Source organism: Saccopteryx bilineata, chromosome 1 (assembly GCF_036850765.1).
Source record: "Saccopteryx bilineata isolate mSacBil1 chromosome 1, mSacBil1_pri_phased_curated, whole genome shotgun sequence".
Classification (NCBI taxonomy): domain Eukaryota; kingdom Metazoa; phylum Chordata; class Mammalia; order Chiroptera; family Emballonuridae; genus Saccopteryx; species Saccopteryx bilineata.
Window position 1 is genome coordinate 240,245,991 of NC_089490.1, and position 53,660 is coordinate 240,299,650.

General features: G+C 56.9%; 2 protein-coding genes across 2 annotated transcripts; both read right to left on the reverse strand.

Moving 5' to 3' along the window:
* Positions 1 to 3,359: 3,359 nt before the first annotated feature.
* CACNA1S (calcium voltage-gated channel subunit alpha1 S) lies at positions 3,360 to 46,565 on the reverse strand. Its single transcript, XM_066238923.1, has 44 exons — positions 46,309 to 46,565; positions 44,742 to 44,847; positions 39,205 to 39,344; positions 37,542 to 37,684; positions 37,203 to 37,355; positions 35,339 to 35,544; positions 33,529 to 33,632; positions 32,239 to 32,384; positions 31,762 to 31,843; positions 28,915 to 29,075; positions 27,802 to 28,027; positions 26,948 to 27,155; positions 25,866 to 25,986; positions 24,901 to 25,015; positions 23,821 to 23,914; positions 23,030 to 23,099; positions 22,711 to 22,843; positions 21,942 to 22,071; positions 21,238 to 21,297; positions 20,347 to 20,453; positions 19,715 to 19,802; positions 19,345 to 19,452; positions 18,372 to 18,424; positions 17,984 to 18,130; positions 17,413 to 17,614; positions 16,854 to 17,012; positions 15,537 to 15,647; positions 14,954 to 15,037; positions 13,069 to 13,125; positions 12,111 to 12,239; positions 11,841 to 11,906; positions 11,276 to 11,367; positions 10,608 to 10,767; positions 9,566 to 9,693; positions 8,556 to 8,652; positions 8,144 to 8,246; positions 7,947 to 8,048; positions 7,558 to 7,682; positions 6,223 to 6,351; positions 5,478 to 5,734; positions 5,177 to 5,268; positions 4,385 to 4,473; positions 4,043 to 4,186; positions 3,360 to 3,926 (listed from the first exon to the last, which is right to left on the reverse strand). Exons 1-44 carry the CDS (start codon positions 46,458 to 46,460, stop codon positions 3,675 to 3,677), a joined length of 5,631 nt encoding a protein of 1,876 aa, XP_066095020.1. The 5' UTR covers positions 46,461 to 46,565; the 3' UTR covers positions 3,360 to 3,674.
* A 1,415-nt stretch (positions 46,566 to 47,980) lies between these two features.
* On the reverse strand, positions 47,981 to 48,490 carry ASCL5 (achaete-scute family bHLH transcription factor 5). Its single transcript, XM_066252732.1, has one exon. It carries the CDS (start codon positions 48,488 to 48,490, stop codon positions 47,981 to 47,983), a length of 510 nt encoding a protein of 169 aa, XP_066108829.1.
* Between the last annotated feature and the right edge of the window lie 5,170 nt (positions 48,491 to 53,660).

Genomic DNA, 53,660 nt, shown 5'->3' on the forward strand with positions numbered 1-53,660 from the left:
GGGCAGAAAGCATGGTGATGAAGTTGCTGGCCCAAGTGGTCATTGATCCAGGGAAGTGGGCGGAGGCCAGTTTGTAGGGAGTGACCCAGCCTCTGCTGGCCACTCTGTGTGGGGCCCTGGAGCCAGGGTGAGTGTTTGCAGAGGCAGGAAGGAGCACGGGCGTGCTGACCCCTGCTGGATACAACACCCCTGGTCGCGGCCTAGCTGTGGGTGGTCTGCAGGGGCATCCAAATTGTATTTCAGCTGCCTCATGTGCTACCCTGGGCCAATGATGTTACTTACATTAGTCTCCTCATTGAATTCTTGCCACAGTCTCTGAGATGCATACTGTTATTGTCCCCATGTTGCAGAAGAGGAAATATGTTTAGAGGTCACTAGCAGTCATTAGTGCTGGTCACCAAATATTTCTACTCTGCTTTCTGGCTCAAGGCAGGCCTATATGTCCTCATTCTGAAGTTAGCTGTGGCCATGTGACTGACTTTGAGCAATGAAACGTAGGCAGGATCTTACCAGTGTGACCATGTGACTACTCTGACCAATGTAATGATGCCAAGGGGCCCAAGTACCTTATGGATCTACCTGCCCATCAAAGACACACAGAAGCCCCTTTGGCTCTGATCTTCTGGGCTACCTGGAGCCCCACGGGCAGGGAGACAGGGGCAGGCATCTCTCCACTTCCCCCTCTGTCAACCCCCCCCCCCCAATTGATTTGACCATGATTTTGCTATTTATAGACTGCTGAGTCCTGAGGGTGGGCTGAACCAGCATGGTTGCCTATTAACCCTCTGGGGGCTCTGAGCATTCTGGTTGGACGAGCTGCACTATGCCTCAGGGTCTTTAGGAAACACTGAGAAGCAACTAGAAAAGTTCCTTGGGACTTCCAGCACCACTGTCCATCACTTGCCTAGCAAACAGTCCTCGAGGTGGTGTCGGGACACACCTGTGTTAACCCCCAACTCAAAGACTGGCCCTAGTCAAACCCCTCTGCCCCTTGGGACTCTGTTACCTCTCTGTGACATAGGGCCACCATCAAGGGTTAGGGTAAGCACTCAGAGATCCTAGAGGAGTCCGATTTGGGATAGTATAGAGCTTCTGAGAGGCACATGCAAAGTATACTACTGCTCACAAAATTAGGGGATATTTCAAAATGAATATGAAGCTATAAAATATCCCCTAATTTTTGTGAGCAGGGTAATAATAGGTACCATGTCATTGTGTGGGGGGCATTGTGCCAAAATCCCCCCTCCATCCTGTCATCTAATGCTGACAACAGCCTCAGGAGATGGGAACAATGGTCACCCCTTTAAAACAAAGGTCACCAGGAGTGGCCCAAGGTCACAGTGCAGTGGTGGAGCATGTTCAAACCCAGGCAAGCTGGTTTCCTGTTTCATCCTGTTGGGTTACAGTGAAGGACAGGTGGGTTTGGGCCGGGCTGAGCAGAGGAAGAGGGGACAGTTCCCCAAGGTGCTTTGTGGGTCCACAGGGACTTGTACCAGGTGTCCACAGCAACTTCTGTTGTCATGCTCCCACACTGGGGACAACCCCTACCGGCCATGCACAAGGGAAGGGACAAATGGGCATGTCATGCCGTGGGATACCACTCAGTGATAAAATGGAATGACCTATCGACATAGGACACAGCATGGGTGAACCTCAAGGTAATTCTGCTAACTGAAAGAAGCCAGACCCCAAAGAGTACAGCCGTGTAATCCCACAGATAGAAAAGTCTAGAACACAAACCAATCTCACATCAAAAAGCAGGTCAGCGGTTGCCTGGTGGGGCGGGCAAGAGGAGGGGTTCCTAACAAGCACTGAGACATTTTGTGGGATGGTAAGTATATCTATTATCTTGATTCACTGGTGTATCTGTCTTCCAAAAATAATCAAATTATGCACTTTGAATATGTGCCATTTACTTTTTCTGAATTATCACTCAATAAACTGGTTTTTAAAAAGGTAACTAGCTTCAACAGGTAACTAGCTTCAACTTCTTTGCTCAAACAGGTGCAGAGTGGCTGGGTGCCTTACTCTCGGTCACTGGTGCATTAAGTGGAGTCCTGGCCACGTAAGGGCAGCTGAGCCCACTGCCCTGCCCATGCGGCCTGTGGGCTCATTGAGGGTCCCCTGTCTTCCGGATGGGGGACGGTGGTGGGGAATTAGAGAGCAAGGTGGTGGATAGGGTCGTAGAAGGAGAAGGAGGGCACAAAGAGGGGAAGAGAAGATGAAGCCACAGATCTGGGGACAAGGAGTGAGGAAGGGAGGGGATAAGACCTGCCCCATACCTGGTGATGCAGAAGAGGCTTTCGAAGTGGTCCTTACCAGGATCCCTCCAGCATCAGCTGCCCCTGGGTGAGGCCCTTCCCCTGATTAAACTAACGCACAAGCCCACCCTGCTCAGGAGCGATAGGTTTCGAGTCCCCAAGGATGCATCCTTCCTCGAGTTTCAATTAGATACTTGCCTCAGCTGGACTCTGCAGGGTCATCAGGAGAGCATTAGCACTAAAAGTCAGGGGAAACGGTGGGGGGTGTTGGACACCAATAAGGGAGGTGGTGGTGGTGGTGGTGGTGGTGGTGGTGGTGGTGGTGGTGGTGGTGGTGAGATCTCACAAGATGAACCTGGTAAGTGCTAGCTATCCAAACATGCCACTGACGGAGAGTTCTGTGGGCCGATGACGCAGGCCAGCATCCCCGGCAGTGTGCACCCAATCTCACAGGACGGTACTAGGAGGGTTTCAAAGGCCCTTTGACCACAAAGGCCTGCGTCACTGGCCCATGTCCTCTCCCCAAGCCCCCATATTTCTGCTGCTTGCACCCCTCGATGGAGGAGAGCTTTTCTTTGGGAGGATTGGGACGGGATGAGGGCGTTCAGAGCGGCACGGAGAGCCTTTTTTTCCCTCTCACTTCCAAGTTAGGGTGAAGGAGTCAAAGGGAAGACCAAGACCTGGTGGAGCAAAGAACTCCAAGTTGTAACCCAGATTAGAAAGAGCCCAGAGGGAGAGAGCTGTTCTGTCTCCCAGCTCTCCCCCACCCCAGACTGACGGCAGAGGAGAGAGAGGGGATAGGGAGGCCGAGGCCTGGGAGGACGTCAAACCCCAAAGTAGAAGACCAGATGTGGGGTGCCCTGGAGAGAGGATGAGGCCCCTCCTGGGGAACAGGTGCAGCTGGGATTCTGAGGCCGGTGCTAGTAATGAACTCTGGCCAGCGAGACACGGTCATGGCCTCAGAAGAAAGGCTGTGGCGACTGGATGTGGAGCTACCGGAAGCCCCACAGATAAGAGCCCAGATGGCCCCTCGGCCTTCCTGGGCCCGCAGCCGACCAGCAGGGCTCCTGGGGAAGGGGCCAGGGAGGGGAAAGGTCCAAAACAGGACACAAGCAGAGGCTAGGTACCCTTATTACAGGCCTGGAGACTTTAATGTCCTGCTGGGGGTGTGTGGGGGAAGGGCTTGTGCCAGCAGACACTGACCAGGCCAATTTGAATGATGTCAGATGTCTGTACTGTAGTTCCACCTCATGCTGGTGATGAGGGAGGCCTGCCAGTCTCCTTCCTCCTGGCCATCGGCTGTGGTCCCTGACCACCCACTCAGCAGGGACGGGGAGGCTGCCTCGAGGGCTGACGAATATTCTCTGCTCCTGCACCTTCTCCCCACCCCTCCCCACCAAGGCTGTGTGGGTGTCATGGCCTGGGGCGAATGAGAGTCTCCTGGGAGCCCTGATGCTGGTAGAGGCTGCCCAGGGAGGACCTAAGGCTTGGGGACCCCAGGGCACTGGCCGTGCCCTCAGGGGTCTCTCGTCTTCTCAGTAGCTCTGTGGCTGCCACCTCTACTTCCTCTGGTTCCATCCGGCAGGCCTCTGCCAGGGCCTGGCCTGTCGCCATGACAAAGCCAGCATCAGCTGCCAGGGTGTCCAGGCCCCCTCGAAGCAGAGCCTTCAGGGAGGAGAGGAGGCTGTGAGGCCTTCCTGGGGAGCCACCTGGGGGCCTGCCCTCTCCCCACCCCAGGCCCTCCCCTGAGTGCAGTCCGTGCTGTGGTCTGGCAGCTTTACCTCCTTGATGAGCCTGCTGGAGGCTGGAGACAGGTATGGGGAAGGTCTCTCCGGGGTCCCACTGCAGTGAGGGGCTTCCTTCGGTGGGGACCCTGGTGAGGGGCTCCTGCTCGCCTCAGGCATGGGGTGCTCTGCCCTGGGATGCTGTTCCAAATGCACAAAAGCAAAGACGCCAAGAAGATCCTGGAGCCCCCTAGGGCCCAGCAAAACCCAGCTCTTCCCAGGGGATCTCAGACAAGAAATGGAGAAAGGGGCAGGTCCAGGATTCTGTCCCCTCTGTCACTGACAGTCACTGCCACACCCTTTCTCTGCATGTGGCTTCTCCCGGCTCTGCTCCATTACCTGGAGGGGGGCACGAGGTGCCCGGGCTCCGGACACTGCTCTTTGGGTCAGCTGTCCTTGCTTGTCCACGCAGGATTTGCTGCAGGGGCCTGTGGGTGAGACAGGGTGAGGGCACGATGGCTGTGACTCCTGCTGGCAGCCCTGAGACAGCAGAGCTCAGCTTGGCCAGTTAGCCACACTCTGAGACCCTTGGGCTGGGAAAGGCATCCTGGAGGGTGGACAAGTGTTGAAGGCCAATCACTGCCGGCCAGCAGGGCATGCTGTACCCTGTGTCCCCCCCCCACAGACTGTTCACCTTCTGTCCTGAGTACTTCGAGGGCAGTCAGGCCAGGGTCCGAGCAGCTCTGGCCAAGCTGGTGTGTGTGTGTGTGTGTGTGTGTGTGTGTGTGTGTGTGTGAGAGAGAGAGAGAGAGAGAGAAAGAGAGAGAGAGAGAGTTGTGGAGCAGACCAAGTACCCACATCTCCACTGAGCATCCTCAGGACTCTATTGTCACACACAGCGATCTAGGACCTGCTGGGAGATTACCAGGTCATCGGCCCAGAGCCCAGGTGTCAATGTGTCCAAGGGCTGTCCTTTGGGGGGGGGTGAGTTTCCTGGCCGAGGCTCCTTTTATGGTGCACACACATGCCCCCTCCCACCTCAATCAGTCACCTGGATGGCACCTTGTCTTCTGCCAGCTTCTATCCAGACCCAGCTGTTCCCACTGCAGCAGCCTGCCAAGCCAGCCCTCCCAGCCTGGCGCCCCAACTGCCAAGGAAGAGCAGCTCCTGGGCCTCTGGGAGAAGGCTCACCTTCTCGGGGGCAGAGAGGAGACAGGCCCAGGGCTCCCCCTCTGGCTGCAGACGTCTCTGTCTCTTCAGGGGACTCCCTCTCATAGCGGACGCTAAAATGGGAGCAAGACAGTGAACCAGAGTGGGCCGCCGGGTCTCCCACCATCTTGCCCCTCTGTGGCCTAGACATCTCTTTCCCTCAGGGTCTGGACCCATCCGCAGCAGTAGCTTGAGTTCAAAAATACCTGGATGCCACTAAACATGCCTTCCCAGACCTGCCCTGGGATCCCTACATCCCGGGGCCAGCAGGGGCTATCACTACCTGGAAAACACCCAGCTGTTGCTATGGTTGCTGTTGCCCATAGCAAAGTTGGCATTGGCATTAGCATTGTTGGTGTTGGCATGTGCAAGGGGGTTGGTGGTGGGTTCTTGAGGGAAGTCCTCCAAGAAGACAGGTGATTCCAGCTCTTCCATCTCTATCTCGGAAAACTGGAGGGGTCTCTGGTTGGCCATGACAGGGGCCAAGGAGTTGGCCCTGTCCAGGAAGTTGTCCACTTGGCCAAACAGGCCTCCAGTCCTCTAGGGGCAAGGAGGAGAGAGGAAGGACTGAGAGTAGGGGTTAGGGTGAGGGCTGGGTGTGGGGCTAACTTGCTAAGTGATATCGGACATCTCACTCTCCTTGGCCACCATTTCCACACAAAGACCCCCAGAAGGACCTGCTAGCTGTACGTTGTCACGAACACTAGACAGAGCTAAGGTTCCCGGTCTGGTGTGACCAACCAGGTGGGGCATTTGATCACGGGGGTCTTGTGAGAGATGAAGGTTGACTCGGGTTGGGGTGGGGAAGAAAGGGTGAGACTTGGTGGGGTTGGGGAGATGGAAAAGATGTCTTATCTTTGACACCTTGAGGAGGTTGGGTCATTGATTCTCAGTTCCCAGAAATGTGGGTGGTGGGTGTCTTCAGCTTCCATGCTCCCCTCCTGTACGGCTGGGCTCCCGGGCCTCCCTTCCATGACGTGTTGCTGCCCCTGTGCCTGGTGCACAGGGGAGGTCACACCCTCACTCACCCTGAATATCCCTTCCTCCATGGCGGCCTCCACCATGGCTCTCTCCAGCTCCTCTTCCGCTGTCAAGTCTCCTGAGATGGTCCGGCGGATCTCAGGTGCTGCCTCCTCCTCAATGGTCCGCAGCCCGGCCTGGGGATGGACAAGAGACCTAGTGAGCCCTCCAGTGCAGGAGGGGAGACTGGACTGCATCCCATGGCCTCATTCATTTCTAATGGACGACTTCATAGTCTCCTAAGCCTACAGGCAGAGATATATTTTTCCTCAGTGCAGTCTGCTAGACACATGATCTCTTTTGATTGCACAGCCATTGATAGAATTTTTTGAGCTGTTGCAAGTTCCTGTCACCAACATCGGGACAAATCAAGATTGTTGTCCCTGATAGTTTGCAATGAGAACATGGCAACCCTTCGGGGACCTTCCTGTCAAATCTATCATGAGGGAGCATCACACAAACCTAAATTGAGGGCTATCCTGTCCAGTAATCTTCAAAAGTGTCCAGGTCACATCAAGGAAAGACCAAGAAACTGTTCCAGGTGGAAGAGACTAAAGAGAGGTGATGACCAAATGCAATGTGTGGTTCTTGATGGGATCCTTTTGCAATAAAGGACCCTATTGGGACAGCAGGTGACACTTGCATGGGGCGGGTAATGCGTCACATTAACTTCCCGACTGCGGTAGTTGCACTGGGGCATGGGGGAGAATTATGCACGAGAATGCCCCCATCTGCAGAAAGCAGGCCTTACAGTGCCCTGGGTTGATGGAATATCATGTTGGAAATGAGTCTCAAATGGTTCGGGAAAAAGGAAAAAACAAAACAGGTATTATACATGCAACTTTCTAAATTGTGAGATGGTGTCTAACTAAAAATGGCAATTAAAAGACATTTTTGAGCCTACAACCCAAGGGCATGTATGCTTTTTTTTTTTAATTTGTAAATTATAGGCCTGATAATTAACACCAAAAAAATAATAGACATGAAGATGAGATAAAAGACAAAATCCTCAATTGTTTTGCACACCCTGTAGGTCATTTGAAGTATATCCCGGGAGAGCAGCTTCCTTTGGAGAACGTTGCTCTTTATCTGACGCAAACCACTCCTTTGAACAAATCCTGTTTCCTCTGGTCCTAGCATCCCAAGGTGGAATCCCAAGATGATAGCATCCTAAGATGCTAGAGCATCTTCCATCATGGACCACCCAGAGCTGTCATTGCCCACACGGGCTCCCTCCTCCCCTGGGCACCTCCATCCCTGGCCCTCAAGGACTACAAGAGGGAGCAGGGTCCTGAGACCACACTGCTCGACAGTGGGTCCCACGGAGCGCGAGCTGGGCTTACCTGAATCTGCACGGTGTCTTTCTTGGGCCGATACCCATAATACTCCTCCTGACGCTTCATGAACTTGCGGAAGTGTTCTTGGATGAGGAAGGTGGCATAGAACTTGCCCACTGTCACCTCGTCATCTGTAGAGGGACCGACAAGGGTTATCCTGAAAGCCAACTGGAGCCAAGGGAGAGCCCCAGGACGGGGCAGGGGAGGCTCCCTCCTCTCGCTGACATGGCCGGTGGCAGCTTCCACCCTGAGGGCCGCCATGGGGTCTATCCAAGGTAGTTACAGAGGGTTTGGGCCACTCTCAGACTACCCTAACCTAAGGCTTCCTGGGGAAGTCCTCTGTCTCCCTTCCTACTCGGCCTACTCAGACTTTGGTCGCCCTGAGCAGCACGCACCTCCTATCGGAGGGATGACCTGGTCCAGCAGCTTCATGCTGGTTCTCTTCCAGATCTTCTTGATGATGGCCCTCAGCTCCTCATTGGCTTGCTCAAAGTTACCTGGGGACAAGGGACGGGCAGGCACAGCCCTAACGTCATCTGGGCCAAGCCAACGGTGCCCAACAAAGCCACCCGCTGCCTGGCATGCTTCTCACCTTCTGTCTTGATCTTGAGGGCTGTGCGGACCAGGGCGAAGAGAGTGGCATTGAAGGTGACCGTGCCGTCGCTGTTCAGGGGCATGTTCATGCCCACAAGCCGCTGTGGGGGGAGAGGAGGGGACTCGCTGCTGAGTGAGGACCAGGCCAGGCCTGGCAGGTCCTCCTCACCTAGTCGGTGGACCCGGAGGGCCCGGGGCATGAGGGCTGGAGGGCAGGCTGACCAGGACGCCCTTCACGAGGGGATGGAAGGATGAGTTGGGGGATGCTGGTGAGATCGTCGGTCCTCAGGGAGGGACGTGAGGACAACAGGAGATGACTGCCTTAAAGTAACTCACCAGCTACCCTGCCCTAGGAACCTGTCACTTGTCCTGTGCCTGGCCGGGGCACTCTCCCTGGCAGCTCTGCTTACCTTACACGCGACCCGGTGCGGGCAGAACTTCCCGAAGCCCAGTGGGGGCTGGATCCTCCGCAGCAGGGTCACCACGTCCAGGTGTTTGATTCTGCCCCTGCGAGAGGACACAGGCTGTGTGCCTGGCAGCCCACCCACAACCTCCCTCCCTGCTCAGAGAATGGGCCAAGCAGAAGAGACCTGGGAGACAGGGGAACGCTTCCTTATTTTCCAATCGCATTAAGGAGGTGGGAGTCAGATCCCTTTTTAAAGAAGAAACAATGTTTGAGTTTACAGCTAACCACACCACCAGGAATGAGTTCTCTTTCTGGGGATAGATAGAGGCCAGAATTCCCGCCAGGCCTAAAATCTGGACCTCATTTTCCTCATGGCAGAGCCTTCTTTGGGTTTTGGTTGAGTGGGTTGGGGGCTCTTGAGCTGTATTAATACAGGTAGAGGATATGGGTTAAGGGAGGTGAAAATCCACATATGATCTGTGGTCAGCAGGTTGTTGTAAGGATTAAATGAGACAATACGTGCAGTGCCTCACACTGGGAAAACAGTCCTCAAATATGAACTTATTACTTTCTTGGAAAGGTTGTAAGGCAGTGCGTGCGGATGCCCTGAGGATCAGGCAGGTTCTGACCGAGTCAGTCTAGGTTGGGCAGGGGGCTCTGCATTTTAATCAAGCTCAAAGCTATTGATTAGATTACCACATTCTGAGCAGCCTGGGCCTAGAGTACCTGGTGAGGTACTGAGTTCCCTGCTCCTACAAGTGTCCACATAGAAGCTGGATGACCACTCACCAATAAAGCCAAAGGGGGTTTCTGCTAGGGGGGCTGTGGGACCCCTTCCAACCCTGAGAAACTGCAGTTCTCTGAGCTGGGACCTCGGATATTGAAGGAAGGGGCAGCCTGGTCATTCTTAGTGAGCTGAGCTGTGAATCCCTATTGGGCACCAGGACGGGGTCCAGGATGGAGAGGTGCACAGGTGAGGGAGGACCCCGCGCAGAGCCTGCAGGGGGAACTCACGTGGCCTCCGGGTCGTACTCTGCCCAGATGGCCTTGAACTCGTCCAGGTGATGAGGGCCCAGGATGGACCAGTCCCGTGTGAGGTAGTCAAAGTTATCCATGATGACAGCCACAAAGAGGTTGATGATCTGTAAGAGGTGACTGAAGGGCTCTCAACATGGAAAGCAGGTGGTACGGGGATGAAGATGGTACGGGGATGAGGTGGGGGCTGGGAAGTGTCTGCTGGGTGGGGGTGGGGTGGGGGTTCATAGTGTCCCCCTGCTTGAGCCCTTCTGAACGACCTACAGTCCACACATGAGCAGCCTGTGTCCTGCCCTTATGCTTGGACACAGATAGTGTCCCTTCCAGGAGGCTTGAAGCAGTCCTGAAACACCTGGCCTTTCACTCCCCCCCCAGGAGTTGATGTCCCCTCCTATGTGCTCTCACAGGACCATGCATCTATTCTGCACCTGCCTTTTCTGCATGAACGGGGTGTCCCTTGGAATTGCAGGGTTTGTTGACCAGTGAGCTATGGGGCCAGAACTGTGTCTCATTCATGTTTCTGTCCCCTGCACTGAGCCAAGGGTCTGGCACAAGTGAGGTGCTCACACAAATAGTCCCGAATGAATTCAGGAAAGAAAAATAGTGAAGGACCCAGGTCCCCATGGACGCTGCTGGCTGTGTCTCTACAGCAGAGTCAGCAGCCCCGAATCCTGAATAAACAGGGTATCAGTAGAACATGTGTCCAGGGTCTCAGCTGTCTCATTTGGGTGGAGCAGAGAAGGCAAAAGGCCCACTGAAGCCCTACCCGGTCAGCGCGGATGCTCACTCTATTCTTTTGATCTCTAACACACAAAAAAAGTAAAGCCTTTTTCAGCCCCTCTGGAGAGAAGAAGGTGCGCAGGAAACAAGCCACACCTGGATGGCCAGAATCAGGGACCACCTAAGCCCCCTAAGCAGAGCCTCTCGTCTCCCACTTCCCTGAGGTCAACCCCGGGAAAGGGAGCTGGCCAGGAAGGTCAGCCCGGCACAGCCCGTGCCTGCCTCTGGCCTGGCTGCTCACCAGGAAGGCACAGAGCATGTAAAAGCTGATGAAGTAGTAGTAGGCGAAGTTGGTGCCACAAGTGTACTCCTCTCCCGGCGCATAGTCGGACTCGGGGTCACACAGCTTCCCATAACTGCTGGCCAACAGGACCTCCTGCCATGCCTCCCCTGTCGCACACCTGGAAGGGAAGGGCTCCTGTCGACACACACACGTGGACCGAGGCAGGTGAGCAGACTAGGGCTGCCCCTCCAAGTGGGGAGGTCAGTGGGAGCTGGGCCTCGGTTTCCCCTCTGTTCTGTAGTCCCCCCTACTCTGCCTAGGGGGCCCCAGAAGTAGGAGATGAATGACAGAAAAGGGGATTTCTTGGATCGAGGGGCAAAATGATTCATGTCACTGGGAGGGAGCAGCAGGAGATAGCTGGTCAGAGGTCATATCAGCCTCCCCAGCCCCCTGAAGGACATTTGACCTCTGTTTCCTGCATCTGGGATGTGATTTGCGGAACAGCCACACTGCACGCAGGCCCGGCTACGTCACAGGTGGGGCCCAGTGAAACTTGAAGGTGATCCGGAAATGATGGGGACAGCTGAGTCTCAGCCTCTGAGGGCCTGGCTGCAGGAGTTACACCAGGCAGCCGGCTCTTCCTCCAGTGCAAAGGCCCTCTGGCCAGTGGGGGCGGGGCCTCGTGCCTGAAGAGCAGCAGCACGGCCTGTGGGAAGGTCTGGAAGTTGTTGTTCCGGTTGATTTGGGTCCCGTCCACCAGGGCGATCTTTCCGAACATCTGCAATTACACGGGGCTGCCTGAGGAACCTAGACAGAGTCTGCCTACTGCTGTATCCCACCTGGCCTGGTCTCCACCTCCCCTGGGGCTCCTCCAAGTCCCCTTCCCTTCCAGCCACCTCAGACTGAAGCCAAAAACATTGGACCGTTTGTGAGGTTGGGTGAGGTTCTGCTCACTGAGCCCAAGAAAAGCAAGAGAATGGACACGCTTTTCTAACAGCAAGCAGACACGGGGACTCGAGAAGGGGGCGGGCCCTCCGGGGAGGATTGCTGAGACAGCCTGGGCCTCTACTGGGCCTCAGAGACGCAGTCTGGTCCCTCTGGGACTGCTCTGCCTGACTCACACTGAAGTCACTGGGAACAGGGCTGGCAGGAGAGCCGGGCAAGCTGGGGGAGGGTCCAGCCCCTCCAGGTTCTAATGATGCTCCTCCAACATGGCCAAGTGCCCTACAAAGGCCAGGCACCTCCTCTCACCTGCATGCCGATGACCGCGTAGATGAAGAACAGCATGACGATGAGCAGAGCCACGTAGGGCAGGGCCTGGGGGGAGGGGTCAGTCTCTGAGGCCCCCTGCTCTGCACCTGCCCCCTCAGCTCACCAGGGACCTCAGGTCCCTCACTTGCCCCTTCCCAACTGCAGCCTGGGTGGGCAAATGTGCTTAGCACCCCCTCCAGGTAGGTGTTGTGGGCAGGGCCCCGCACCCTCCTGTCCAGCCCTGGTCCCTTGGTCCAGAGCTGGGCGCACCTGGAAGGACTTGATGAAAGTCCACAGCAAAGTGCGCACGCCCTCCGCCCGGCTCAACAGCTTGATCAGCCTCATGACGCGGAATAGGCGGAAGAAGGCGCTGGAGATGCGGGCACTCTCGTCAGGGTCCTGCGGGGCAGCGCCCCAGGGGTCAGTGGGGCGGGGGCTCCAGTCGAGGGGGTGGGGGGTGGGGGAAGGAAGGGCGAAAGGGCAGTGTATGTGGTGAAGGGGTCCCGGGGGGGGGGGGGTCCCTGGCCTGGCACAGCGCGCCCCTAGTGCTGGACCTTCCTGGACTCAGGGCTCTGGAATGGAAGCGGGACTGGGGCACAGAGCAGGTTGAGAGCTGTTCTCAGGAGAGGCCTCAGGGGTTCTGCTTTGGCCTGAGGCTGTGGCCAGGCCCACGCCCTGCCTCTCTGGAGCCTCCTGCCTCATCTCCCCTTCTCTTCAAGCTGCCACTGACTTAGGAGCCTGGTGCTCTCCTGTCCTGCCCCCAGGACCCCCAGTGCAGAGCTGCCCTGATGCTCACAGACTGCACTGTCCCCATTACATGGTCCTCACTGACAGAGGACCTGTGCAAACCTTAAACACTCGCTAACTAACCCCAGAATGGGAGAGTCCCCCTGCCCAGCTTCCTGTGTCCCCGAAGGCCTATGCCCGTGACCTGTCACTAAGGTCCTATGCCAGCCAGCCAACATCAGAGTCCTCTCTGGATGTCCCATCTGCACAGAGGGTGCCAGAGAGCCCCTGCCCATTTCCGGGGCTCTTGCTGAGAAAGCTGCTGCCTCCATGCATGTCCTACCATGGAGCCCAGCCCCCACCCTAACCCACACCCTTTGCGGGGGGAAGGGTTGCTCTTTGGGGAAAGGGGTCCTGCGTGCCGTGAGGGGTCCACCCCATGCAGCCCCTGACCAAGCTTCAGCATGCAAGCTGCAGGGAGAGCACATGCACCCGGAATTACAACGTTCCCGCAGCCTCCACCCAGGCAATACAGTCCCCCGCTGGAGGCCAGGAAAGTCTGTGGAGAGAAGAGACGAGGGGAGAGGAAGGGAGGGGAGGGGAGAGAAGGAGAGGGACACGATGGGAGGGAGGTGTCAGGAAGGACAGACACAAGAAGAGTTAAAGAGAGAAGAAAGGAGAGGCAGGGGAAGAAGACCCAGGTGGCTGCCGGTCAGGGGCAGGGGTGGTGGGTGTGAGGACAAAGCTGTGGGGACAGGGAGGCCACAGGCTGGGGGCAAGGAGCAGGGATGAGGAGGGGAGACCAAGGGGCAGCTCCCTTCTCATCTCCAAGGTGCGGCTCCAGCTGACAATGGCTCAGGCTCTTTGTGGGTGTTGGGGTTGTGTGACACTGGGGGCGCCCCTGAGAGGAAACTTAGGAAAATACCTGCCCAGGTCAAGTGGATTCACAGCCCCATCGCCCTGAGCCCAGGGGTGCTGGTCAGGGCCCTTGTGCTCCTGAGGCCTATCCTGGGCTTGGGGAAGGCTTCAGCTTCTGGCTCCTGGCCACGCTCTTAAAGAACACGTGTGTGTGTGGGGGGGGGGGCGTGTGTGTGTGGCTGTTTTTCTGTCCAACCTCAGCTTCTCCTTCAGTCATATTTCAGGGGAGCCCTGTGCTGGAGCCCCAGGACCGGGGTGTCTCTGCTTTATGTTCTGATTGATTACGGGTAGGCTGGTTCCCAGGACACCGATTCCCACCTGCCCAACATTCTCCAGGGCAGCTTCTCCCTGGACCACGGACCCAACCCTGACTCAACGTCTTTCTTTCTTCTTTTAATGTTTACTTTATTGATTTGAGAGAGAGAGGAAGGGAGAGAGGGGGAGAGAGACAGGAACATTGTTCCCATATGTGCCCTGACCAGGGATTGAACCAGCAAACTCTGCACTTCGGGATGAGCTCTAACCAACCGAGCTTTCTGGCCAGGGCGGACCTTCTTTTCTAAACATCTCCTCTCTTCTTGGGTGAGCTCAGCCATCCTCACGACAGCCCACACCATCCCTGCTTCCGAAGTCTCAGGTCTATATCTCCAACCTGACTCATCCTCTGAACTCCAGACTCATCAGTCCAAACCCACTTGGTACCTCCATAGGGACGGACGTGTGTGTCCTAAACCGTCATGTCCCAAACAGAAAGGTTTCTTGCCCCACACCTGCTGCTCCAGCAGTTTCTCAATTACTTGGGCAAAAGCACTTGTTGGTCCCCCTCTCACCCTAAACCAAGTTCGTCAGCAGAGGTTGTCAGCTCAACCTTCCAAACAGATGCAGACGCTGACACCTGTCACCCCCCGCCCTAGTGCTGTCGTCTCCCTTTGGGGTGATTGGAACAGCCTGGTGGCACTCCCTGGGTCAGCCCTGTGTCCTCTACAGCTTGCTCTTCACACAGCAGCCAGAGTGACCTCCTAGAACAGAAGTCAGACCCTCCTACTCTGTGTGCCCACTTCGGTTACACCAGCTCAGTCAGCACGCCTCATCCTCCTTCACATCCATCCATTGCCTGCTCTGTACTTCTCTGCCCACGGGCTTGCTCCACTCCCCAACTCGTCATCATGTCCCCTTCCCTCAGGCTGCACTTCAGATGGCACCATTACCACCATGAAGCCTTCCCTGACCACCCCATTCTGAGATGATGTGCCCCTCACCACGGTTCTGGCCTTGGTCAGCCTGGCACGCCCCTATGTCTGCCTGGAACCCGAGTTGCCTGTTTGCTCTGTAGGACTGTCCCCGTCATTCTCACTTTGTCACCGCCCGGGGTGCCAGGCTGAAAATGCATGGGCTGCCCCATAAGCATCTGTTCAGCGAGTGAGTACTCCCCCCCCCCGGGATGGCTCTGTCCGTCCCCCGACACTCACGTCGATCTCGCTGAGGATGACGTCGATGATGCTGCCAATGACGATCAGAAAGTCAAACACATTCCAGGGGTCCCCAAAATAGCCCTGGGAGGACCAGGATGGGAGTTGGGGTGAGCACTGGGAGAGAAGCTCTGGAGGCCACAGCAGGGGGTGGGGGTCCTAGCCACAGGGAGCTCCTTCATCCTGTGCCCTCCACAGCCCTGCCAGGGTACAGCTGGGCTGTGCATGTGGCTGTGTGCTCAGGCAGCAAGGACACAGCAATGTGCTTCCCCACCCCTTCTTCCTGCCACACCCCCCTCCCCAGCCCTGGGCTGAGTGGGCAGAAGCTCAGGGAAGGCGGAAAACTGTGACAGGCTCCAGGGAGGGGCCACCAGCACCCCTCCCATCTTTGGCCAGTTCTGGAAGCCTGACTCTTGCCAGCTCTGTGTCTGAACATGGACATGGTCAAAGGGGTGAACAGCTTGGGAGCAGATGAAAGGCCTTCTGTAGGATGAGGCTGGTGGTGGTGGTGGGGTGTCCATGAGAAGGTCCCCAGCCCACCAGACCTCATCTGCTCACCTGGCCCTGTGGTCCCAGCACTCACCCGGGCCTTAAATGCCATGAGCTTGAGGACCATCTCCAGGGTGAAGATGATGGTGAAGGCCACATTGAGGATATCTGAGATGTGGTTCATCTGCTCGGACTGGTTGTAGTGCTGCAGGGGGTGGGGGGGCACAGGAGGGGGGTTGGGACTGTCTGGCTGCCCCACTCAGGAGAAACTCACCCCCCTCCTCAGGCCCTCTGCCCACTTCTCTTCTTAATCTCCAAACACAAGGAGCCTGCTTAGCAATTCCCCGAGCTCTACCCAGCTAATGGGTTCCCCCTTCCCCCCAGCGTGGGTGGCGGAGGAGGAGGGGGTCCTCATTCCAAGTCCTGCTGCGCAGATTCATTACTCACAGCTTACTCACGTATTTGTGCTGGGGTGACCAGCATGGGAGGGCCCCTAGCAGGATAAGACTCGGGGAGAAGACCCCTGGTGGATGCTGAGTTCACCAAGCTCACTATAGGTGCACATGGCCCCCGGGATGGGGCAGCAGCTCTAAGCAATAACCTCAGCCTCGTGGACTGAGCACTGTAACCTTCCTTAGTGTCTATGTCCTTATAAAATTTCCCAAGAATCTCTCACACTTTTTTTTTTTAAGAAAGTGGATGACTTTCTACTTCTCCCACAAAAACTCCTCAGGTAGTTTGGGGGACCTGGAGGCTGCCCCACCTCACCCTGGCCTAGCAGGATGACCTGAAGAATTCTGCTGCCGGCCTGGACCCAAACTCGAACCCAAACTCGAACCATTGCTCATGACCCTCTACAACCCGGGCCTGCTGGCTCAGCAACGCCTCCCTCCCAAAATCTTCATCACCTGGTAGCCATGTCAGTGGGTGTGTCTTGGCCTCCTAGAGCCTGGGAGCCTCCCTGAGCAGTTCCATTTATATGGGGCTTAAGGGATCAGATGCTTAATTAAGGTTCGATACCACTGAGGATTCTGACATTATCTAGAATGTGTGCTCAACTGCTAAGAGACATCTATTCTGTGAATATTAAATCTCTTCTTGTGACCAGAGCCAAACTACCAATGAACTCAACCTTCCTGATTTGCAGCAGGGGAAGAAACACAGAGAGAGAAAGCACTTTCTTCCTCCACCCTCTTATCCTCTGCCTGGACACCTCCTGTTCACACAGAATCAAACTTCTGAATCACCTCTGTTATAAACCGTTAGGTGCCTGGCAAACATGCATGGGTCCGATTCACTTCTCTGTCCCATGTAGCACCTCAACCCACAGCATGTGCCAGGAGGAGTAGGTGGGGGACCAGCTTGGACCTCTGCCCCAGTCCATTGGGCCCTGGCACCCTGGGAACCTTACCTGCATGCCCAGGCAGATAGTGTTGAGCATGATGAGTGCAAACATCAGGTACTCAAAGTAGGAAGAAGTGACCACGTACCACACCTGGTACTGGTACGGGTTCTTGGGGATGTAGCATCTCAGTGGGCGGGCCTTCAGGGCGTACTGGACACACTGGCGCTGAGACACAACACAACAGGGTGTCAGCATGGAGGACCCACCCCTCCTCTCCACGCCCACATCCCTGGGCTGGAGGGAAGCGTGAGTCTGGCAAAGTCGGGAGCCTGTGGCTGAGGGACGTTGCCGGACCGTTTGGGGAAAGAGTTCCCTGGGACTGGTGGGCTCCCTATGAGGCGTCACGGGCCTTTCCTAACATGGCTCTGGTCCAGCCCAGGGCTCTGAGGGGCTTCCTTCCTCTGGGCCTCATGAGGGTCTCACAAGAAAACCTCCATCCCACTAGCTGGTATGGTTCCACATTGGTGGTGGGCTGGAGGTGGGCTGGAGGTGGAGCGGAGGATGTGGGGTCCCCCAGCCCTGGAGTCGTCTCACCAACAGGAGGCCCGTCGGGTGGCCCTGGCACCTGGTTCTTGTCCAGCTCACAGTTCTTGTACTCGGTCTCGCCCTGCTCCTGGAAGGTGACAATGACAAAGCCCACGAAGATGTTCATCATGAAGAAGGCGATGAGGATGATGTAGATGATGAAGAAGATGGCCATCTCCACCCGGTTGTTGTAGACGGGGCCCTTGTCCTCCTCGTAAGAGTCGATGGCCTTGTACAGGAGCCTGGGGTGGGTGGGGGAGACAGAGCGGGCTGGGTGGTGGGGCAGAGAACCGGGCCAGGATGGGTGGGCTTTGCCCACAGGGGAGCTTTGTGACCAGCCAAGCATGGGACAGAAGTCAGGACTGTGCCAGGGAAGGGTGGAACGGACCCTGGAATGGGCCCACCTTTCCATGGGGTGCCCCTTTTCCCTAATTACAGAGGCCTATGCCGATGGGGACAGGGGACATTTGCTCAGAGTCCCTGGTCAGGCTCTCTGTGGGGTGTCCGGTCAACACACCAGTCAAAGCTGGTGAGGTTGGGGCTGAGCACTGTCCATGGACCTGGGGGCTGCAAAGGGGGCCGGCTGGACCCCTGGCCCAGCCCTCACTCACTGCGGCCACCCCTCAAAGGTGGAGACGGTGAACAGGGACATCATGGCTGACAGCACGTTGTCAAAGTGGAAGTCGTTGTGAGTCCACTCACGGCGGCGCAGCTCCACTTGTGTGGGGTCCCCGTCCTGGTATACGTAGTAGTAGCCCCTAGGCAAGGGGGACAGTCACTGTACTCGTGTATGGCTGGGCTGTGTTTCCTGCCACATCCTCTGGGCCTTGGGCAGCGAGTGTGCAGGACAAATGAAGGTCCCAGAGGGGACATTGCTGGGCACTCCCTCCACACAGGGACCCAAGGTAAAGTGCTCTGGAGCTCCCTCCTACCCCTCACATGTGTCCCCATGTGGTGGCCCTCCCCCTGGGCACCCTCAGCCAGCAGAACACTGCACACCTGCACTCCTCCTCTGTCATCTTGGACAAGTCATTGCAGCTGAAGAACTTCCCCTGCATCCAGAAGGAGGGAGAGAGATGAGCTGTCATGGAAACAGGACCGAAAGGGGGAGGGATGAGAGAAGGAAGGTGGGGAGTCTGGAAGGAGGAACCCATGTCTCCTTCCCAGAGGGTTGCCAAACCAGGGGGTCAGGGCCCAGAACAGCCCTCCTCCACCATTGTCCACCCCTTTAGCCTGTCCCTGGCCCCAAGGATAGGCTGAAGAGCTTTGTTTTATGCCCTCTTCAGCCCAGGCTGAGGCCCCAACCCAGAGCAGAAGTCCTGTACACGTTTGTTGAATGAATGAATGTCATTGCATGTCCAAGTCGGGCCGAGGTCCAAGACAAGCTCTTCGGGGACCAGGAGACTGTTGGATCATGAAAAGGGGGAGCCAGGGTGTCTGATGCACTCAGGCATCGATTTCTATGTTCCACAAATGACCTACAAGCCAGGGGCTCCCAGAGACCAGCTCGGTAAGAGGGCCATCCTGGCAGGGCGGGTCCCTGGGGAGGAACTGACCACCATGTTCTCCCAGGAAGTGAGAACAGGATGGAGTTTGTTCCCAGAGGAGCGAAGGTGGATTTTGATCTCCAGACGCTCCTGGGAGACAGAATGATGCTGGACATAGGGGTGCGGAGGCCCAGGTGATCAGGGAGGTGGAGCCAAGGGGGCTGGGCAGGGGTGTGTTCTCTGCAGGCCCAGCAGGGTGAGTGGGGGGCAGGAGAGAATGACAACAGGGAGGGTGACTGCAGGGCCTGGCAGGTGTGTGGGGCCCCCCTCCTCCAAGGGAAGCCACGAAAAGCCAGCAGGATGGCAGCTGCTCCAGGTGCCCTAGGACACCTGCTTCCCCAGCTTGGGGCTCCCTTTGCTTTGAGGGAGAAATGGGCCGCTCTTGCCTCAGCTCGAGGGCTGGCACCCTGGCCAGCGGGGCGCACCTTGAAGAGCTGGACCCCGATGCAGGCGAATATGAACTGCAGGAGCGTGGTGACCAGGACAATGTTGCCGATGGTGCGGATGGCCACAAACACGCACTGCACCACGTGCTGGGGAGGAAGGCACCGATGGGGCTGGGCGGCAGCACCCCACCCTCGCTATTCTGGTTGAGGGGACCCCAAGGGCTGTCAGCCTCCCTGCCCTTACCCCCCCCCCGAAGCTGGTTGCTGATGGAGAAGCTGAGGGAACATGGCTGCCCAGGCTCATCTTCACCCCCCAACGGTAAAGGGGACGGGCCGTGCCCAGCAATGGCTGGGCTGAGGATCCTGGAGTCGGGCCCCTACAGCCCTGGGCCCCACCGGGTCCTCACACCTTGAGCCCTTTGGCTCTGTTGATGGCTCGCAGGGGTCGGAGCACCCTGAGCACCCTCAGGATCTTCACCACGGAGATGGAGCTGGACCTGGGGAAGTGGCCAAGGGTGGGGCTGAGGGGGATGCTCCAGCCTCCACTTCCTCCGGCCATTAGCTGGGGGGGGGGGACTCCTTCTGCCTGAACACACCCACCTCCCCCACCTTTGGCTGAGTGTGGGTTGCCCCAAGTGAAACTGCCTCCTGCTATGAGGGTGTGCTTATCGTCTTCCAGAAGCACAAAACGAGCTTCCCATGCAGGGATGGAGAGGGTGTGTGCATGTGTGTGTGCACGCGTGCATGCACAGGCCTTCTTCCCCTCAGACCAGCAGCTCCAAGTTCAGGGACCATGTCCCCAAAGGGCTGCTGGGACTACCTTCTCCTCTCTGGCCCACCCCTCGTCTGCAGCACTCGGCTCTGTCCACTTAGCATTGGCACTTCAGTCCAGTTGGTGATAACCCAAGGGATGTGGACCTCCATCAATGGCTCTGAGACACCCTCCCTTTGGGGCTTGGTGCCCGTCAACGACCAGTGGGTGACACCCACTCCGAGGCCATGGCACGGATGCAGAGGGTCCACGCCCCAGCCTCTGCTCACTTGAGTCCCATGGAGATGAGGGACACGGCCACCACCAGCAGGTCCAGGATGTTGAAGTAGTTGCGGCAGAAGGAGCCCTTGTGCAGGAAAGCGCCGAAGGTCGTCATCTGGGAAGAGACAGACAGCACCCTGGGTGGGGTGGGCTGGGGACAGGCCTGCGCCGACAAGGGGAGACTTCTCGAGGGCAGATTCGCCTCCGTCTGCCCGCGACAAGGCGAAGAGCTGGGGGTCTCTCATTCATCCCAGTCCTCACAGGGTCTGTTTTCCACTCCAGTTCTGGGAGCCTAGGGGCTTCTTGTAGGCAGCCACCCCACACTTTGCTCTGCGCGCATCTCTTAAGTCAGATGCCGTAGGGAGCCCTGGGTCTCTGTTCCCTTGGGGAAGCCCTGGCCTCCTCTCTCGTGCAGGGCATGATACGGTTCCTTCTCCTCCCTGGACGCTGCTTCGGAAGTCCCCCTCGGCCCCACGGACAACCGAGTCGGATGAACTACCTTCAGGGTCTTGAAGACCTTCACCAGAATGAAGGTCTAGGAACAAACCATAGCTCTCCGGGTCCACTCCTATGCTAACTGCGCCTTCAATGAGAAAAGCTCCGAAGGCTCCACACCCCTGACTGTGCTCGGCAGAGAGGTGTGTGGGGTGCAGATCAGCTGCCTTTCATGTCTCCAGGCATCCACCCACTCTCCCTCGTACCGCAGGCTGTGACCCAAAACCTCATCTGATCCCCAGGGTCTTGACTCTCTCTGCTCTCTCCATCTTCTTGCTTTTCCCTCATCCCTCCTGTCCAGCCCCTGACTGAGCAATGAGTAAGTTAGAGCTGCATCAGGTCTGGTTCCCTGGCCCAGAGATGCCCCTTGCCCAAGCCGAAGCTGTCTCATGGCCTTCACTCACCTTAAGAACAATCTCCACAGTGAAGACAGAGGTGAATGCAATGTCAAAATACCCAAGGATCTGGGAACAGAGCAGGGGAGAAGTCAGTGAGAGGAAGAGTGGAGCAATGATATCATTATCTTCTCACCATCACCATCACCACCACCATGACCAACATCATCGCCATCATTGCCATCATCACCATCATCATCACCACCATCATCATCATCATCACCATCACCACCATCATCACCATTATCATCACCACCATCACCATTAACACTAAACCCAAGTAACAAGAGCCTGTCTGTGCCTCATGCTGTGACAACACTGCTCAGAAGGAGGGAACTGGGCAGTGCTGGCCCTTCATTGTCTTCAGATTCTTTTTTTTTTTTTTTTTTATTGATTTTTTAATTGATTTTTAGAGAGAGGGGAGAGAGAGAGAAGGGGGAGGAGCAGGAAGCATCAACTCCCATATGTGCCTTGACCAGGCAAGCCCAGGGTTTCGAACCGGCAACCTCAGTGTTCCAGGTTGACGCTTTATCCCACTGCGCCACCACAGGTCAGGCCATTGTCTTCAGATTCTAAGGGACTCTGACACCTGCAGCCACACAGAGGACAAGGCTACAGTCAGCACCAGAGTGTGATGTGCGGTGTGCGGTGTCGGAGGTCTGGAGCAGGGAGGCGTGCTGAGTTGGCAGAGGGTACAGGCCTGCTGCCATCACCTGATTCCTCATGGACTCCGCCCGGATGGGGTCCTCGGCGGCCAGCGCGGCACTGCTGAGCATGATGAAGAGCAGGATGAAGTTGGTGAACCAGGTGGCATTGACGATCCGGTGACATAGGACGCGGATCCTGTGGGGATGGGAGGGCCAGGAAAGCTGTGAGCTGCGAGGTGTGCCAGCTTCACCAGTCTCTTCCCTGCAGGGGGACACTGGATCCCTTTCTCCTGGGTCAGCAGCAAATAGCCTGCATCCGGCTGGTTCTCTGGCTGGACATGCATGGACCTTGTCCCCATTCTGTCCCTGCAGCCTTAGCCCTATGTCCCAACCAAGACCCTCCCATCACCCTACTCTCCCCAGTACTCCTCCACCACCCACGGGTTCCCCACCAGAACAACGGGACAGACCCTTCTGTATCCCTGAGACTGTCAGATGAAACTCCTTGAAGACTCCAGTCAGTGCATATTCTTTTAAGGTGTGAATTGGGAAGCCAATAACTACAGCTTCCCAGCCCCCAGCCCCCTGTCCTGTCTACAGCTGCTCTCAGAAACGAGCCCCTATGCCAGACCCTCTTAGGTACCAGTGACTGATAAAGTGTTGAAGCCTTGCTTACCCCAGATATGCTAGTATCTCAGGGCACAAGCTCTGCAGCTAAAGGAGCGGATTTCTCAGAGTGTCATTGTAGGCTCAGAGAAGTCAGAGAAGGGGGTCTCTGGAGAGCAGGGAGGCAGCCCTCCCTGAGCTCACGCCCAGCAGCCAAGGGGCCACCCACTTGTTGGTAGGGCTGAAGATGAAGAAGGAGCTGGCTTCTGGGATGGGCACCGCCTTCTCCTTCAGCTGCAGCTCAGCCAGGGGCCGTGGCCGGGGGCTCACTGGGACCTCGGGCTCATCTTCTTCATCATCCCCTGTGGGGAGGGTAGAGAGGGAGACTTGCTGTGGCATCTGCTGTCTCAGACGCTCACAAGCCAGCAGGGGTGGTTGGTGGTGGTGGTAGTGGTGGAGGGAGTCCAGATTGGGGACACATGAGAGACTGCCCCTGGGGAGGAAGCCCCAGTCTACTCTCCCTACCTCCTCAGTCCCAGGACTCTCACCTGGGAAGTCAGCTGAGGGGTAGGGGTCCTTCACCTCGTTGACATTAGACTCAAATTCATCGACTTTTAGCTGTCGGAAGAAACACAAGGGAAATGATTATAGAAAGGAGATGTGTCGTTTCCACTTAGAAGACATTCACTGGAGGGCGAGTGTGGGTTTCTGCTCACATAATCTTCCCTACAGCCTGGGGACAAGTGACATTATGATCATCCCACTCTATAGCTGAAAGGCCAAGCCCACCTCCCATGGAGCAAAGCCAGGAGCCCAGCCCATCTGGGCCTGTGACTGTGCCCCCCCTGGCTTACTTCTCCAGGACCGAGTTGAGCTCCCCCACCAGACCCTCTGCCCCTTGGAGGCTTGTCCCCTGACCCTTGGAGTTCTGCTTCCTTGGGCCCCAGGAAGGGTGAGCAGAGCCAGGCTGGGACAAGCCAGGCGGGGATGGAATGGTGAGAAGCCAGTTTGGGCCTCTCAGTGGGACAGGGGCACCAAGTGGGGGAAGGGACCCCTTGGCTGGGGTGGGAAGCTGGGACTCTGAGAAAGTCTGGGTCTGGTTCCCAGATTGGGCACCTGAATTTCTCAGCACAAAGTCTTCCCTGAAGGACCTGTAGCCATGGACTGTCTCCCACTGGAGTGGAGGGAGGCGCCCTCCCCTGGCTCAGAGCCTCTCTCTTACCCCCCACCTCACCCCACCAGCACCCTCAGGCCTCTGGGTGAACCAGGGACCTTTCACAGTTGAACTGGCCCTTCCCCCCACCACCTGCCTCTGGCAACGCCCACATATTGAGCTCACCTTGGCTGTAGTGGGGATGCCCTCGCCCTTGGGCTTCTGTTCCAGCTTCTTGGCCATAACTGACTTCTCCTCCTCGGGCCTGCTGGGGAGACTCCTGAGTTGGAAAAGCAAGAAAGCCCAAAGTGGAGGTTGAGCTAGAAAGTTCTGGAGGAACTGCTCAGCCTGGAGACCCTCAGGGGACCCTGCACCAAGGGCTCAGAGGACTCTGTGGGGAGGGACTGTGGGCCTGGGTAAGTCCTTCGAGATAAGAGGGCATAGTGCCCAGTGTAGACTCAAATGGGGTTCACTTGTCAGCCACACACGATGCTCGTCAATTGGTGAGTGGGTGGGAAGTGGCTTTGCTCTGATCAAAGGAACACCCCCAGAGTGGAAGTGTGGTTTGGCTCAAGACAGGGCTCAAGTCTTGGGAAAAGTCCCAGGAAATGTCTGGCCTCCACGGCTGGCCTCTCCTGGTTTCTCTCTCCCGCTTGCCCCCACCAGGAATGGGCACAGGAGGAAGCAGGCCTTTGTCTAGAACCACTGAGGGAAGTCGGTTCTCCAACCAGCAGCTTCGGCCCTGCCGGGAAGCAGGTTGTCAATGCCACAACCCCACCCTGGACTTGCTGAATCAGAGACCACATTCTGACAAGGCCCCTAGGCAATGCATTCACAGTAAGAGTGACAGAAACTCTGCAGAGATGACTCGTCTTGCAGAAGTCAGACCCACTTCACAGGTGAGAAGCCCGAGGCTCAGTGAGTGGAAATGACCCCAATGACCCCCAAGACTGCGGTGACCCAGTGGCCGGTGGCAGGGGGAATTCCTAGAACCCTCCCCAGGGCGCCTGGCCCAGCCTGCCTGGCTTAGCTCTCACATTTCCAAGACCTGTCTAGAGGTCGACTTGTTGCTCATCCTGTCCCCAGGGACACTACACAGGACTCCAGCTCTCCCTGGACGTGCTGGCCACAGAAGCCCGCTCTCTGGGCAGCTATCACGGTGGCATGACCCCTGCCTGTCAGGATCTGGGGAGCCACCTGCCCGGGGCTGGGACGCCACCACCGGCTGGGCACTCCAGGTCTCCCTGCCAAGGAGGAAGCACTCACTTAGACATCTTCCGGCGTTTTCTCTCCTCAGCCTTGGCCTTCTGGGCAGAAGTCAGGCTCTCCGCCTCAGCCAGGTTGTCCACAGCGATGGCCAGGAAGACGTTGAGCAGAATATCTAAGGGTGTCCAGCTAAGGAGCCTAGGGTGGTGGGCGGCAGAGACCGGAGTCTGTTCTACCTACGTGTCGACAGGGTCATTGGAGACCCTCTTACTGGGGTTACCCCACTGCCTCCCGAGCCTGGCTACTGCAAGGCAGCCACTCCTGCACTTGCCAATCACCATGTCCTGTCTCCCTCCGCTGACCAGGAGCCTGGGTGCGGCCCTGAGCACCGCCCATTTCCTGCCCAGGACTGACTCCATCCCCCACACCGGGCTACTGGGGAACACATAAGGCTCTTCACGGGAGAATCATGCCTGGCACACATGAGCACAAGGGACAGGGTTTCCTTCCCTCCAGCGTGGGCACTCATAACATCAAACTCTACTCATAACATCTTCCCTTCTACTCATAACATCAAACTCCATGGTGCACACATCAGGACCTGGGCATTGCGGTCCTCTCTGTCCTGTCCCCTCGCCCTCCCCTCTGCCATCTGATCACTTGCTCTGTCCAAGATCACACTGCCTGGTTCCCTGGTACCACCCGCCCACCTCTCGCCTTCGCACCAGGCTGCCCCACCATCTTCACGGCTCCTCCACCAAGCCCTGCCCTTCCCCCCACCTGCTCCAGGCTCGCTCACCTCCCCGGGATGAGCTCCTCCGCCTGTCACCAGTCCCCCTGCCTCCCCAGCCTGGCTACTGCAAGGCGGCCACTCCTGCACTTGCCAATCGCCATGTCCTGTCTCCCTCCGCTGACCAGGAGCCTGGGTGCTGCCCTCTGGCTAGAGGGCATCCCCAGCCCCTGCTCTGAGCCCCCTGCCCAGCTCCTCCCTAAGCTATCCCCTGCTCCTGCTCTCGAGAGGATACAGTTGCCACAGACAAAGAGGATGATGAAATAAATGCACACGAGCATGCCGGGGTAAGAGGGCCCACCGTAGGCCATGATTCCATTGTACATCACGGAGTTCCAGTCCTCGCCTGTCAGGACCTGGGGGACAGGGGAGCGTGGTGGGGAACATGGAGAGACTGGGAGTCTTCTGTGGGGACTGCATGGTCCACATGGCCCCTTCCATTCTGCCCATGGCCCCAGACCTCTCCTCTCTCCGTCCACAGCCAGGACCAAAGCTCTCTTCTCTAATCCCCGCACCTTCGCAATGAGTGAAAATCTTGTCATTGGCTTTCCAGGGCCAAGGAGTGTAATTGTCACCGAGTGGGCTCATTGTTTTCCCATGCTCTGTCCCCAACGGCACCACATATGCCTGGGCCACCTGTTGCTCCATTGTCCAGAGAGGGTGTCCAATGTTAAACACCTTCAAAGACGCACTGCATGGCCAGCCAGTGGAGTGAGCGGAAGACAGAGAAGTCATGTGTAGGACTGACTGATTGTCACACACTGTTCCAGTGAGAGTGTCCCTCACAGGCACTGGCGGCCATGGAGGGGAGCGTGCCTCTGCTCTACATTAAGGCAGCTCCTCCAGAGGCCTCCCGGTGAGTCCCAGCTGCGTTCCCTTGGGTGGCTTCCAGGGCATGCTGGCCAAGCCATGCCTCCAGAGTGAGACATGGGGAATGTTCCTCAGGGTGACAAAGCCTTTGGGGGGGGGCTCACCTTGTCTAGCTTTGTGCTCAGAGATAGGAGCTGCACACAGGAGAGAGAAGAGGCCCTTGGACTCCCAGCCCACCCCAACTCCATTCATTCATAAACTGCCATCCGACCATAGGCCAGGCACCAGGGACAGGCACAAGGACAAGCTGGGCACAGCTCCCAGCTCAGGAGCATGGAGGAGACAGATAAGCCACTGTCACAATGGAGAGATGCACAGGGGAGGAGGGAGCCTGTAGAGGGACCTTGAAATCAAACCCGCAGATCTGAGAAGGCTTCCTGGAGGAGGTGATGCCTGCTCTGATGCTGCGGGACAAGATGAGGGATGGGCACCTGTGGGGCAGCCCACCTGGAAAACACTGATGAGGGCCTGCGGGAAGTTGTCGAAGTTGCTGCGGCGCACCTCGGTGTCCTCGAAGTCATACCTGCCCCCGAAGAGCTGCATGCCCAGCAGGGCGAAGATGATGATGAAGAGGAAAAGCAGCAGCAGCAACGAGGCGATGGAGCGGATGGAGTTGAGCAGGGATGCCACCAGGTTGCTCAGCGATGTCCAATACCTGCAGGAGGGGGTTGCAAGGTGGAGACAGGCAGACCCCTGTCACAGGTGTTCACAGGCTCTGAGTGGGCTGGGGGAAAGGCTCAGGCCTGGAGGAGGTGCACGGGGGAGGGCTGCCTGGAGGGAGAGGCCCCTGGATCCATGGCGTCCCCTTCCCTTTCCTTCACAGAGCACGTCTTGTTCGTCATATCACACTCATCACTTCTGGTCCCACCCACTGGACCAAAAGCATCATGAGAGTAAGGACCATGCCCATGTGTGTGTGCCCTGGCCCCCATGCCCAGCACGGCACCCAGCTTAGGCGGGCACTCAGACAGCCTTGGAAATCCATGGACCACCTCCTGTCCCTGCACCGCCTTCCATAGCTGCAGCTTACTATCTGTTCTGTGTGTTCAGCCTCCTTTTTCTCCTCTTTTCCTTTCCTCCTCCTTCCCTTCTTCCCTCTTCCAGTCTCTCCTTCTCCTGTTTCCTCCCTCTGCTCCATGCCCTTGCTTCCTGCCCTCAGACCATGGTTAGAGGTAAGATGACCAGGGAGGAATGAGGTCCAAAGAGGAGTGTAATTTCTGTCGCAGAGACAGGGAGGGGCTGCTTTCATGGGGGCTCGCAGGAGATGGGATGGCACAGAGCCCACTGCCCGCCCTGCTCACCTGGTGATCTTGAAGAGCCTCAGGAGCCGGATGCAGCGCAGCACAGAGATGCCCAGGGGGCTCATGGCGCCTGACTCCACCAGCAGGATCTCCAGCACGCCACTGCACACCACGAAGCAGTCGAAGCGGTTGAAGACGGACATGAAATACTGCCGCAGGCCCAGCCCGTACATCTTCATCAGCATCTCCAGGGTAAAGAGGGCCAGCAGCACCCGGTTGGCTACGTCTGTGGGGCGCAGTGCAAGCTCAGCATCACCCTCCTGCCCTTCCCCACCTCTGCACCTCTCGCCTAGGACTCCCCTCCCACGTTTCCAAGCCATTGTCCATTTTCTACCCTCAAAATCCTGCCAAGCCTGGGGAATTCTTGTTCATGGAAAGAACACTAATCCAGGTTTCTCAGAGGCCAAGCAGTGCTATATCTAAGAGGTCCGCCCTTGTGGCTCCACCAGCAAACACTCTCTAGGGTCCCCCATCACTTCCACATTCCTCATGCAGTGGACACTTGGACCCTGATTTTCCTGACATCCCAGCCTCTTGCTCATTCCTTGGCTCCTGGGATACCAGGTCCTTCTGTGTTTCTTCTATGACTAAGCCTTTTCTGAAGACGCTGGACTTACGCTGCATACCTGAGCACACAGCAAGCCCCGGGGATCTGGTGATGTCCTTCCTCTAAGACCACAGCTTCTGCTATCATCCCTGCCAACGCCTCCCAGACGTTCATATAGCTCAGACCTCTCCACAGACTTCCAGACCTACTTTTCCATCTGCCTCCCTGACGTCTCCATGGTGGTACTGCAAAGGTACCTCAAACTCTCCATACCCAAGACTAAGCGGATGAGTCCTGTGCATTCTCTTCCGCCCCCAAAATTGCTAAAGCACTGGCATTCATGAGGTCCAGTGTCTAGAATAGGAATAGTTTCCCCAGGCACCTGAGCATGCAGCTGGAGGCTTCCAAAGTATTACTATTGTTGCCACAAGAAGGCAAATACCATCAACTGGTAATTTCTAGAAAACAATGTCAATCTCTAATAGAGCTCTTTTGCAAAAAGCCCGGATGCCATTGGCCTGGCTTTGGCCATTGGCCACATCTGTCCTCTTCCAGGACGGTCTCACCTTGCAAGTGGGTCAGCCACAGAGGCTGATCGTGGTGTTCAGAAGCGATGGACAGGGTGTTGAGGGCCACAATCAGGATCACCAGCCAGTAGAAGGCTCTGGACTTGACCAGGTCATGGCATCTCCAGCGGAAGACGCGGTTCCATTGCCTCCAGTGTCGGCTGGGGGAGGAGACAGAGCAGGATGGAGGCGGGGAGCCGCTTCTCCTGAGCCCCCTCCCTCCCGCATTATATACATTCAGGCAGACCCTGGCCACATGGAGTATGACTGGTCCTCTCCCTCCTGCTGCGCAAGCCGGAGAGCCAGGCTGATCTATGGTTCTCCAGTCTAGGCTCTCCCTAGCTAAATCCTCCCTCTTTCAAAGTCATGTAGCGACGATGCCGGCCTCAGAGGGGCCTGGAGATCACACAGTGAGATGCTGAGCACAGGGCTTGGCACAGAGGGTGGGGGCTCTGTACATTTCAATTCTAGTGAAACAAAGACTGGGATGCCACGTTTTGCCCGTATAACAGCAGTTCTACAATGAATGGTATCTGGTGGTGGGCAGGACTGCAGGCAGGGCACTTTGGCCATCAATGCCAACTTTTTGGAGAGTAATTGTGGCAGCATTTACCAAGGTTTAAAATCTATGTGTACTTTGACCCTCCCTGAGGGATCTGCCAGCAGAAATGTTCACACTTCTGGCAAAACTGCTCCCAGAAGAGAGGGCACCATAGGGCCCCAGACTGGAAAGCTTGACTGAATCTATGTATCCAAGTATACCCACCATGAGATCAAGTTAATTAAGTATTATCAAGTATCCATGCTATAGAATCTTTTATATCAAAGCATGTGAGCTATGGAGACAGGAAAAGACAAGGAGAAACTTCAGATGAGGGATTACTAAGCAAAAGAAGCCAATATGAAAACGAGGTGATTTTCTGGGAAAGGCTGGACTATGCAGATGGTACCAAGATCAGCAGTTCCTAGTGGTTGGCGAGTCGGGAGGGGAGGCCAGGTGGAGGGCTCTTAGGGTGGTGAAAATACCCTGTGTGGGTGTTATAATGAGGAAACGGGTCGATCATTACCCATTAGTCCAAACCCACAGAACGGACAACACCAAGAGTGAGCTCTGGCCCTGGCCGGTTGGCTCAGCGGTAGAGCGTCGGCCTGGCGTGCAGGGGACCCGGGTTCGATTCCCGGCCAGGGCACATAGGAGAAGTGCCCATTTGCTTCTCCACCCCCACCCCCTCCTTCCTCTCTGTCTCTCTCTTCCCCTCCCGCAGCCAAGGCTCCATTGGAGCAAAGATGGCCCGGGCGCTAGGGATGGCTCCTTGGCCTCTGCCCCAGGCGCTAGAGTGGCTCTGGTCGCGGCAGAGCGATGCCCCGGAGGGGCAGAGCATCGCCCCCTGGTGGGCAGAGCATCGCCCCCTGGTGGGCAGAGCGTTGCCCCTGGTGGGCGTGCCGGGTGGATCCCGGTCGGGCGCATGCGGGAGTCTGTCTGACTGTCTCTCCCCGTTTCCAGCTTCAGAAAAATACAAAAAAAAAAAAAAAGAGTGAGCTCTGATGTCAACTACAGACTCTAGGTGATGATGACGGGTCAAAATGCAGGCACCATGGTGGGAGGGACGTCGATAATGAGGGAGGTTGTGCATCTGGGGGGCAGCAGAAGTTATATAGGAGCTCTCTGTCTCTTCTGCTCAATTGTGTCATGAACCTTACACTGACCTAAAAAAAATAATTGAGTCAACAAAAAGATATGTGTGTGTCAAGTTGCCCTCAATAGATAATTTTAAGTTAAGAATCTGTTACCAGGCCCTGGCCGGTTGGCTCAGTGGTAGAGCATCAGCCTGGCTTGCAGGAGTCCCAGGTTCGATTCCCGGCCAGGGCACACAGGAGAAGTGCCCATCTGCTTCTCTGCCCCTCCCCCTCTCCTTCCTCTCTGTCTCTCTCTTCCCCTCCTGCAGCCAAGGCTCCATTGGAGCAAAGTTGGCCCGGGCGCTGAGGATGGCTCTGTGGCCTCTGCCTCAGGCGCTAGAATGGCTCTGGTTGCAACAGAGTGACGCCTCGGAGGGGCAGAGCATCGCCCCCTGGTGGGCATGCCTGGTGGATCCCGGTCAGGCACATGCGGGAGTCTATCTGACTGCCTCCCCATTTCCAACTTCAGAAAAATACAAAAAAGAATCTGTTACCAGGTATTTGTTCATCACCTACCTGGCGGCACCTCCCATGTGCTGGGTATTGCTTGCTCTAAGCTATGAGGTGACAGTATTTACATAAATAACCTCGCCACTGAAAAACCCCAAACAGACCCCAGAAAACCTGCTGTGTGTGTGAGAGACAGAGAGGAAAGCATGGAAAAGACCTCGGAGGGATGCTAATCCGTTACCATGGTTACCCCTGTGTAGGGCAGTAGAGACCCTTCTTCCTCTTTTCTTTTGCTGTGTTTCTCTATTCCTTGGTCTTTCAAAATCACAATTGTGTTTGAATTGGTAAAAGAGCAGCCAGCCAAGCAAACACACTGTCCCCATGAGACATGGGCCTGGGAACCAGCCTCCTTCCTGCACAGGTCACTGGCTGCTTCTCAGGGGACATAACGTACACCTGCCTCTCCCCTGCTGAGGCTCCAGGACTGACGACCCCTCACCCCCACCCCGCCGGCTGCACTTTGGTCGAAGAGAGGCAGCCAGAGGCACCTGGGGCCCTGGGCAGTGGTCTATGAATAGGTCATCTGCTGAGCACCCTCGGATTGTGCTAAGGGACAGGAAGTGACTCTGCGGCCACCTTAGGGGGAGGAACCTGGGTTCTAAGGCCCTGTCTTAGGGAGCCTGTGACTGGGAGGGCCCTGGGAGACGAACAGACACTCACACAAACTGGATGATTTTGTTCAAGCCCTCGATCTCATACAAGCTTTCCGTGTCAGAGCCACCTTCGTCCAATGACAGCTTTCCTGGGGACAAGAGAGACACAGTGGGCCAGACACACTTGGAGAAGGGCCCACGGACTGGAGATACTTTGGGACAGCGTGCACCGAGTGGGCCTGGACCCCTCTGCTTTCCTGAGGCCAAATTCCCAGGAGCCCAAGAGGGAAGGGGAGGCACTGGGCAGACAGGTGGGGTTTTGTACTGCAGGGAGAGCCCTGGGCACACCTGGATGCTCCCATTGGGAGCTGTAGGACTCTGGGCCCATCACGCACCCTAAGGGTCTTGGTGTCCTTATCTGCACAATGGCAATGCTGACCCTGCTCCACGGGACTCCAAGGTTTGAGAGGGGTGTTGTATGCTGGCACCTCCTATGGGGGGGCGTCAGGAGAGGAGATGCCGACCACAGCCCTAGGACCCACACCTTCTCTCAAGTCCTCCACGTCCATGACCTCGCCCTGTGTGATCCAGCTCATGTAGCCCCGGAGGTCCTCGTCTAGCTGCTGCTTCTCCCGCAGCTTCTGGAAGGTGCCCCTGGACTTGGCCTTCTCCCGCTCTTTGGTGAACTCCCTGCAGCAGAGCAGGGCAGTCAGGAGGTCAGGAGGGGGAGACAAGGGGAAACATGTGGAAGGACAGAGAGAGCACCATGAGCACAGTCTCTGGCTGGATGCACCCTTCCTTCTGGTCCCAGGGGTCCCCTGCGGAGCAGGTGCCCTTCCCGATGACTAAGGGGCAGCCCTCACCCCCTCCCAGAAGCAGTTTGAAACACTGGCCCCTCTTCTCATCTCCTCTCATCATGTCTCAGTTTCCCCTAGCTCCTCTTGGGGACACGGAGTGTTAACGACATGACAGCCCACTGTCCTAACAGAATCAGCTACTTTGCTCTGATTTCTCACGCTGCTGGGACCCTGTCGGCTTCCTTAGAAATTCAGTTCTGCTTACAGACCTAAGGCCTGGAGGAAGCTGTCCCGGGTTCTGAAAGAACCAGGTGACAGGAAAGGGCAGCCCTCGGCCACCACGCAGAGGAGAAGGGAGCCCCTAGCCCAGGCGGGCACTCCTGACAATTTTGTGCCATGACACTTATGGATCCCCCTCAGAATTCTAGCCACAGGGCATGCCCTGAGGGAAGCTCCTGGGCGGTGGCAGTGGAGGGAAGGGGCTGCTGGTCCCTTCTAAGGTCCCTGCTGTGGCCGGTCAGCCTTCACTGAGAGAGAGAGTCGCTCTCATGAATAATGACGGTCAGTACTTAGTGCTCATTACATGCTGGCCTCTAAGTGATTTGCATGTGTTCACCCCTTCAATCCTCCCAACAACGCAGGACTGAAATGATTCCATTTGGTAGATGTAGACCCTGTGGCACAGAGAGTTTCGGTAATTAGACAAATGTCACACAGGCACCGGGCCATAGTGCAAAGATTTAAACATGGACTATCTAGCTCCAGAGTCTGTGAGCTTGACCTGAAGGCTATACTGATGCTTGGCACTCAGCACAGGTACATCCAGGACCAGGGAACTGGGGATGTGGAGGGACAGGAGGAAACATGGGGAGGAGGGGACTTAAAGGGAAGGGAGGAAAATTAAAAATGGAGGGGCTTCTGGCTGGACCTTCTATCACTTCCTTGCTAACCAGGGAGCATGCCCTTGGCTAAAGGGGACCCTGTCCTGCTCCTCCCTCTCCTTCCTCTTCCCCTCCTCCCTGCTCGGGCTTCCTCACCCGCTCAGGACGCCCAGCACCAGGTTGAGGATGAAGAAGGACCCCAGCAGGATGAGGGTGACAAAGTAGATCCAGGGCCACTCGTTCCCGATGGCATCGTTGACCTGGTAGGACAAAGGTGTGAGTCTCATCCCCTGACCTGATGCCTCAGGTCTCCTCCAAGTTGTCCATGCCACCAACCCTGGGTGACATGGAGAGAAGCCATCAGGCCACGAGAGGGGACCCTTTTTTTCTCCTGAAAAAGTAGGACCTGGAGATAAAGTATCTTTCAAGGTAGGGGGCTTGCTGACCATCCACTTGGCCCAGGTGACACGGACCCATTTCTCCCTCTAGCCGACCACCTCCATGACCTGCTCTCTCATGGAATCCACTTGGCTCCTTTATAGCCAATAGTTTCAAAGTAGAAGAAACAGTAAGGCATCTCAGCCTGACCCTGGTCGGCTACTTCATGAACAATTTCAGCAACCCAAGACAAGTTGCCCAACAGCTGTGGGCATTATTACCCCATCTGCCCAATGGGGATAACAATATTCCCTGTAGCAGAAGAAAAAATCACACATGGGACGGTCCTTGCAAATAATAAGCAATCTGCTCCTGTGAGAGGTGCTCACAAGAACTATTCATCCTGATACTCTATCTTTGCAGAGCATTTGACCGTGTGACAATGCCTCCCCAGTAGGCAGGATCACACTGTGGTTACGAGTTTTGGCACTGGACCCAGAGAGATGAGAGTTCTTGGATCTACTGCTCACAAGGCTCTGTAACTCTGGGAACCCCTCTGAGCCTCAGTTTCCCTACCTGTGAGATGGGAACAACACCTGGCTTTGTGGGGCAATTCAATAGGAAACACAACCTGGCTCTTCATAACACCAAATAAAGGACGGCCTCCGCATGGAGATGTCACAGCTTCGGCCGCGTGCCCGCACTGTTGTGATTCAGTGCGCCCCTCCCACCAGCCCCATGGTGTGGGTTGTACTTTCGCAGTGCAGGTGGGGAAACTAATATCTAGTGTTTACAACACGGGAAAGAAATCTTGCCCAGCGGAGAGAAGGAAGACTCAGAGGGCCTGTCACACCCCAAGAAATCTGAGACTCCTGGCCATGAACAGTGAGTCACCACCAGCCAGGCGCAGGGACAAATTAGGAAGTGAGACCACAGCCCAACGCTGAGGTCCTGGCTCCCATGCCTCTCCTCCTCTAGAGTCCCGCACAGACAGGCTGTATGGTGGGGACTTCCCAAGAAGGCTGGGACCCACACTTGGGAGGAGAGGCGGTGGTGTCCCTGGACAGGCTTTCTAGGGAAGAGCAAGAAGGGGCAGAGGCCCTGGCTAGTTGGCTCAGCGGTAGAGCTTTGGCCCAAGCGTGTAGAAGTCCTGGGTTCAATTCCCGGTCAGGGCACACAGGAGAAGCGCCCATCTACTTCTCCACCCTTCCCCTCTCCTTTGTCTCTGTCTCTCTCTTCTCCTCCTACAGCTAAGGCTCCATTGGAGCGAAGTTGGCCCCGGGTGCTGAGGACTGCTCCATGGCCTCCGCCTCAGGTGCTAGAATGGCTCCAGTTGCAATGGAGCAATGCCTCAGATGGGCAGAGCATCGCCCCCTGGTGGGCATGCTGAGTGGACCCTAGTCAGGCGCATGTGGGAGTTTGTCTCTCTACCTCCCCACTTCTAACTTCAGAAAAATACCAGAGAGAGAGAGAGAGAGAAAGAGAGAGAGAAGCAGCAGGGACACCTGAGTGGGTGACTAACAGCCCCTACCTCCCCTGCCAGCCCCAGATGAAGGGAGGGGCTCCGGCAAGTGCAGGCCTAACCCACCCAGTAAAGGACGTCGGTCCAGCCCTCCATGGTGATGCACTGGTACACGGTGAGCATGGAGAAGCCGAAGTTGTCGAAGTGGGTGATGCCGTGGTTGGGCCCTGGCCAGCCACCCCGGCATTCGCTGCCATTGATGGTGCAGGGGCGGCCCGAGCCCGTCCTGGCGCAGGGCGAGGGCTTCTCGTTCTCCACGGTGGCCAGGATGTCTGGGGGGTGGGGATATCAGACGACAGAGGACAATGGTGGACAGCGATGAGAGAGAAGTTGTTACAATCATTGCGGAACGGGTCTGAGCCTCTTGGCTAGCAGAGCAGAGAGCCATGTGCCCGGGGCACGTGGCAGCAGGTAAAGAGGGAGCCTGGGGCTAGGGCGGGGCAGCGGGCACCTACAGGCCACTGTGACTGTAGCTTAGGCCCCAGGGCCTCACTAGGGGGTCAGCTGTTAGGATGACTTGTGCTATGAAAGGCAAGCTATGACACAGCTGTGACGTGAGTGTCATTTGTACCCACAGGGCCTCAGATGGGAGGTGACGGGGTGGGTCTTACAGGTTAAGACTCGAGAGCTCCATCTGAGAGCTGGAATGGGGATGCCCCAGGGTGCTGAGTTATGCCCTCCAGACCTCCAGCCTTGGGGGCCTGGGCTGCTCTCAGCGGGAGCTCCCTAGCTTTAGCCTGCAGCCCCCACTGTGCCACTGGTGGGATCCTCACGGTCTCTAACATTCTTCAGGTATGATGGCACCTTTGACCCCCCTTTACATCAGGATGCCTTTGTCTTCTTCTGTGCTTGGAGGTCAGGGACGCTTGTCAGAGCTGAAGCCGGACCTGACCCATGTCAGCACAGTACCCCAAAGATGGCATGGTCCTGAGCTCGGAGCAGGACCTGCCAGGAACAATGCTCACCGAGGCAGCTGGGCAGTGACCGTGTGAAGCCAGGGTCTCAGAGGGGAACCCAGGCCTCTCGTTCTCATAATAATGCCAAGACGTTATCTAGTTATTTGGTTTCCTCTCCTCAGTCTGTCAGCATGACCTGAGTGAAACCTTCCAGATCTTACGTGACGTATGGGACATCATGACAGAGCCAATGCAGCCATCCACAGAGTTGGGCATGAGCAAGATTTAGACGCAATGAGAACCAGCACCATTCTGCTCACTCAATAGTTTTGGTTTGGGAAAATATAATAATTTTATATAAAAGTATATTATTTATGTTCATATATGATGGGTTTATTAATATTCTTTTCATATGACTTCATCAACTACCATTCGGACATTTTTCTCAGTTTTCATGTCTAACGCCATAAACATCAATGACAAAAGCCATGTCACCCAAAGCCCTTTGGGTGCTCCATAATGTTCGAGTGTAAAGGGGTCCTGAGAGCAGATGGTTTGGGAACGGCTGGTTTAGAAGGCTGCATCAGGCTCATAGGGGCCTCAAGGTAGGTTATCTGTGACAACCCTTCAAGGGGACACTCTGGCTCTGGGGCTTCCTGTGGCCCCACTCAGGCTCGCCTCTGTGGGCCCTACTCCGAGGGGCTGTACAGAATGACCAAGCTATAACTATGGCAACAAGGAAAAGGACAAATAGGAAGTCAAGCATCTCGACGGACAACCAGAAAGCCCAGAGATTCGCCGTGTTATCTGGGCATGTGTACCTCAGAACAGCTGTGGCCCAGGCCCCTGACCGCTTCCCCTAGTCACTGACCCAGGCCGAGCTGCCCTTCCTCCCGTTCCTGGTCCAGGGGAGACCTTCACCAAGGTCAGCAGGTGTGGGAGGCAGTGACCCGACCTGTGGCTTCTTCACAGCCAGGTGGCTCCCCTCCCGCTGTCCTGGGGCCCCTTCCCCCGCCCCAGCCCCCGGAACTCACCGGTTCCGACGTAGTAGCAGGTCTTATGCATCTTGCCCTTGAAGAGTTCCAGCCCGATGATGGCATAGATGATGACCATGAAGAGGACCAGCAGGGCGATGTGGAACAGGGGCAGCATGGCCTTGAAGATGGAGTTGAGGACCACCTGCAGGCCTGCGGGGCAGGGGGTGGGTGGGGGGACAGCAGGGTCAGCTCCCTTAACGTTCACCTCCTGCTCTCCACACCCTGGGGAGCCTCTGTCTGGTACACCAAGGCAGGGGGAGGACCCGAAACGGGACAGGACAGGGCAAGGGGACCAGCTTGGGAAGGAGGGGCATCCGCAGGGACACTGCCACCCACTGGGTACCCCCGACACCAGCCGGAGGGGTCTGAGCACGCGGAAGGCTCTCAGCGCCTTGACGTCCAGGCCCGCCCCTTTGCTGCTCAGTGGGGCTGTGTTGCTTTGGATGACGTTGACCTGCTCCAGGATCACTGTGAAGACCCTGCAGTGTGGAAGCAGAGGGGAAAGAAGGCCCAGTGGTCAGGCGGGCAGTGAGCCAGTGCTCCGGAACCCTGTGTCCCCTCTGCTCAGGAGACCTGAGGGGGTATTAGAAAAGGTCCTGAGGCTAACGTTGAACTCTGTGAAAAGAGGGCTCTGGATACATCCGTGATGTCTACTCACAACCTGGGAAGAGGGCACCATGGTACATGTGTCACGGACACCTACAGTCCTCAGCCCAGGGGCTGGGTAACCCCACGGCAGGCTGGGGGTCACCAGCAGTCCCTTGCTGCATGGGGACTAGGGAGGAAGCTAGGACCTGTTGCTTTCTGTCCTGGTCACCTCTGCCTCCTCTCTCAATGGACTCAAGTTTCTATTATCCACTGAAGTCCATCTCAAGTCCTTCCTCCAGATCCTGCTTCTGACGACTAAACCCAAGGGCTCATTGTGCTCTGCATGGGGCTATTCCTGACATTATTCTGTAGGCACGCGTCCGGGGCCCCGACAGAGGTGGATACACCGAGACCCTCTGTCTGCCCTGCGGTGCCTTAAGCAGCACGAGGTAATTACTAAATAGTCAAAGTAAGGATTATTGCCTTGAAGGACACCACGGTGCTGAGAGAGCAGCCTCTGGGGCTGAGATGGCCTTGGTCTGCATGCTGACTCTGCCTCTGGTTAGCTGTGTGACCATGGGCAGGTCATTTGACTTCTCTGAGCCTTTAGCGTCCTTAAGTGGAGAAAACAAGAGGCTTGTTGGGACATCTGAGTGAGATGTGACACTCAAGGCACACAGTAACTGCCTGATACATGATACATGCTGTGATAAGAATGGGGAGGTTATTCAAAGTTATTCTAGGGGCTGAACTGTGCCCCCCCCCCAATTCAGTATAGGTTGAAGCCCTAACCCGCAAGACTTCAGAATGTGATTTGGAGACAGCACCTTTAGAAGGGTGATTGAGGTGAATGAGGCTGTGGGGCCCGGCCCTAAACCAATCTGACCAAAAGAAGAGGAAATGTGGACAGAGAGATGTCAGGGGTGCATGTGCATGGAGGACAGACCCTCCCATCCCGAGGACATGGCAAAGGTGCCCAGTGCAATCCAAGGACAGAGACCTTAGGACGAAACAGTTCTGCTGAGACCTTGACCTTGAACTTCCAGACTCCACCCATCTGTGATACTTTATGATGGCCACCCGAGCTGATAACACAGTTTACTAAATGTGCATTTTTGTGACCCCAAATAATAATAGGTACTCAGTACAGTCCGTGGAATAAATGAGTAGATGGTGAAGGTGGAGAAATATACCACCATTGGAGCCACACACATCCTTTATAAAAAAAAAAAAAATGAAGGAACCCACAGTCCTCACTGGGGAAGGTTGTGACCTGCTGGTCAGGGTCCCTCACACAGAGGCTGCTTCCCTGCACGGAGCTGGGTGCTGTCCTGCCTGGAGGTGTTGGCGGCAGCGGTTGTAGGCATAGGGCCTCCGAGGGCTCCTCAGACCTCCCCCCTCTTGTCCTCACCCCAGGAAGACAATGATGAAGTCGAGCACATTCCAGCCGCTGCGCAGGTAGGCGTCCTGGTGGAAGAGGAAGCCATAGGCGATGATCTTCATGGAAGCTTCGATTGAGAAGACGATAAGGAAGAAATACTCCAGCTTCTCCTGCGGGAGCAAGTGCTGTCACGTCTCCCCTCTGCACTGCTGAGCACACCTTTGCTCTTCCTCTCCAGGCACACCGTTCCCCAGCCACCTCAGGACCTTCGCACCTGCCTGGAATCCCCCCCACCCCCGCCTCATGGCCACATGCACACCCTGGGCCAGCTCCTTATTTCCTACAGGTCCTTCCTGGGCCTCACCGAGGCCTCCGCGGGCCACCACGCTGGGTCTACGCTACTGCTGACATTTAAGTCCCTCTTCCTGTGTTTGTAGTCATTCCCCATCCGCACCTCTCCCCCTCCCCCCCAGCTGAAAATGCCAGATGTGTTTTCATCTGGATCACCTTCTATCTCACCCACCAAAACGTAAGCTCTACAAAGTGTGGGGCTGTTCTTTTTTTTTTTTATTACTCATCTTCTGGGGCCTAGAATTGCCGGAGTCAGTGAGTGGCCCGGGCAGACCCTAGAGTGCCATCCCCTGGCTGGCTAGGGTTTGGGCATCTCTCTTCTCCCACCACCGGCGATGAGAGGCAGGACATTCCTCAGCACACCAATGTCTTCCCTCGCCGTCAGGGTCTGGCCTCCAACACCTCTCCTGTAAACCCCCCTGCCACTGGAAGGCCCAGGCACCATCACTGGGGGGGGGGGATGGGGGCAGGGTTTCAGCCCAGCCCCACCCTGTAGAAGGCCTTGCTGCCTCCTCCATGTGCTCCCTCTGTCACCCAATCTTGTCCCTGTCACCCTCGCTGCTCCTGGCCCAGGAAAGAGTTAGTTCTATCCGAGAAAGCACATCCCTGTCCAGGACTGCAGGATGAAACAATTCCTTGTATAGCAGTCCAAGCCCACTGGGCGGCTTTCAAGAGCTCTGCACCCCTCCCCCAGCCAAGCTTCCCCAGACGAGCCCAGTCTCCCTGGGGTCTGGCCCACTAGTGGCCCAGACCATGCTGCCCCCACCCCATAGCTGCAAGAGGCAGAGAACTTGACCTGCAGTTCTGCAGTTGACAAGAGGGTCTGTGCCCACAGTCTGCGCCCACCCAGGAGGGAGGGCACTGCCCACCGGGGCCTCCCTCCATACACTGTGAACTCATAGCTCCTTCATTCCAGGAAATGGCCCTCCATTGTTGATTTGGATAAAAACTCATTCCCACCTCCAAGGTGGTGGGTGTAGGAGGCGAGGAGCAAGGTCTCCAAATGGGTCCTTAACATGGACATGGTCCCAGCACCCTCCCAACTTGTTGTTTGGAGAACTGTCCTGAAAGGGGGAAAACTGAGGCATGTGTGGACTCACCCCAAATCCCTTTTCCCCATGGGTCATCCCAACGCTTCCTCCTAATTCCAGAAAACAACTCTGTATGATCAGAGTGCTGAACCACACCCTTCTTCTAGTGGGCTTGTTGACAGGGACTGCGCTTAGGTTAACCCTTGGGGGGACCATGGGGCCCCCTGAAAGGAGCTGGAAATGTCTGGGCATCACCCCTAACAAGAGGGATACAGCCTTGGAGGGTCTCCCGGGCATGGGCACTGGTCCCATTCCTTGGCAAGGCAGGAGTCAGCCACAGGGAGAAGGGCGGGGAGCAGGTGACTCAAATCAAAAACATTTACATTTTCAAGTTTCTGCAGCCCCAGGGGACAGACAGGAGAGGCGGGGCTCTGAGGAAGGACAACAGGGCCCAAAATAGTGGCAGGGCTCATAGGCCTGCCGCCACCGCAGCTGTCCCTGCCTGTCCCGCCGCTGCCTGTCCCACCACCCCCCAGAGTGGGCCTGTCCAGGCCACGGGCCACAGAGGACGTCCCTCGGATTCCTTGCCCATTGACTGCAAGGCCCAGCTCTCCCACCGACCCCCAGCCTGACACAGAGCACCTGGATCAAATGTCTGGCCATAGAGACCTGTGTGCACACAGGGGACAGAGGACACACGTGTCCTGTCCTATGTCAGGGCAATACTGTCCGCAACATCACCCTGGGTTGACCCATGACCCCTCCAGCCTGGGTTTAATGTCTCACTGGGACATTTGTTTCAGACATCTAGGAAGGGCAGGCTGGACACACTGGGAAGACCTGGTGGCCTCTTCAAGGTCAACATCACCAGCGTTTCCTAAACATCGCGTGCTCTTCAGCCTCCCCCCTCCAAGGGTCACCATCGGAGGGTGGGGGCAGAAGCTGTGCAGCTAACACCTCTCAGCTCTGTGCCCTGCACACAGCCCAAGCCTCTGGGAGCCTCAGTTTCCTCACCGGTAAAACGGAAATGCTGAAAACCCCTGGCACCTGACAGGGATGCGTCCATCATCGCCCAGCACCCTCAAAGCCCTCACAAATCCCAGCCCAGCCACTGTCACAGGAGCCGGTCCTTTGTGGGGGTTGCTTTTCTGCCAGAACCATGTGCAGTCAGCATTTATAGAGCTGTGTGGTGAGCCTACGTCCACAGCAGCTCCAACCCACACCGAGCTCAGCATGCCCCCCCTGCCGTCTTCCTGCCCCTGAACCTGCTCTTCCTCACCTGTCCTTGTTTCAACTGGGGGCACCAGCCTCTCCACCCAGCTATTGGTGGTGGGGCCCCCACCACCTATTGTTCTTCTTCACAGATAAAGGAAGTGAGACTCAGAGGGGAAGCAGGTGCCCAGGGCAGCGAGGCACCTGTCCATCTGTGTGACTGAGTCAGCGGCTCTCCCAGTGAGCCAGCCTGCCTGCTCACAGGTGTCCAGACCCTGGCATCGGTCTCCATGACTACCTCAGCCTCCTGGTTTGGAAGATGACCCAGAGATAGGAGGACAGCGGCTATAGTTAGCCTGATGAACTCTCACCCCAAAGATGCAGTCTGAGCGGGTCTGTCCTGCCTCCCACTCCCAGGCCCAGGCTCGTGGGACCTCCACTGTGGGCTGTGGGGGCTGGGAATGCAGGAAAGGAAAGAAATGAAGGTTTATGGAGCCCCTCCCGAGTACAGGCGGGACACAGGGTCGGGAATTCATAGATAGGACAGTCCTGAGGAGTGGATACTGGGGACCTTTGTGCACAGAGGAGGAGACAAAGGCAGGCTGGTCTGATTTGAAACCCCACACATCCCTATAACTCCCCAAAGATGGCATGGCTGGGCAAAGTGCTGGAGAGGGGGTTATCCTATGTGTTCCTGCTCACTCTCGGCAGCTGAGAGGTGGGGATACTAAGGCCACAGACAGGGGCACTGGGTGCCGCGGTAGGGGGAATGGGCAGTCTTGAACTGGGGCCTCAAGTCACTTGGTCAGACCCTTAGCGGGTAGCCCGGACTCCCTGCCACACCCTGCAGGCCCTGGTTCTCTGCCGGGCAAGGCCAGAGCTGCGGTTCTTTTGAGACGAGGTACAGAGAGGGCTGTTGGCTGCAGCCGTCTTGGGCACATTTCCGACCCTATAAAAAGACAAGCAATCTGGATGCCAGAGGCTCGGGCTGCAGCCTTTCCTCAGGGCATGCGGCAACCTGAACCCTAGGCGTGTCCTGTCCTGGGGGCCTGACCTCAGGCACCACCGGGAGGCCTGGGAGGGGCCAGCTCGTCCTCCCCAGGCAGCACCAAGGCCTGTTTGACCACGGTTACCAAAAATCAGCCAGAACGTGGAAGTTAGGCAAAAGGAAGGTGCCGCCTCGTCGCTGTGTAGTGGTGGGGCAGTTTATGGCAAGCCTAGTAGAGGGCTATTTCATGGTTAACTTACGAGGTTTCTCGGCCACAGCCTTGTCCATATTTCAGGCCAGGCGACGCTATCGTAGGAGGGGGCATCCTCCCTGGTCTCTGCCCCCTTGATGCCCGTGGCACCTGCTCTCCCCACGTTCTCTACCCTCAGCTGGAGTGGGCAGTGTGGCCCTGACCATTGCCTACCTTCTCTGGGCATCACCACAAAGCGCCCCCACTGGTCACCACAGCCGTGCAGCTCTGACATTTGAGGTGACGTCACTGCCTCGCAAAGTCTCTGTCAGGTTTTCCTCTCCCGGGGGACCCGTCGCCCCATCCCCTGGAGCCCCTAGACCTGACCCGAGGCCATGCAGCTCCAGCCCAGAGGGCTACAGCAACACACAGGAGACACCTGGGAACGCTTAGGGCACCATTTTGCTTCAAGATGGAAACCAGGGTCCCCACCTGGGGGAAACAATGCCCTCCCAGAGGGCAGTTTCTCTCCCAAGGAGTCAACTTCTTAGGGGAGTGAAATGGAACCCAGGCCCCAAGACACAAATCCTGAAGGATGGGCAGTGGGCCCAGAGCCCTCCCAGACTTGGGACCAGGGGACCGGCCTGCTGCGCAAGGCAGGGACGCAGGACACGGAGTACCTGCTGCATGGCTCTGTCCCTGCCCACGCTTGGCCCACCCTCTTACCAGAGGTTTTCGTTTATACCCGGGCACACGCCGACGCCCAGCTTCCCGGCAACTCAAGATAGATGCCCTGGAAACTGCCTAAGGAGGGCCGAGATAACACCTCTCTCAGGCTCCCCACTCAACAAGTCTGTTGAGATGTGAGATGCGTGGCCCTTGTCCCTGTCCCCTAGGGAGCCTGGACCGTACATGCCCGAGACCACTGTTCCCAGGGACATACCCTTGAAGTCCTCATGATGGCAACACAGCAGTCACAGGGCTGAAAGTCACAGGCCTGCGTTTGAGACCCTCTGAGAAGGCGCATGGAGGGTGTCCCCCAGCCAGGCACCTCAACTCTCCGAGCCTCAGTTTTCCCATCTTATCATATGACTCTACCTCACGGGGGTGACCAGGGGGACTGAAATAGACTGTAAAATAAAATATGTAGCGCAGAACCTGATATCGAATAAGCCCTCGGGAAACGGGAAGTATTTTAACGAGTCTCTAGCTTTGGGTGGGTGCGTCCTTCAACTAACACTCTGTCTTCTCCCCCATTAAAGAGTGAGGTGAGGAGAAGATGGGACCCTCAATTCTGGACAGACCCTTCCGGCTCTGGCCTGTTACTGGCGGCGGCCAAGGAGAAAGGGATGAGGAACCCTAAAAACACCATCTCGCCATCTGCTGGCGTTCCTCGATGGAGCCCTCCCAGGAGGGTGGGAACAGGGTTCTCCTGGCTTCTATCCAGAAAGGGAATGAGCATTCGCCTCCAACCGTCACTGGCTGACTCCTACCCCCAGCCTCGGTTTCTGCACCTGTCAGATGGGACTTCACTTATGAGGCTGTGCTGAGGACTCCAGGAGTGTGGTTTCAGAAGGTTCCCCGGGCACAGCGAGTCCTCTTGCAGGACTGGTTGGCAATATTATGGACACCAGGAGATCAGTTAAGCCACTGACCAGCCCTGCAGGTGGATTAGGAAGGGGTATCTGTCCACCTCAGGGGTGGAAGCTACAGCATTGTCCTCCAGACGCAGCCCACTCCAGGGGCCTCCCCAGCCTGGTGCAGGCCTGAGGGGCAGGGGAGGAGGACCCCTTACCAGGCCAATGTTCAAGGCATTGTTGTCATCCTCTGGCATGGGCAGGTACACGGCCAGGGCCACGCAGTTGGCGAAGATGGTCAGTAAGATGATAGTCTCGAAGGGTCTGGTGCCAGGGTTAAGGAGCACCCTTGAGTGAGGCGTGGGTTTGCACAGTCGGAGGGCACAATCAGTCTGGATTGTGACTGTAAGTCTAGCTGAAGGGTCCCGCTCTCCCAGAGAAAGGCCCCAGGTACTGCTCCCGGGGAACAGGTAGCTCCACCCACGTGCTTTGGGACCTCAAAGCTCTGGTCCTGGCCTGAGACTCCTCAGCGTCAAGCACCTGTCAGCCCCTAACCCCACCCTACCTGCCCTCTCCCCAGGAGCAGTGGCTTTCTGAGATTCCTGCTGGACAGCCTGGGGGGGTCATACAGAGAAATGGGGCTGATAGGGGATGAACTAGGTGCCCGCACAGCAGGACCGGGAAAGGGGACGGGATGGGGGGAGTGACACCTGAGCCTTGGAGCCTGAGGAAGGAGTGGATGACCACCGACTAGATCAGCAGCCCCCAGAGCTGCACACATCCCCCAGACACACCCACTGAGGCACAGCCGTCTTCCTGGGGTGGCCCAGGGCAAGTCAGGGGAACGGGGTAAGGGGGAGGGAGGCAGAAGGATAGGAGGCACAAGGTGTAGCCGGGCTTGGTTGAAAACCTCTTTCCTCAGGTGCTACAGATGCACAGGCTGGGGAGAGAAGGCCCAGAAGGGCTGAGAATGGATGAGATTCCCCCCAAACCGTTGCCCATGGAGGCTGGGAGGGCAGCTGCTGCAGCTGGATGGGGTGAGCTCAGCTGTGAGGGCAGAGCTGGCTTGGACCCCAACTATTCCAACCTGGTCCCACATTTTCCTTGTCTGTCTACGTATCCCTTCTTCTCAGGAGCAGCTGGCGGGAGTCTGGCTCCCAGAACCCTTCAGAAATATTTCAAACATCTCCAACCTCCTCTGAGGGCCATGTGACACAGGCCTCCCCCTCCGCCTGCCTCCTTCCTCCCTTTTTCAAATAACCCAGATGCCTCCCTTGCTCTTCCTCCCAGAACTGATGCAAACACAGGAGCCCCGGTGGGGGTCTCAGCTAAGATCTCCAGGCTGCGGGACACCTCCCTGGGTCCCTCCACCCCATCCCCAGATGGCTGGTCCTGCTCAGCTTGCCTCTCTCCATGCTCACCTCTCCCATCAAGATGAAGGTTTTTATTCTCTCCCATCCTGTATAAAAAACGAGGCTGTTGTTTCAAAAACCTAAGAAAGAGCCCACGATAACGTGGCCTTGGGCACACCTGCCAACAGCCCCGAAACACCCAGCCCTGCCGCACGCGGTTGACAGGCATCTCCGCAGTCACCAGGACCTGGCTGCACACTCAGGCCCCAGAAGCCCCCCCCAGGGGAGCTCCTCCTCCTCCCTCTTGGTTGAGGCCTTCCTTCCCAAAGGCCCCTTTGGGGTGGTCATCCTGTCTCCCTGGGCTCCTCCCATTGTCACTCCCTTCCTCTCCATGTTGCACAAGCAGCCCCGCCGCCTGGGGCCCAGAGGATACTTCCACTCCACGATGCTGATGCAGGCCTTCCGCACTGGGTTCTCCAGGGTCAAACACAGCAAGGCCCGGGGGGGCCTGGGCAGAATCTCAGGGGCAGGCTTCTTGGACTGCTTCTTCCGCAGGCCCTCATCCTGGGGGGAGGACGGCTCCATGTTCCCAGCAGCCTTGCTCCACACCCCAGCACCGTCTTCTCCTTGTGTCCCCTGTGCCCTGGCCTTGGGGACTGGCCGCTGAGTCTACAGGGTCAAGCCAGCTTGCCGGGCCAGCGGGGTGTGGGGCCGGAGGATTATCCTCCCGCTGCTGCAGGGAGTAAAATTAGCCCCTGAGGCCAGGCAGCTGTCATTCCTTCCCAGCCCAGCAAGTGACATCCAAGTATGTCCCCAGGAGGCTGGGGGTGGGGTGGCAGAAGGCACATGGGCCTGGGGTGGGCAGTGGGAGACATAATGAAGGTTCAAGTTTGGGCGAGACTTTAGGAGGGACGGACCCACAATATGGACCTCAACTATAGACTGTTTCCCTTGTGCCAAGTTTAGCTCCTCCTCCCCCAGCCCCATGACACTGTCCAGAAAAGGTCCTGGGGGGGGGCTCAGTGGATCCACAGCCCCCTCCAACCTCAGCACACGTGGCTATCAGCCACCGCTCCTCCCCTCCCTCACCCCCCACTCCCCCCCCCCCCCGTCAGGGAAGTGAACCCCTGCACGCAAGGTGGAAGGCCCCCAGAACAACCTGGGATGTGCCCTTCTTGGGCACAGTACCTGCCACACATTGGGGTGACTGTCTGCTTTGTGTCCCCCTCCCCAACAGTGCCAGGGTTGAGTTTGAGTGCTTTCTCTCTGGGACTCTGGCCCCTCTCATACTGTTCCTGGAGCGCCTATGTCCAGCAGTTTGTAAATGGTGGTTGAAAACACACCACACACCTTACAGCAGGTGCCAAGATGGAGTGGGACAAGGGCACGTGAGGGCAAACCATGATCCAGGAATCACAAACTCAACACATTTTATTTGATCCTTTGGTGCAAACGGCGCCCATAGGGTTCCACCGCCCACAGAGGCACGCAGCTGAGGGGGAAATGAGTCCTCACCTAATCTGGGGGAAAAGCGAGGAAAAGGGAGTGGAGGACAGGATGGTCGCCCTCCATCAGGGAGGCCAGAGAACCCCGCAGCGGGGGACAAGACGGGGTTGCAAACAAGCTCCCAAAGAAGACTGGTATCTGAGGCCATCTCGTGGTGAGCGGGATAGGGCGCATCCAAACCAAAGCGCGGCTCAAGTCCTAGGGACTCGCAGACCCAGTGCTACGACTGTGGTCCGGAGGACAGCGCAAGGCACCGAGGCCGGCTGTGCACAACCCCAGAGCTGGGCCCCGGCTTTCCTCCGCGCGGGGCTGAAGCCGAACCGAAGCCAGACCTCCGAATGGCTGTCCTGAGCGGCCCTTCCGCGGATTATCGGATGGCGCGGGGATCACCCGAGTTTTCCCAGGACCTGCGCCCGCCGGCTCTTGCTTCGCGTTGGCCCTTCGCACCCCTACCCTGCACTCCCGTCAAGCTAGCGTGGAGGAGGCTGGCAATAGGGCGGAGAAGGAGGGGTCGTAGATTCAGAGCGCGCGCACCCCCGGGTGTCCGTGACCCCGCAGTCCCGGGCGCTCTCGGCAGTGGGCAGCCCCAAGGACCCCAATCATTGGCTGGATTCCTCGGACTCCAAGCCCGGCGAGGAGGAGAAACGGGGGCCCTCGGGCGTCTGGGCGTCGCCGGGGCGCTCTGGCCGTGGACCGTCGGGGGCGGCGCGCAGCAGCTCCTGCAGGTGCCGGATGTAGCGGATAGCGGCGCGCAGCGTCTCCACCTTGCTCAGCCGCCGCTCAGCCAGCGCGCCGGGAAGGTGGCCGCGGAGGCGCGCGTAACCCTCGTTAACGCAGCGCACGCGGTGCCGCTCGCGCTCGTTGCGCTTGTGGATGAAGGCAGGCTCAAACGGGCAGTCGTAGCCCCCGAGGGCGCCGGGTCCGGGCGTGCAGGGGAACAGGCCGGCATAGGCAGCGGCTGGGCCTGGGAACAGCAGAAAGGGCACGGCGCCCGGGGGCTCCGCGGGCAGGGGCGTCGGCCGGGGAGGGGGCGCGGTCCCCAGCTGCATGCCGCCGGGGGGCGCCGCGGGTCCCCGGTCCATCAGCGCCCGGCAGAAGTGGCCATTCATTGTGCCGCGGGGGGCTGCACCCAAAGGCAGACCCTCCTCGAATCTCCCCTGCTCAAGGTCTGTGCGTCCCCACCAGGGGGACGAGTCACATCGCCAGCAGCAACTCTGGGGTTCCAGAACTGGTTAGGGTTTCTCTTCGCTCCTTGGGGTGGCTTCCGCAGTCTCCCTAACAAGCGCCATCGCTGCGGACTAGGGTGGCGCCTGGCAGAGGCTCAGCGCACACAAGTCTGGCCCCGAGGCCAGCCGGGTGCCACAGGACTCAGGGCCGGCTGTCTCCTCCTCCAGCCATGGGCACCGCCTGGCCTGCAGCCCTGCGAGGGCGCCTCTCGCAAGCGATCTCCTTGCGGATCCCTGCTGGGGCCTGGTTCTTCAGGGTGTTGAAGACCCCTAGGCCACCTGTGGGGTCGGGAACTGATGGCTGCTCTTTAGGACCCGGCCAGCTCCGCAGAGGGTCCTGGGGAACCGTCCTGAAGAAGAGCAGATGGACATATCAGTTAGGAAAAGCCTGGAATGATGGGTCCCTGTGTCATCCCCACCGTCAAGTGACACTGTAGGCTTTGTAAAGGAAAGCAGGGTACCCGCTGAAGCCCAGACACGCAGAACAGAGTTTCCATCCAGCTCTGATCATCCATCCTGCTGGACAGTCTTTCTGAGTCCTGTTCCACAGCTGGAGAGAATTAAAACACCCCTCAAAGAGGGTAATAATATATGAGAACCGAATGAGAAAAAACATACCCCATAACACTCCCGGGGCTTGGCTTATAAAAACTGCCAATGATGTTATTTCCTTTGAGAGTGGGGATGAGTCCTATCACTGGTACTTTTCCAGGCCTTCCATCTGAGGGGCTCAAAGATTGACCACTGGTTAAGTTAGCGATAGACATTCAGTGGCGACCTGGTTGAGGGGTCTCACTCTCTACAGAAGGACACGTGTCTTGTCTTTGATTCCAAGAAAGTAGGCTATTGTTAGGACTTTTATAGCCCTGTCTCTGCTAAGCAGAGAGATGTTACCAGAGACTGCTATGCCCCATGCAGCCTCTAACACCAACTATCCTGGGGGCTCCTTCATGGCACTGAGTGGAAGTGTCTGTTATTTGGCGCCTGTGTCCAGAGCCTGGGCCAGCTCTGGGCAGGTGGAGACCCTGCAGGTACTGGTTGAATAACCCAGAGAATCCCTACATTCTGATGAGATGGGGTGAAGATCATCCAGTTTTGGACATGTGAACACTGAGGCTCTTAAAGGGGAAGTTGTTGCCCAAAGCTGTGCCGTTAGTCAATGCTGAGCATCATGCCCTCACCGATGTTCCCTGGTGTCCCTGCTGTGGCTTCACATTCAAACCAAGAGCTCAGAGGTGCTTCCACTGGCCTAACAAGGGTGTCCTAAGTTCTGATTCTCGTTGGAGGGGACATCCCTCAGCAGGTTCTGATTACTGTGCTATTGTTGAGCGTCTGCCCTGGTGGCAAAGGCCCCGGGGTCACCCTGGTGTCCTTGGGAAGGGAAGGCGACCTGGACAATGTTCTTAGGAGGGTAACTGCTGGTCCTGAAGGCAAGAATCCGCATGGAAAGAGACTGAGTCCAACTCCCGGAGCGGCACCCCTGGGCACCCGACAAGGAGCCCCTTTGCTGAAGCTCAGAGAAACTCAGTGGTGGGACCCTCTTCACTCAAAGACCTGCTCAAAGGCTTGGCAGGACCAGGGTCCATCTGCTCAGATCAATGGACCAGGCAAAACTGATGGTCAACAGCCCCACCATTTGGCCGTGAGAGGCAATGGCAGCAACAGATGGATGGAATTCCGAGTCCTGACCTGTGGATGTTTTTTTTTTCTTTTTTACACAGAGACAGAGAGAGAGTCAGAGAGTGGGATAGACAGGGACAGACAGACAAGAACGGAGAGAGATGAGAAGCATCAATCATTAGATTTTCGTTGTGACACCTTAGTTGTTCATTGATTGCTTTCTCATATGTGCCTTGACCGTGGGGCTACAGCAGACTGAGCCTTGCTCGAGCCAGAGACCTTGGGTCCAAGCTGCTGAGCTTTGCTCAAACCAGATGAGCCTGCGCTCAAGCTGGCGACCTCGGGGTCTCGAACCTGGGTCCTCTGCATCCCAGTCCGATGCTCTATCCACTGCACCACCACCTGGTCAGGTCCTGTGGATGTTTTAACTCCTTGTTATTACTGCCCTTGGGTACCAAGGGAATCTCCAGGTCTTTGGGAAAATTTAGGTGGCATCTAATAGGAACGGAGTTAATGGTATTGTCTGCGAGGCAGGGGCAGCCTTGGGAGGAGCTCCCAGAGGCTCTAACATCCTGAAATGTGGCTATGGAAGACCCTAGACAGTACGTGCCCCCTCCTCCAGCATTGCCCTGGGCACAGCACTGATGCCCACATCCAGCTTCTCCCCACAGTCACATCTGTCCCGATGGAAGTCTAAAGGGAAATTCTATCCACGGTGTTCTTTTCACAAGTCTTTGGAGGAATAGGGTAACTGAAATAAGTTGAATGTATTTGGCGTGGGTCCTACTGCCCGTCCACCCACCCACCTATCCTCCCTCCCTCCCCCGAACCCCTCCTGGGAACCCGCTATGGGCTGGGCTCACAGCGGACTAGCTCGAGGCTGCCCCAGTTTTGCCGAGAGCAAAGGGCATGTTAGTACAGTTCTTGCCAGACACACTGTGCTTCCCTACATGTGCTGGACTCTATTCTCAGTGTCTAAGCCACATGCGGTGCCCACTCCCCCCTTATAGGTGAGGAGACCAAGGATCCAAGAGGTGCAGCCACTTACCCGAGGTAGCGCAGCTGCTATAGGGCAGAGTCAAGATTCACATGCAGGCCTTTGGGCTCCTGCGTACACGTGAGAGAGGTTAAAAGCTAAAATGGCCTTCAAAAACTGGCCCATGTGAGATGGGAGTCAGCCTTCCTGGACCAGAAAACCACCTGCAGATGAGATCTCCTCTTCATCAGGCATGATTTTAAATGCCACATGTACGTGTGCAGACACACACACACACACACACACACACACACACACAGAGTTGTGTGACCCTCACGACCTGGCAGGGACTCATTATCCTTATCTGACAGATAAGAAAACTAAAGCACAGAGAGGTGAAGCCACTTTCGCAAGGTCACACAGCCAATACATGGTTAACTTGGGCTTCAGGAGAAACTGGGATACACCTTGGCCCTGGCTGGGCACCGTCATCACCCTATCCTGGGTGAGCCTCTCTCAACAGCTGAGAGAATGAGTCAACCAGAGACACCAGAGAGGCTGGTCCAGGCTTTGCTCTCTTTGTCTGGAAGGACCATTATTGTAGGTGATGGATATGGGGTCACAGGACAGAAGTGTGAGGTTTCCCGAGGTTTCTCCCCATCACAGACTCAGAGGCTTTGTCAATGAGAAGGAACACCCCTGCCACAGGGCTTCCAGGAAATGCCACCTCCTTGGAGTGAACTAAAGTCTCTTAGCCCTCACAATGTGTCCCTGTAGGAGGTGTCTTCAGTCCCACTCCACAAGGAGGAAGCTGGGGTTGTGAGAACCTCCACCTGTGGCCAGCTGGGACAGTGGCCCTGGCCTTTCACATCCCCACCCAGGTCCTCCTCTGGTGACTGAGGTCCTCATGGCCCCCTGTGCCTACTGGCTGTCATCTGACTGTCCCATCCGTCTTTCGTTCATGTGTCTTAGAAGGAACAGGAGCTTTCTGCATTTTGTCGAAATTTAGCTGATGACCTAGGACTCTGAGGGCAATGAAATGGGCTTTAGACCCTGGCTTTGCCACTGTTCAGCTCTGGGATGGTGAGCGAGCCCGTGTTCTGTCCTGTGGGGTATGGACAGTGTCTGTACTTTCTTCCTAGGGAGATCGTGTGGGGCTGACACGGGGGGGGGGGGGGTCACAGGTCCCTGGCTCTATCTTGTCCCACACAGATTCTCTGGGTGCACACAGCCAGATTCCCCTCCTATAACACTACTTCAGGCCTCTTCCTCCCCATAGACAATTGTCCCTCGCCTGGCATCAAAGGTCCTCAGCAGTCTGCTGGCCTCCTCCTGCCCACCCCTCTCTGACCGCACCCCCACATCAGACCTGGGGTTGCTCCTGTCTGGGAGACTCAGCCCTTCCCTTCTTCACCCTCCTCCTCCTCCTTCTGGAAGCAGAGCGGGTTCCTTCCCAGACCCTCCCCTACCCTCTCCCGTTCCGTTCTTTCTCCTTCTGCCCTGAACCCTAAGGTCTTTTTGCCTGTCGGTCCCTAGTTGGTCATGACTGGTTTGGGGACACTCTCTCGGACTGTCCCCTGGCCTGGACATTTACCTTGTCACCCACTGACCTCTTGCTCTCTTGAGGACAAGGGTGGGATCATGCCTTATGTGTCTCCATATCCTTCAGGGCTGTGGCCCTCCTCTTGACACACAGGACATCCCCAAGAAGGAGCCTAAACATGGATGGCTGAGCCTGTGGCCACACATGAGTGTCACTGACCTGACCTACCAACTGTCACAGCAGGGCGGGCACCCTCACAGCCATGATGACCTTGTCCAACGTCTATGCACGGAGCAGCTACACAGAGGTCCTGGGCCTGAGGACACAGAGTTTTCTGTCCACACCACGTTCCAGGGCCCAGAATAGGAGGAAATATGGTGTTTTAACAGGGACAGGGTCTTGGCTTACTTTCCAAGGAAGGAGACTACAGTCACAGTAGCAACCAACTTAATCCCTTTGAGGGATGTTTGTATCCCCAGGTTACTGATGGGCAAACAGGCTCCAAGACCTTCCATGAGCTGAAGTCAGATCATGCTTCCAGCCAAGAGCAGAATCTAAACAAGAAGAATGCTCGCCTGGCCCTTACTCTGTACTGCACACTGATCTGTGCTCACGTGAGCCCCACAGCAGAGCTATGGGGCAGACACTAGTACTGACTCTGTACCCGGGGGTGGGGCAGAGACCCAAATGAGCAAATGGCCTGTGGTCACCCAGCTGTTAAGTGGCAGATCTGGGACCTGACCCCCATGGTCGACTCCAGAGGCTGCGCCCCCACTCACGGCCAGGTACCTCTAGAGCCACCTCACATGGCCACATGCAGCCAGGCTTCCCCTCCCTGGCCTCCAACCTCTGCATCTTAGCTCCTTTGCAGGGAAACCCCCTAGCTGATCTCCACCCAGAAAAGCCATGCTTCA

Excerpts from the sequence above, each read along its gene's own strand:
- CACNA1S (XM_066238923.1), bottom strand. The coding sequence starts at position 46,460 with ATGGAGCCGTCCTCCCCCCAGGATGAGGGCCTGCGGAAGAAGCAGTCC. Across the intron at positions 25,016-25,865 it reads CCTCTTTGTCTGTGGCAACT|ATATTCTGCTCAACGTCTTC; the intron begins GTATCCTCTCGA and ends GGACACCCTTAG. Across the intron at positions 15,038-15,536 it reads TCATGGCATTTAAGGCCCGG|GGCTATTTTGGGGACCCCTG; the intron begins GTGAGTGCTGGG and ends TGGTCCTCCCAG.
- ASCL5 (XM_066252732.1), bottom strand. The coding sequence starts at position 48,490 with ATGAATGGCCACTTCTGCCGGGCGCTGATGGACCGGGGACCCGCGGCG.